At 37.9% G+C, this 72,089-nt stretch overlaps 1 long non-coding RNA gene across 2 annotated transcripts; it reads right to left on the bottom strand.

Annotated features, from left to right (window-relative positions):
- Nucleotides 1–24,597: 24,597 nt before the first annotated feature.
- LOC134809277 (uncharacterized) lies at nucleotides 24,598–58,608 on the bottom strand. Of its 2 annotated transcripts, XR_010154622.1 has the most exons (5): nucleotides 58,456–58,575; nucleotides 34,147–34,543; nucleotides 30,936–31,059; nucleotides 30,392–30,503; nucleotides 24,598–26,926 (listed from the first exon to the last, which is right to left on the bottom strand). It is a non-coding gene; the product is annotated as an uncharacterized LOC134809277 (long non-coding RNA). The 2 variants fall into 2 exon arrangements; XR_010154623.1 differs by lacking the exon at nucleotides 34,147–34,543 and having other exon boundaries at nucleotides 58,456–58,608.
- Between the last annotated feature and the right edge of the window lie 13,481 nt (nucleotides 58,609–72,089).

Raw genomic sequence — 72,089 nt, 5'->3', positions numbered from 1 at the left:
AAGTGACTTTAAGGTATCTTCCCAACATATGTTAATTTTCAGTTGAATAAAAACAGCATATGTAAAGAACACTTTGATCCATTCTTTTTCTTTTAATCTTATTTTTTTTCACAATGATTCTTCGTACAACTCAGAACATTTATCCTTTTGATTATAAACTTCCCATCCTTTTTAAGTTGGATAAAGGATACTTGCTTGCTCCACATACAAGAATCATTTCAAGTGATTTATTATAGTAATAACAATAAGAATGACAAATTAAATCAGGATAGCACTTAAGGTACTTGCTAAATGCAAGTCTCCTAGATATTTGAATTGTTCATTCAGAGAATAGTAACTTTATCTGCATATAATCCACAGGATAGCACTTAAGGTACTTGCTAAATGCAAGTCTCCTAGATATTTGAATTGTTCATTCAGAGAATAGTAACTTTATCTGCATATAATCCACATTTCAAAATCAGAAGAGTTTATTTGGAATTTTACATTGTTCCTCCTGTAGCTTTCCTGTTCCAGTGCCAAAAGCAGAAGGGGGCTATCACTCTCCCTCTACTAGCTTTAAAGAGAAGAGGTAAGGACAAGAATGACATCTTGCTGACTTCACTTCTCCTTGCCCTGACCCCTGAAACTAAGTATGTGTAAATCAACTCTTGTAATATTTCTGCCTTGGCTTATTATCCTATACTCTGTTTTTCTTTTTTGTAAATTCTCCTTCTTGCCTCCTTGTGGTTAAGTTCATTATCAACACTCTCTACCTTAAAATTAAAGTAATCAGAGCTATATTTTTCTACTTTGATGCTTAAAACTTTGCTTTCTTCACCTGTACCTTGCATTCACGCTGTTTATTTCACTTTAAGATAATATTAATTAACTTATTTATTTATTTTGCTCTTTTATTTTTTTTTTATTTCAATAGCTTTTGTGGTACAAGTGTTTTTGGTTACACAGATGAATTAAATAGTGGTGAATTCTGAGATTTAATGTACCCATCACCTGAATAGTGTACTCTGTAGCCAATATGTAGTTTTTTTATCTCACACCTCCCCTTTACCTTCCCCCTTCTGAATCTCCAAAGTCTGTTATATCACTCTGTATGCTTTTATGTACTCATAATTTAGCTCCCACTTATAAATGAGAACATAAGGTTTTTGGTTTCCCATTTCTAAGGTACTTCACTTAGAATAATGACCTCCAGATCCATCCAAGTTGCTGCAAAAGACATTATTTTATTCCTTTTTATTTGAGTAGTATTTCATTGTTCGTATATACCACATTTTTTTATCCACTCATTGATCGATGGCCACTTAGGTTGGTTCCATATCTTTGCAATTGTGAATTGGACTGCAATAAACTTATACATGCATGTTTTTTTTTTTTGATAATGACTTATTTTCCTTTGGGTAGATACCCAGTAGCGGGATTGCAGGATCAAATGGTAGATCTACTTTAAGTTCTTTAAGAATTTCCACACTGTTTTCTATACAGATTGCACTAATTTACATTCCCACCACCAGTGTATAAGCATTCCTCTTTCATCACATCTATATCAACATCTATTGTTTTTGAATTTTTCATAATGGCCATTCTTTCAGAACTAAGGTGGTACCTCATTGTGGTTTTAATTTGTATTTCTCTGGTGATTAGTGATGTTGAGTATTTTTCTCATACATTTTTTTGTCATTTGCATATCTTCTTTTGAGAAATGCCTATTTATGTCATTTGTCCAGTTGTTGATGGGATTATTTGACTTTTTCTTGCTGACTTGTTTAAGTTCCTTGTAGATTTTAGATACTAGTCCTTGGCTGGATGCAGTTTGAAAATATTTTCTCCCATTCTTTGTCTGTTTGCTGATTATTTGTTTCGCCACGCAGAAGCTTTTAAATTCAATCAGGTCCCATTTATTTTTGTTTTTATTGCTGTTGCATTGTCTTTTGGGGTTTAAGACATAAATTATTTTTCTAGGGCACTGTCCAGAAGAGTTTTTACAATGTTATTTTCTAAAATTTTGTATGGTTTTAGGTGTTGGATTTAAGTCTTTAATCCATCTTGAGTTGATTTTTCTATAAGGTGAGAGATAGGAATACAGTTTCAGTCTTCTGCATGTGGCTAGTCAGTTTTCCCAGCACCATTTATTAATAGGGTGTCTCTTCCCCAAATTATGTTATTGTATGCTTTGTTGAACATCAGTTGGTTGTATTTAGTTTTATTTCTGGGTTATCGATTCTTGTTCATTGGTCTATATGTCTACTTTTATACCAGTACCATGCTGTTTTGGTAACTACAGCCTTGTAGTATTACTTGAAATTTGGTAATGAGATGCCTCTGTATTTGTTCTTTTTGCTAAGGATTTGCTTTGGTTACTTGAGCTCTTTTTTGGTCCCATATGAATTTTAAGGATTATTGTTTTTTCTAGTTCTATGAAAAATGATGTTGGTATTTTGATAGAATTGCATTGAATCTCTAGATGGCTTTGGGCAGTAGGGTCATTTTCACAATATTGATTTTTCCAATCAATGAGCATGGGAAGTGTTTCCATTTGTTTCAGTCATCTATGGCTTCTTTCAGCAATGTTTTGTAGTTCTCCTTATAGAGATTTTTACCTTCTTGGTTAAATATATTCTTAGATATTTTATTTTATTTTATTTTTTACACCTATTGTAAAAGGGATTGAGTTCTTCATTTTATTTTCAGCTTGATCATTGTTGGTGTATAGAAGTGCTATTGATTTGTGTACATTGACTTTGTAACCTGAGACTTTACTGAATTTGTTTTTGAAATCTAGGAGTCTTCTGGAGGAAGCTATAAAGTTTTCTAGGTATATAATTATATCATTGGCTAATAGTGATAGTTTGACTTTCTCTTTTCCAATTTGGATGCCTTTTATTTATACCTCTTGCCTCAATTCTCTGGCTAGGACTTCAAATACTATGTTGAATAGAAGTAGTAAAAGTGGCCATCCTTGTCTTGTTCGAGTTTTCAGAAAGGATTCTTTCAACTGCACTACATTCAGTATGTTGGCTGTGGGTTTGTCACATATGACTTTTATTAATTTCAGTTGAGTCCCTTCTATGCCTAGTTTGTTGAGGATTTTTATTATAAAGGGATGCTGGATTTTTTTGAATGCTTATTCTGGATCTGTTGAGATTATCATATAGTTTTTGTTTTTAATTCTGTTTATGTGAGTATTGCATTTATTGACTTGTGTATGTTAAACCACCCCTGCATCCCTGGGATGAAACCCACTGATGATTGTATATTATCTTTTTGGTTTGCTGTTTGATTAGGCTAGCTAGTAATTTGTTGAGAATTTGCATGTATGTTCATCAAGGATATTGGTTTCTAGTTTTCTTATTTTGTTATATCCTCTTCTGATTTTGGTATCAGAGTAATACTGGCTTCATAGAATGAATTGGGAAGGATTCCATCTTTCTTAATCTTTTGGAATAGTTTTAGTAGGATTGATACCAATTCCTCTTTGAACACCTGATAGGATTCAGCTTTAACTCCATCTGGCCTTGGGTTTTTTGGTTGGTAATTTTTTATTACTGATTCAATCTCACTGCTTGTTATTAATCTTCTAAGAGATTAAGAGATTATATATCTTCCTGATATAATCTAGGGGGGTACATGTTGATATGGTTTGGCTCTGCATCCCCACACAAATCCCACCTTGAATTGTAATAATCCCCGCATGTTGTGGGAGAGACCCAGTGGCAGATAATTGAATCAATAATGGGGGTGTGTTTTTCCCGTGCTATTCTTGTGATAGTAAAAATTCTCACAAGATCTGATGGTTTTATAAAAGGGAGTTCTAAACATGCTCTCTTGCCTGCTGGTATGTAAGACACGACTTTGCTCCTCATTTGCCTCCTGCCATAATTGTGAGGCCACCCCAGCCATGTGCAACTGTAAATCAATTAAACCTCATTCCTTTATCAATCAATTACCCAATCATGGATATGTATTTATTAGCAGCCTGAGAACAGACTAATACAGTAAATTTGTACTGAGTAGTAAGACGCTGCTGTAAAGATACCCAAAAAATGGAAGTGACTTTGGAACTGGTTAACAGGCAAATGTTGGAACAGCTTGGAGTGCTCAGAAAAATACAGGCAGATGTGGGAAGGTTTGAAACTTCCTAGAGACTTGTTGAATGGCTTTGACCAAAATGCTGATAATGATATGGACAATGAAGTCCAGGATGAGGTGGTCTCAGATGGAGGTGAAGAAGTTGTTGGGAACTGTAGTAAAGGTGACTCTTGCTATGTTTTAGCACAGAGGTTGGTGGCATTTTGCCCCTTCCCTAGAAATCTGCAGAACTTTGAACTTGAGAGACATGATTTAGGGTATCTGGTGGAAGAAATTTCTAAGAAACAAAGAGTTCAAGAGGTGACTTGGATGCTGTTAAAATCATAAGTTTTATGTATTCACAAACATATGGTTTGGAATTGAAACTTATGTTTAAAAGAGAAGCAGAGCATAGACATTTAGAAAATTTGCAGCCTCATAATGAAATAGAAAATAAAAACTCATTTTCTGAGGAGAAATTCAAGCCAGCTGCTGAAATTTGCATAAGTAATGAGGAGCCAAATGTTAATCACCAATATGATGGGGAAAATATCTTCAGGGCATGTCAGAGACCTTCATGGCAGCCCCTCCCATCACAGACCTGGAGGCCTAGGAAGAAAAAATGGTTTTGTGGGCCAGGCCTGGGGACCCCATGTTTTGTACACCCTAGGGGCTTGGTCTCCTGCATTTCAGCATCTCCAACTGTGGCTAAATATGGCCAATGTACAGCTCAGGCTATTGCTTCAGAGGGTGCAAGCCACAAGCCTTGGTGGCTTCCCCATGGTGTTGGGCCTGCAGGTGCACAGAAATCAAGAACTGAGGTTTGGGAACCTCTGCCTAGATTTTACAGGATGTATGGAAACACCTGGATGTCTGGGCAGAAGTTTGCTCTAGGGGTGGGGCCCTCATGGAGAACCTCTGCTAGGGCAGTGTGTAAGGGAAATGTGGATTTGAAGCTCCCACACAGAGTCCCCACTGGGGCACTGCCTCGTGGAGCTGTGAAAAGAGGGCCACCATCTTCCAGACCCCAGAATGGTAGATCCACCTACAGCTTGCACTGTGTGCCTGGAAAAGCTTCAGACACTCAATACCAGCCCAGGAAAGCAGCTGGGATGGGGACTATTCCCTACAAAGCCACAGGGAAGAACTGACAAGACCATGTGAACCCACCTCTTGGATCAGTGTGACCTAGATGTGAGACATGGAGTCAAAGGACAACATTTCATAGCTTTAAGATTTGGCAGCCCTGCTAGATTTTGGACTTGCATGGGGCCTGTAGCCCCTTTGTTTTGGCCAATTTCTCCCATTTGGAATGAATGTATCTACCCAATGCCTGTACCCCCCATTGTATCTAGAAAATAACTAATGTGCTTTAGATTTTACAGTCCCCTAGGTGGAAGATACTTGCCTTGTCTCAGATGAGACTTTAGACTGTGGAGTTAGTTCCTTTTGAGTTAGTGCTGAAATGAGTTAAGACAATGGGGGAAGTGTTGGGAAGGCATGACTGGTTTTGAAATATGAGGACATGAGATTTAGGAGGGGCCAGGGGTGGAATGATATAGTTTAGCTCTGTGTCCCCAGCCAAATATCATCTTGAATTGTAAGAATTCACATGTGTTATGGGATGGACCCAATAGGAGGTAATTGAACCATTGGGGTGGGTTTTTCCCATGCTGTTCTCATGATAGTGAATAAGTCTCACAGGATTTGATGGTTTTATAAAGGGGAGTTCCCCTACACATGCTCTCTTGCCTGACACCATGTAAGATATGACTTTAGTCCTCATTCACCTTTCACCATGATTGTAAGGCCTCCACAGCCATGTGGAACTGTGAATCAATTTAACCTCTTTCCTCTATAAATTACCCAGTCTTGGGTATGTCTTTGTTAGCAGTGTGAGAACAGACTAATACATGTTTCCAGGAATTTATCCATTTCCTCTAAGTTTTCCAGTTTGTGTATATAATGGTGTTCATAGCAGTCTCAAATGATATTTTGTGTTTTTGTGGTATCATTTGGAATGTCCCCAGTTTCACTTATAATTCAGTTTATATGAATTTCTTCTTTTCTTAGCTAATTTTGCTAATGGTCTATCAATTTTGTTTATCTTTTCAAGGAACAATAGCTTTTTGTTTCATTGATCTTTTGTATTTTATGTTTGTTTGAATTTCATTTACTTCTGCTCTGATCTTTGTTATTCCTTTCCTTCTGCTTGCTTTGAGTTAGGTTGTTCTTTCTTGCCTTGTTCCTTGAGGCATGACACTAGATTGTCAATTTGTGGTCTTTCAGACTTGTTAATGTAGGCATTTACTACTGGAAACTTTCCTCTTAGCACTGCTTTTGCTGGATCCCAGAGGTTTTGGTAATCACTGTCACTATTATCATTCATTTCAAAGACTTAAAAAATTTTTCATCTTAATTGTTTTATCTCAAAAATCATTCAGAAACAAATTGTTTAATTTTCATGTATGTGTAAAATTTGAGGAGTTCCTTTTGAAGTTGATTTCTAGTTTTATTTCACTGTGGTCTGAATATATACTTGATATGATTTTGATTTTTTTAATTGATTGAGACTTGTTTTGTGGTCAATTATATGGGTTATATTGAAGAGTGCTCCAAGTGCTGGTGAGAAGAATGTATACTCTGCAGTTCTCAGGTAGAATGATCCATAAACATCTGTTAGGTTCATTTATTGTAGAGTGTAGTTTTAAGTACATTTTGTTGTCGTTGTTGTTGTTATTGTTGACTGTCTCAATCTGTCTACTGCTACCAGTGGATTATTGAAGTCTTCCGCTACTATTGTGTTGCTATCTACCTCATTTTTTAGGTCTTGTAGTATTTTTTTACCTTTTATTTTAATTCCGAGGTACAAGTGCTAGTTTGTTACCAAGGTAAACTTTTGTCATGGGGGATTGTTGTGCAGATTATTTTATCACCCAGGTATTAAGCCTAGTACCCATTAGTTATTTTTCTGATCTTCTCCCTCCTTCCACATTCCACCCTCTGAAAAACCCCGTTGTGTTTTTTTCCCCTCTATGTGTCCACATGTTGTCATAGTTTAGCACTCACTTCTAAATTAGAACATGTGGCATTTGGTCTTCTGTTCCTGCATTCGTTTCCTAAGGATAATTGCCTCCAACTCCATCCATGTCCCTGCAAGGGACATGATCTCATTCTTTTATGGCTGAATAGTATTCTATGGTGTATATGTACCACATTATTTTTATACTGTTTATTATTGATGAGCATTTAAGTTGATTTCATGTCTTTGCTACTGTGAATAGTGCTACAATGAACATATGTGTGCATGTGTCTTTATAATAGAAAGATTTATACTCCTTTGAGTATATACACAGTAATGAGATTGCTGGGTTGAATGGTATTTCTGTCTTTAGGTCTTTGAGGAATTGCCACACTGTCTTCCACAATGGTTGAACAAATAATTACACTCCAAACAACACTGTATATGTATGCCAGCATTTGTTATGTTTTGACTTTTTAATAATTGCCATTGTGACTGGTGTGACGTGTTATCTCATTTTGGTTTTGATTTGCATTTCACTAATAATCAGTGTTGTTGAGCTTTTTTTCATATGATTGCTGGCCACATGTATGTCTTCTTTTCCAAAGTATCTTTCATGTACTATGCACACTATTTTAATGAGGTTGTTCTTTGTAAATTTGTTTAACTTCCTTATAGATGCTGGATATTAGACCTTTGTGAGATGCATAGTTTGCAAAAATTTTCTACCATTCTGTAGGTTGTCTGCTTACTCTGCTGATGGTTTATTTTGCTGTGCAGAAGTTCTTTAGTTTAATCAGATCCCATTTGTCAATTTTTGCTTTTCTTGCAATTGCTTTTGAAGACTTCATTGTAAAATCTTTACCTGTGCCCATGTCTTGAATGGTACTGCCTAAGTTATCTTCCAGGATTTTTATAGATTTGGGTTTTTCATTTAAGTATTTAATCCATTTTGAGTTAATTTTTGTATATGGTGTAAGGAAGGGGTCCAGTTTTAATCTTCTGCCTATGGCTAGCCAGTTATCCCAGCACCATTTATTGAATACAGAATCCCTTTCCCATTGCTCGTTTTTGTTAGGTTTGTCAAAGATCACATAGTTGTAAGTGTACAATATTATTTCCAGGTTCTTTATTCTGTTCCATTGGTCTGTGTTTCTGTTTTTGTACCAGTCCCATGTTGTTTGGGTTACTGTAGCCCTGTAGTATAGTTTGAAGTTGGGTAGCGTGATGCCTCCAGCTTTGTTTTTTGTTTTTTGGGTTTTGTTTGTTTGTTTGTTTAGGATTACCTTGGCTATTCTGGCTTTTTTGTAGTTCTATATGAATTTTTAAATGGTGTTTTCTAGTTCTGAGAAGAATGTCATGAGTCGTTTGATAGGAATATTGTTGAATTTATACATCGCTTTGGGCCGTATGTTCATTTTTACAATATTGATTCTTCCTATTCATAAGCATGGAATGTTTTTCCATTTGTTTGTAGCATCTCTGACTTCAAGGAGCTGTGTTTTATAGTTCTACTTGTAGAGATCTTTCACCCCCCCCAGTTAGCTGTATTCCTAGGTGTTTTATTCTCTTTGTAATAATCGTAAATGGGAGTAGATTCCTGATTTGGATCTTGACTTGATTGTTGTTAGTGTATAGGAATGCTAGTAATTTTTGCACAGTAATTTTGTATCTTGTGACTTTGCTGAAGTTGTTTATCAGCTTAAGAAGCTTTTGGGCTGAGTCTATGGGGTTTTCTACATATAGGATTATGTCATCTGCAAACAGGGAAAGTTTCTTTCATTTGCCTGATTGCCCTGAGTAAGCCTTTCCAATACTATGTTTAGTAGGAGTGATGAGAGGGCATCCTTGTCTTGTGCCTGTTTTCAAGGGAAATGCTTGAAGTTTTTGCCCATTCAGTATGATATTAGCTATGGGTTTGTCATACATGGCTCTTATAATTTTTAGGTATGTTTCTTCCATAACTACTTCATTGTAAGTTTTTAACATAAATCAATGTTGAATTTTGTTGAAAGCCTTTTTGGCATCTAGGGAAATAATCATGTGTTTTTTGTATTTAGTTCTGTTTATGTGCTAAATCACATAAATTGATTGGCATATGTTGAATAAATCTTCAATCCCAGGGATAAATCCTACTTGATTGTGGTGAATAAGCATCTTGATGTGTTGATCGATTCAGTTTGCTAGTATTTTGTTGAGAATTATTGTATCTATATTCATCAAGGATATTAGCCTGAAGTTTTCTTTTTGGTTGTATCTCTGCCAGGTTTTGATATCAGAATAATGCTGGCTTTATGGAATGACTTAGAGAGGAGTCCCTTCTCCTCATAGTTTTGGAATATTTACAGCCATAATGGTATCAGCTCTTCTTTATACTTCTGGCAAATTTCAGCTGTGAATTCATCTGGTCCTGGGCTTTTCTTTGGTTGGGAGGCTATTTATTACTGACTCAATTTTACAGCTTGTTATTGGTCTTCTCAGGAATTCATTTTCTTACTGGTTCATTCCTGGGAGGGTGTATACATCCAGTAATTCATCTATTTTGTCTGTATTTTCTAGTTTTTGCATATGGAGGTCTTCATAATATTCTTTGATGGTTGTATTTCTATGAGGTCAGTGGTAATATGTCCCTTGTTATTTCTGATTGTGTTTATTTGAATCTTCTCTCTTTTTTGTTCTTTATTACTCTAGCTAGCAGTCTATATATTTTATTTTTAAAAAAAAAAACAGCACATGGATTCATTGATCTTTGGAATTTCTGTGTGTCTCTGGCTCTTTCAGTTCAGCTCTGATTTCAGTTATTTCTTGTCTTCCGCTAGCATTGAGATTTGTTTGCTCTTGGCTCTCTAGCTCTTTTAATTGTGATGTTAGGTTGTTAATGTGAAATCGTTCTAACTTTTTGATGTGGAGATTTAACACTATAAATTTCCCTCTCACCACTGCATTTGCTTTGTCCCAGAGATTTTGGTATGGTGTAGCTTGGTCTTCAATATTTCAAAGATTTCTGCCTTAATTTTATTATTTATCTAAAAGTTATTTAGGAGCAGGTTATTCAATTTCCATGTAATTGTAGGGATTTGAGTAAATTTCTTAGTCTTGATTTCTGATTTAATGGTGCTGTGGTCTAAAAGACTGTTAGGATTACAGCTCTTTTATATTTGCTGAGGAGTGTTTTAACTCCAATTATATGATAGATTTTAGAGTATGTTCTATGTGGCAATGAGAAGATTTTATATTCTGTTGTTTTTAGGTGGAAAGTTTCATAGTTACCTATAAGGTTCATTTGATCCAGTTTAGGTTCTGAATATCTTTATTAATATTCTGTCTTGATTATCTGTTTAATATTGTCACTGGGGTGTTAAAGTCTCCCACTATTACTGTGTGAGAGTCTAAGTCTCTTTGTAGGTCTCTAATAAATTGCTTTATGAATCTGAGTGTTCCTGTGTTTCAGTCCATACATATTTAGAATAGTTAACTCTTCTTGTTGAATTTAACCCTTTGTCACTATGCAATTCCCTTGTCTTTTTTTATTTTTGTTGATATAAAGTCTATTTTGTCAGAAACTAGGATTACAAATTCTGCTTTTTCTCTGTTTTCCATTTGCTTGGTAGATTTTTCTTTATTCCTTTATTTTGAGCCTCTCTGTGTCATTGCATGTGAGATGGGTCTCTTGAAGAAATTGTACCAATGGGTCTTGGTTCTTTATCTGGATTGCCATTCTGAGTCTTTTAATTGGAGCATTTATTCCATCTACATTTAAAGTTAATATTTATATGTGTTGATTTGATCCTGTCATAATGATGTTAACTGGTTATATTGCAGACTTGTTTATATGGTTGCTTTATAGTGTCAATGGTCTGTGTACTTCAGTGTGTTTTTTTAATGACTGATAATGGTCTTTCCTCCCCATATTTAGTGGTTCCTTCAAAAGCTGTTGTAAAGTCAGTCTGGGGGCAACAAATTTCCTCAGCATTTGCTTGTTCGAAAAGGATCTTATTTCTCCTTTGCTTATGAAGCTTTGTTCAGCCAAACATGAAATTCTGGGTTGGAATGTTGAATACTGTCCCCCAATCTCTTCTGGCTTCCAGTGTTTCAGCTGTGAGGTCTGCTGTTAGTCTGATGAGCTTCCTGTGTAGGTGACCTAACTATTATTTCTAGCTGTCTTTAACATTTTTTTCTTTAATTTCACCCTTGGGGAATCTAATGATTATGTGTCTTGCAGATGATCTTTTTGTGAAGTATCTTACTTGGGTTCTCTGCATTTCCTGAATTTGAATGTTGGCCTTTCTAGCAAGTTTTGGAAAGTCCTCATGGGTGATATCCTGACTATGTTTTCCAAGTTGGTTCCATTTTCCCCATCTTTTTCTGGGACACCAATCAGTTATAAATTATTTTCTTTTTACATAATTCTATATTCCTTGGAGGTCTTGTTCTTTCTTTTTATTTATTTTTTCCCTATTCTTGTTTGCCGATCTTATTTCAGAAATCCAGTCTTTGAACTCAGAGATTCTTTCCTCTGCTTGGTCTATTCTGCTATTAATTCTTGTGATTGCATTAAGAAATTCTTGTAGTGTGTTTTTTGGCTCTATCAGGTCAGTTATTTTCTTCTCTAGACTGGCTATTTTGTCTGTCAGATCCTGCATTGTTTTATTATGGTTTTTAGCTCCTTGTATTGGGTATCATTCCAGCCATCTCAGCCTCAGCCCAGTTCTGAACCCTTGCTAGAGAGATGATGCAGTCATTTGCAAGAAAGAAGGCACTCTAACTTTTTGAGTTTTCAACTTTCTTACACTTTTCTTTCTCATGTTTGTGGGTTTATTTACCTTCTATCTTTGAGATTGCTAACCTATGAATTTTTTCTCTTTTATGCTATTTGATGACCTTGAGGGTTTGATTGTGTCATAAGGTGGATTCAGCTAACTGGGTTCATTTCCTGGAGGTTTTAGGGGGACCAAGGATCAGCTCTCAACTCCTGGACTTCATGCTCGAAGTGGGGGACTTGTATCAGTTCCAGACATTGTTCTCTGTCTCCTTGAGTTATGGAGTCCACTGCACCAGAAGGTGCGGAGAGTGGAAGCACCTGCAGTAGAGTGCTAGTAAATGCAGGTGTGCCTGCCTCCCTGCAGGCATTCACCACAGTGGCAGATGCAAGAAAACTCTGGGGGATGCAGGGGGCTCCTGTTGGAGTCTGTGTGCACCATTGCACTGAAGGTGGTGTTGGTTTGGGTTGGAGTGCTGGCTGGCACTGGTCTGGGTGTCCTTTCTGTGACCTGCAAGCAGTTGTGATTACTCAGGTTGTAAAAAGGTCCACTGTTCTCTGTGCAGTTTTAGCACAAGGGTGTGGTACATTCAGGGGCTGGGTTTGCTGGCTCTGTGCCCACCAAGGCTGTATCTGCGATGGTGATTAGTTGCGGGGGTGCTGGTGGTGGACTACACTTCTGCGTGCTGGAAAGGCAAGTAAAGCAAAACCTTCCCATATAGACACACACCTGTGGGGAAATGCTGTGGGCTTTGGGGAAGCTGCAGTATCAGGAGGGAACATGTGGGCTCGTTCATGGATGTAGAAGCCTCCTCGCTGGAGCTCTCTATTGATCAGGCACAATCCACTGTTGTAGAAGCTATGGTGTGTGCCCCCAGGTCACCCAAGACTTCCCTGTTAAGCAGGCATGGCCAGGCTGTGGCCCTGGGAGAGGCCAGCAGACCAAGGAGTGCTCAGATTGGGCCAGCCCCATCTTAGTGCAAGACTGCCCTGCAAAGACAAGGTCTGACAGTTCCCCTAGGACTAACATCTCTTATGGGAGCAAGACAAGCTTAGAGCGATGGCCATCTCTGATCATGCTCCACTAGAGATGCTACCACACCAAACCCTATAGGCTTCACATCATCTAGCTTGCTGCCCCACCACTTAAATGAGCAGCCTTCCCTGCCACCTTAAGTGTCTGCTGTGGTCAATGGGTCCCCTTCTTTTGGGGTCCCAAAGTTCTGTTTTGAGAGTGGGTTGCTCCTTGCCAGGTAAACTCCTCCATTCTGCTGGAGTTGTTGTGGTTAAAAAATGAGTCTCTGTGCACAGTAACCAATGAGGGGTTCCCAGTTTTCTTCCCCTTCAGCCTAGCTTCTGTGTCTTTCCTCTGCCCAGTCTCAGCACCTTCCCTCTAAATATCTTTTAAAAGCATGCCAGCAGTCTCAGTCCCTCCATGGGAGCTCTTCCACTTGTGTGCATCTAGTCAGCCATCTTGCTCTTCCCTAGTAATTGTTTTATGAATCTGGGATCTTCAATGTTAGGTATATATATAATTAGAATTGTAATGTCTTCTTGTTGGAATGATCCTTTTATCATTATATAATGACCCCCTTTGTCTTTTATTACTGCTGTTGCTTTAAAGTCTGTTTTATCTGATACAAGAATAGCTACTACTGCCTGTTTTTGGTTTTTATTTTTATTTGCATGGAATATCTTCCACCTGTTTACCTTGAGTTTATATGAATTCTTACATTTTAGGTATCTTGAAGACAGCAGATATTTGGTTTTGATTCTTTTATCCATTCTGCCAATCTATATTATTTAAGTGGAGCAATTGTCATATTCATTATATTAATTATTACCTAGTGATATGGTTAGGCTGTGTGTTCCCACACATATCTCATCTTGAGTTATAATCCCCATAATCCCCAAATGTCAGGGGAGATGCAAGGTGGAGGTAATTGAATCATGGGGCAGCTTCCCCCATTCTGTTCTTGTAATACCAAGTGAGCGCTCATGGAGATCTGATGGTTTTCTAAGGGGCTCTTCTCTTTTTTCTTGACATTTCTCCTTTCTTTTGCCTTGTAAAAAAGGTGTCTTGCTTCCTCTTTGCCTTTTGTCTTGATTGTAAGTTTTCTGAGGCCTCTCCAGCCAAGATGAACAGTGGTCAATTAAATCTATTTTCTTTATAAATTACCCAGTCTCAGGCAGTTGTTTATAGCAGTATTAACATGGACAAATACAATAAATTGATACTACAGGGAGTAGGGTGCTGCTATAGAAATACACAAAAATGTGGAAGCAACTTTGGAACTGAGTAACAGACAGAGGATGGAACAGCTTGGAGGGCTTAGAAAAAGACAGGAAGATGTGGAAGGTTTGGAACTTCCTAGAGTCTTGTTGAATGGTTTTGACCAAAATGCTGATAGTGATATGAGTAATGAAGTCCAGACTGAGGTGGTTTTTGGTGAAGAAGAGGTAACTCTTGCTATGCTTTAGCAAAGAGACTGGTGGCATTTTGCTCCAGGCCTTGCTATCTGTGGAGCTTTGAACTTGATAGAAATAATCTGAAATAGGAACTTATGTTTAAAAGGGAAGCAGAGCATAAAAGATTGAAAAATCTGCAGCCTGACAATGCAGTCAAAAACAAAACACATTTTCTGGGAAGAAATTCAGGCCTGGCACATAAATATGCATAAGTAAAAAGGAGCCAAGTGTTAATCACCAAGACGATGGGAAAATGTCTCCAGGACATGTGAGACACCTTCATTGCACCCCCTCCCATCACAGGCCCAGAGATCTAGAAGGAAAAAATGGCATTCTGGGTCAGGTCCAGGGTCCCCATGTTGTGCGCAGCTTTGGGAATTGGTGCCCTGTGTCCCAGCCACTTCAGCTGTGGCTAAAAGGAGCCAAAGTACACCTCGGGTTGCTGCTTCAGAGGGTGCAAGCCCCAAGCCTTGAGAGCTTTCACATGGTGTTGGACCTGTGGGTGTGCAGAGGTCAAGAAATGAGGTTAGGGAACCACTGCCTAGATTTCAGAGTGTGTATGGAAATGCCTGGATGTCCAGGAAGAAGTCTGGTGCAGAAGTGGAGTCCTTATGCAGAACCTCTGCTAGTGCATTGTAGAAGGGAAATGTGGGGCCAGAGCCCACACACAGAGTCCCCTCTAGGGCACTGCTTAGTGGAGCTGTGAGAAGAGGGCCACCATCCTCTAGACCCCAGAATGGTAGATCTACCGACAGCTTGCACCATGTGCCTGGAAAAGCCACAGACACTCAATGCCAGCCCATAAGAGAAGCAGGGATGGGGGCTGTACTCTGTAAAGCCACAGGATCAGGGCTGCCCAAGACAGTAGGAGCCCATCTCTTGCATCAGTGTAACCTGGATGTGAGACATGGAGTCAAAGAAGATCATTTCAGAGCTTTAATATTTGACTCCCCTGCTGGATTTTGGTCCATAGGACCTGTAGCCCCTTTGTTTTGGCCAATTTCTCCCATTTGGAATGACTGCATTTATCCAATGCCTGTACCACTTAGACTTCCTAGTGACTAGGAAGTCACTAACTTTCTTTTGATTTTACAGGCTTATAGACAGAAGAGACTTGCCTTGTCTTAGATGAGACTTTGGTCTTGGACTTTTGTGTTAATACTGGAATTAATGAAGACTTTGGGAAGGCATGATTGGTTTTGAAACATGAAAGGGCATGAGATTTGGGAGGGGCCAGGGGCAGAATTATATGGTTAGGCTTTGTGTCCCCACCCAAATCTCATCTTGAATTATAATCCCCATAATCCCCAAATGTCAAGGTAGAGACCAGGTGGAAGTAATTGGCTCATTGGGGCAGTTTCCCTCATGCTGTTCTCATGATAGTGAGTCAGTTCTCATGAGATCTGATGGTTTTATAAGGGGCCCTTCCCCCTTCACTCAGCACTTCTTCTTCCGACCACCTTTTGAAGATGGTGCCTTGCTCCCTCTTCAACTTCGCCATGATTGTAAGTTTACCATGGCTTCCCCAGCTGTGCTGAACTGTGAGTCAATTAAATTTCTTTCCCTTATAAATTGCCCAGTCTTGGGCAGTTCTTTATAGCAGTATGAAATCAGACTAATCACCTAGATACTTGGCTTTTTGTTGTTTTGGTATTGTTTTATAGGCTTTTTCAGTTTTATGCTTTCAAGAGGTTTTATTTTGGTACATATCAAGCTTTTGTTTCAAGGTTTAGGACTTCTTTTAACATTTCTTGTACTACTGGTCTGATAGTAGCAAATTTCCTCAGCATTTGTTTGACTGGAAATGATTTTATTTCTTCTTCATTTATGAAACTTCGTTTTGCTGGATACAAGATTATTGGCTGACAGTTATTCTGTTTAAGGAAGCTAAAGATAGGACCCCATTTCCTTCTGGTTTATAAAGTTTCTGTTGAGAAGTCTCCTGTTAGTCTGATGGGTTTTCCTTTATAGGTTACTTGATGCTTTTGTCTTACTGCTCTTGGAATTCTTTCTTTCATATTGATTTTAGATAGCTTAATGAATATATGCCTTGGTGATGACTTTTTGCAATAAATCTCCCAGGAGTTCTTTGAGCTTCTTCTGTTTGAATATCAGTCTCCAGCAAGGCCATGGAAGATTTTCTCAATTATTACCTCAAAAATGTTTTTCACACTTTTAGCTTTCCCTTCTCCCTTAGGAACACCAATTATTCTTTGGTTTGGTCATTTTAGATGATTCTGTAATTATGGAGACTTTGTTTATTTCCTTTGATTCTTATTTCTTTTGTTTTTCTCTGATTGAATTAATTTGTAAGCCTTGTCTTCAAGCTCTGAAAGTCATTCTTCTACTTGTTCTAGTCTATTGTTGAAACTTCTTTCCACTGTATTTTGTAATTCCCTGAATATGTCTTACATTTCCAGAACTTCTGATTGATATTCCTTAAGATATCAATCTCTTTAGAAATCTTGTTATTCACACCTGAATTATGTTTTGTTTGTTTTACTTTCTTTATGTTGGTTTTTACCTTTCTCTGGTGTCTTGTTGAGTAGCTTAATAATCAACCTTTGGGGATTCTTTTTCTGGTATTTCAAATATTTCGTCTTGATTTGAATCCATTGCCAGAGGACTAGTGTGATTTTTGAAGGGTGTTATAGAATCCTCTTTTGTCATATTACCAGAATTATTTTTCTGGTTCCTTCTGATTTGGGTAGAATATTTCTTCTATTTTTTCTTAATTTTATTTTTTATTTCACTGTGTTTATTTCAAAATTGCCCTTTTTCCCCTTAAGCATATGACTTTAATGTTTATAGTTTATTGTAGTATAATTAAGCTCTTGATGCTTTCGGAATGAAGGTTTTATATGAGTTCCAGGGTTACAGAGAGTCTTTATATGATTGCTTTCTCAGATGCTGGTTGTAGTGGAAACATGCTTGGTGTGTGAGAAGTTCAGTCTCCTATAGAGTTGGAGTGGCAGAGATCTCTTGAAACTCATTCCCTATGGTTTGCACTTTTATTTACTTATTTTTTCTCCAGTATTTTATTTACTAGGTTGAATATTTTATTTACTGGGTTGAATATTCCCAAGTAATTTATTTACTGAGCCAGACTACCGTGAATGCTGTTGCTTTATTTATTTATTTATTTATTTGTTTGTTTGTTTTTCCCAGTATTTTATTTACTGGGTTGAATCACTCAGGTTTCTAGCCAGTATGGGAGGCGTCCTTAGCTAAAAACTATCTATGGCTAAAGCAGCTTGGTGAATGCAGTACCCAATGGTGGGCAGGGGTCCTAGCCTTGACAGAGATGGCTGGGGGAGCTCTCAGTGAGTCACACTGAGTTCTTATCAGAGGAAAGGACTGGAGCCATCTCAACTCCCTGCCAGGACAGCAGGAAAGCAATCCACCTCCCACACATACTCTTGACCCAGTGTCCTGGGTATTCAGATCAGACAGGCATCTCTTTTATTATGCAGGAATGTTGATGCTCCAAGTAGAGACGAATGGTGACTCTACATCTCCTGCAAGCTTGCACCTGGAGGGTGCCCCTCCTATGTGGATCACCCTGAAGTGTTTCAGAAAAGCTGTCTATATGTGCACCCATGCCACTCTCCTGAGAGAAAAGCCCCAGCTATGTCTTCAGTGGTGGAAAAGGGGGGAAATATTTCCTCTTCTCCAAGACCCTTCATGAGCACCAGGGCTTCCTGACTGTTGGAGTAGAACTGCAGACTTTCCCTGCTGAGCCCATTACTGCAACTGTGCCTCTGCTGAAAAAAACATTCCACAAGTGGAAAAATCTGGGACTGAAGGCCTGTTATCCAGATACTTCTGTCCCGTAGAGTGTTCCCTTTACGTGACGTACTACCCCTTGCCCTAGTAGTAGGAGTCCCTGAGAGCCAGAGTGTGAATGTTGTTGCTCTTCTGGGCCTAGCTGCCTAATGGGTCTGCCACACTCTAGGCTGGTGCTGGGAAATGTCTGCAAGGGATTCAGAGATGTGACCTGTCCTCAAGTCTCCCAGTATCAAGTACCAGCACCAGTTCTGATGCAGGCGGCAGGGGAGTAATGTAGACTCGTTGAGATTCTTTGGCTATGGATAGTGTTAGTGTGTTGGCTTTCTCAAATGCCAGTTGTAGCATAAATAAACTGGTCACGTAGATAGTATCAGGACTTCCTGGTTAGTCATGTTGGTGCAGGCAATGGTGATAGCTGATATCATGTACAAATTTTCTCCTTCCGGGGTGCAGTGTTATCTACCTGAAAGTGCTGTAATGGACTGTGTTGGTTGGCCTCCAGCTAGGAGGTCGTGCTTGCAAAGGAGCATCAGCTGCAGTAGTAGTGTTGAGATTTGTGTTTGCCTTATGTTACCCAAAGGAGGTACTCTGGTTTCTCAGGTGATGGCTGGGGACATAAAGCTCCCAAAAGTTCCTGTCTTTTGTGTTAGGCTATCAGTGTGGGTAGAGAGGCAAAATCAGGTGGGGGCTGGGTCAGACAGATCCATGCTCTGACTCTCCATGTGTGGGGCAATCTGCAGCCACTGTGGGAGTTGAGGGACAGTTACCTCACCACTGACGTAATGTACCAGAGTGGAGAAAAGCTGCCTGTACTGCACAGAATAGTTTGTGCAAGAAGTGGGGCACAGCAGGCATCAGTAAGCCCCACCCAGATCCCATGCACTTGGCAAGGTAGGTCTCACACCTGTAGGTTTCTGCTAACAGCAGTGAGCTAAATTCCAGGAAGTCTATATTCAGAACTAAGACTGCCCCAGACCAGAAGCCTCCCTGTGAAATAGGTATTTCACAAAATTCAGGTAGGAGCTTCTTTCAACTTGCAAATGTTGCCTGAGTTAATTGGGTGACTTCCACAAGGTCCCACACAAGGCTCTTCCCATTCCTCACTGCTCTCTAAATCAGTACCAGCTCTGTGTAGCGTTCAGGCTTTTCCTGAGGCCTGGATTTCCAGGTTCCCTGGTGGGAGGGTATATCCTGAAGCACTCTCTTTCCCTCTCACATTCTGGGAACTTAAAACAGTTTTTTGCCTACCTCACAATGTAGGCTGCATCATGCAGCTTCTTTCAGAGAATTGGTGGATTTCAGTTTTCCTGTTAAGTTTCTGCATTTCTTCTTGGAAATAGAGTTCACAGTGTGAATAACTATACACTATTTTGTCTTTCCAAGTGGGAGAGTCTTGCTAACACTGATTCCAATTTGCTATCTTGGAAAAACAAAATAAAATACAATAAAATAATAATAATAATGAAAACATATGTAAACTTGCATTGTGATTAGGATGATCAATTTACATGATAACTGTAAGAGAAACAATTATACATAAAACTATTATATATAATTGCTAGGCAGCTTGTGGGAATGAATGCCTTTTATAATAAATTTTATCCATTCAGAATATTTGTGCCATTTTAAATAGGAACTGATGCATGTAAGTATTGATAATATAGGGAAAGCTATTTAAAATGATGATATAAATGCTTCATGGTGATTTAAATTTTTACATGTATATGTAACTGAATGGGGGGAAATTTTGCCATTTCTATTATAATCCAATGTTTTTACTGATTTCTTAAAAAACGAATGTCTCAGAAATAGCACACTAAAATGTATTTCTGATATTAGTACTTTCTAAAACAGAACAGAAAATTTTTCAAAGCACATTATATATCTATATGCGCAATCAGAATTTGAATTTGTTAAAAGTAATTAGGTTGGTAAAATTTCCTTTGAAAACCTAGTATTTTTCTATTTGAAAGAAACAAACAAGTTTAAAAAGTTGAAAAGCTCTTTCCATGAAATCAAAGAAACAAACAGAAGACCCTGTCTAAATGTTGAAGTGCAACAGGGGTAACATTCTCTGGAGTGAGACCTGCTTTATTGTTGCCATTGAGATTGTGTTCAGAAGGATTTGGTTGGAGATGGAATTTACATCTAGAAATTGTGCCGGCTGATAATCTTGAATAATTTTATTGGCTTGCTTCTCCTCGGAAAGATAAGTCCTCCAGTTGGCTACTTATCACACAGCTAAATTTGAACTTTTCCAGAGAATCTCTTTAATAAAGACATGAACTAATTACTGTGGAAATTAGGCTGAAGTAAAAATTCCACATGTGCAATGAAGAAGGATTTAGTAATTATTTTTATCCTCACGTTTAATAACATATCAGGGCAGAGTATTATGAATCTCAATGTTGCAGTATGATGTGTCATAGAAAATAACTTTTTAAAAATTATGATATTTAAACAAATTCTATCAGTGATAGCTTCTTTTCCTGATCTGACACTGTATATTAAATAAAAATCTATGACTGCCTCTGATTAAGATGAAAGTATACTTTATACTTGTATCTCTTTGGACAGTGAAAAGCAAAGTATTGCTCTGCAAGGTGTCTTGGATTCAAAACTATGCCACAAAATTGATCAACCAAAAAATAAAAAATGCAATTGTTTTCAACATTAACGTAAGGATTATATTGTTAGAATCATTAGCAAAATTTTGAAACAATTTAATTTAGTTGCATATAATAAACCAGGGTATGGATGTAAGTGTACGTCTCAGTGGTCTTAACCTTTCTACATACCCAATAACGTACAGGTTTGTCGCAAAACATTCATTACTTTTTCATTGAAATTCAGACTGCCTCCATGTCTAATGTAGGATATTTGTCAGTCTGGCCTAGAAAGGCAGTATATAAAGTAGAAAACATGATCTAACCAGATATTTTGAAAAAATAAGACAAATATATCAAAGTCAGATTATTCAGTCATGAAATAAGTATCTTTGTTCAAATAGATCGTGAAATTAATCTACATGACTTGATTTTCACACCAAAAAAAGGCAATTTGGGAAAATAAGCTCAAGTATAATAGTTATAAGATGAGTGACTCTGAGTTATTAATTTGTATTAAGCCCGGGGCTCTGGAAATTATTGTATCTAGACTATTTTGTGATGATATTAACTTTTGTCCTGTTTAGTTTTCTGCAAGGAAGGTGGAGCATCAACAGCAAAACACAGAGAAAGAAGCTTCCCTTTCTAAAATCCGTGGTGTCTCTCTTTCTAAAATATAGTGTATAATTCTTTTTCATTTTTACTCTTGTTTCCTCAATAAGATAAGCATATTAGAGCTGAAAAGCCTTCCAGAAGAGCAATAAAAAAAGGATGAAATATTGGCTGGGTGCGGTGGCTCATGCCAGTAATCCTAGCATTTTGAGAGGCCAAGGCTGGGAGATCGCATGAGCCCAGGAGTTTGAGAACCGCCTGGGCAACATAGTGAAACCCCATCTCTATGAATAAATACAAAAAATTAGCCAAGTGTGGTGGCGCATGCCCCTAGTCCCAGCTACTTTGAAGGCTGAGGTGAGAAAATCACTTGATCCTGGGTGGCAGAGACTCCTATTCTGAAGTAACTAATTTTAAGACAAATGAGAAGGATGAAATTGCTGGCAATAATTTGTCATGAATAGACTAACTGATTTTCCCCAAAGAGTGAAACAGGATGAAAGTACCAATAAATTTCAACAGAAAATTCACAAATGGTAAATGTACAGTAAATTGTTAAGAAAACTTAATTTATAAGATAAAAACTTTTATTCTTATAAAAAATGAAATATCATTGTTAATTTTCAAAATTTAGAAAAGCATATTGAAATAAAATATCAATATGACCTGATTTTGACACCAAAAAAGGCAATTGAGGATAATAAGCTCAAGTATAATTAGTTACAACATGACTGAGTTATTAATTCGTATCAAGCCCAGGGCTCTGGAAATTATTGTATCTAGACTATTTTGTGATGATATTAACTTTTGTCCCATTTGTTATTCTCCAAAAAAACACATTATGAATGTTTTGTGCTGTATTCTTCTATTTTATTTATTTTACACTTTGTTTCATTTATCAAGCAACTATTTATTGAGTGTTTACCATGTGCCAGACACTAAGATACAATGTTGAGCAAAAACAGTTTGATTCCTGCTCTCAGGGAACTTGTAGGTTAAAGGCAGTGACTGGTATTAATCAAATAATTAAAGCAACAAATTAATGAGCTTCAACTAGATTGAACATAGGAAAACCAGGCACAAGTCTATTGCTATAACCCTAGTAAGAAAAAGGCTTAGTTTGTGTTGGTAGTAGACATGGAGAGAGGTGGAAGAATTTGTGAGCTTTGTGGTCAGTAAAATTTCTTTGCATAGTCCATTAACTATGGGTGTATAATGCATTAAGAATTGGGATTATTGTTATTATAATTATACATATATTATACAATGGTTTAAGATTTTAAGGAAATTTCCCCTTCTTGAAGCTTTGTGTAATTACCCTAATGTAGCCAGGCCTACAGTAATAAGAGTGTTTTAAAATGTATGTAGCATAAAAATCATAATTCCCTGTGAATTTATATACCTAGTAATAACCTAATTTTTAAATTATCATCACTAATTTAGAAAGTGTTTCATAAAGTTACTCTCCCAAATGTGTCTTGGTGTGCCTAGTTGCAAGACATCATCAATTTGAAAAATTTGGCAATTAGAAATCAAGATTAATAATTAACAAACGTATTATATAACATTCCCAATTCACAGTGCATTCTAACTTGTGAAATATTTCATAAAATGAATAATATTTTTGAGTTAAAAAACCCCAAAACTTTTGTTATGAAATATCTCTTTCCTCTTCATTCTTGTTTCTTTGAAATGAAACAGCAAATAATAGTTTTCAAGATAATTTTTCACTAAAAATCAAACATTTCCTGACATTTTATATGACCTTTATCAAAAAAATTATAACTCAGAAATCATTGAAAAGTGCAATATGTATATATTACAAAGATGTATTTTAACAAAAATGTTACCACAATAAAAGGCATTGCTGTTTGAACTTTGAATTTTCAAACTTTTTTCAATAAACTTGAGAGACAAATATATTAAAGAGATTAAAATTCTTGGAGTATTTTACAAATATTATTTATCTATAGTGTTCTCATTTCAACATGGATCTAGTTAATTTTACTATTCTCAGAGTGATTTTAGAAAAGACAGCAATTTTTTTCTCATTTTGATATTATATGAAAAATGTTTCTTAAAATATATCATGGCAAAAATTATTAATTATGTCATTTATCTTATAGTTAATTTGATGAACAATGTCATTAGATTTTCCACCACAAAAAAAAATTCATCCTAGGTATTAAAGTATCTTTTATTGTTGTTTTATATATTTTTTGAGATAGGGTCTCTCTCTTTCACCCATGCTGGAGTGCAGTGTTGTAATAATGGCAATCAAATGATCCTCCTATTCAGTCTCCTGAGTAGTTGGCAGTACAAACATGTGTCACACTATGCCCAGCTAATAATTAAAAAAATTGTAAAGACTGTGTCTCACTATGTTGCTCAAGCTGGTAAAGTATCTTTTGAAATAGAGTCTATACAAGGTCAATTGTTTGTTACGTAGTATTTGATTTATCCTGTCCTTCTCTACCCAAAATACAAGCATATTTTAATTTCTGAATTGTATATAAGGCAACAGAGATAGTGTTATGATAAACCAAGGTAGGAACTGACATTTGCCTCCCTCAAGAGAAGTTTAAATTATAAATCAGTATTTTATCACTGGCATATAGTTTGATCACAGGATAAAAGTGAACAATGAATGTGTTTTCTGGCCATTAAAAACCCATCACATACTAAAATTTGTTTAGTGAGAAAAAGTGTAATTCAATAAAACATTAATTTGAAAATAAGAGTTCTTAATCAAAGAACTAGTTATTAAAGATGTTTTAAGGAATGACGTCAAGGAATATTTTCAAACTAGTTAATGTAGTGGGTATAGTTGTTTACACATTCCACTGGCAATAGCAATGATAGCTATTTGCGTTTCTAACTGAGAATTTGGTAGCTATCAAGAGACTGGTTCATCTCTGAACTGATAAAAGAGTAAATTCTCATTGTTATGTATCACCAGAAAAGACTAGTGGAATTAGAATATTACTTGTGAGAATATAAACCTGAAATAATTTTTAAGCTGTTTTCCAGCTCAGAGCATTTTTTACAATTTCTTTATAATTGTTTACAAGCTATTTTCTTTTAAACTTTGATTTGACAATATCCATTCTTATTTTTAAAACTACCATGTACCATGAAGTAACTTAATAGAACATGCTATTAAATACTGGCTGAACCAGGAAAGTTACATGAAATGAAGGGTCGAAATTTCCCTGTAGTAATAGTAAACATGGTAAGAGTTAAATAAAGAGAAAAGATACACGAAAAGCGGCTCAACAGTCAAAGACAGGTTTATTTTGGAGAATAAACCTGAGAGGGGCTTCTGGCCTACTTCAGTCAGGAGCACTCTCCCTTACAAACTAAGAGTATTTAAGGGTTTTAGGATGAGAGAGCTTATCACAGGCTTGGAATGTTTCTGTGTGAAGGAGTTTATTGCAGGGTTGGAATGTCTCTGTTCGGAGGGGAGGTTATCTTGGGGCTCACGTCTCTCCAGCTGGAGGGGAGGTTATCTTGGGGCTGGCATGTCTCTGATTGGGAAGGGGTTTATCTTAGGGTTGGAATGTTTCTGGTCAGAGATGTCATTTGTAGTTTATGGTCATGGTGACCTTAGCTATTAGGTTGATACACTTTTGATTTAGGCAGTTTTTAATCCTTGGGAACTTTAAAATGGCGGTGCTTGTCCAAGATGGAGATGCTCCTGCTCTGTGAATCCAGACCCTATAGTTATAAAAAGGACCAGGGGCGGTGTATACTTTCTGGCTACTTCCTGCTGATAGGGGGACGGAGAGTTTTCTGGTCTTGAATTGACTGTAGGAGTAACGCTGTCTGTAGATGTTTTGGGGTAGTTATCTGTGAAATGTCCATGATCCTGTCAGTTAATACCTTTGAAAAAGGTTAATTAGGCATGGTAAGAACGTTAGTCCTTGCCATATTATTAGGGGAGGGATGAGGAATGGAATGACCCACACTATGATTTTTTCCCCAAACCAATAATTTATTTGGTTGTTCTGGTATTCCTTTAGCTTTTTAGCCCCCTTTTTAAGTTTTTCAGCAGTGTCTCTTACTAAGCCTGATTGACTGAGATAGAAACAGCATTCCTCACCCAATGAGAGGCAGAGGCCCCCTTTTTCAGCCATTATAAGATCTACTCCCCATCTGTTTTGGATGACATCAGCCAAGGAGTCTAGTTGGTCTTGGACTCTTATAAGGCTTTGGGCTATATCTTCTAAAGAGCCCTGTAGTTCTGTTGAAAGAGCCTTAAAGTATGTTAAGGAGGTGGCTAATCTGCCTGTTCCCAATCCAGTTCTGGAGGTTATACCCAAGGTGGCCATTAAGGGAATGACATGGATGGCCTTTCTTTTCCTAACATATTGGACAGATGGGATAGGCAAAGGTTGATTAGGAGGAACTAGTCCAAAGGAGGAAGATAGATAAACTAGGATACATTTTCCAGTCCAGTTGGTGGGGAGAAAAAGATATGTGTTGGTGCCACACAAAAAGAACAAGACTTTGTCATAAATACAGGCAGAGATATGGAAAGAGAATAAGTGAATTAAAGATGGGGTGTTTTTTCTTTCTGGTGGTTCATTACTCCACATGGACAAGGAGGAGGCCAGGGAGACACCTACTATAGTAGAGATATAGGAAGAGTTATTTTTTACACATTTAATGTGATCAGATGTTGCACCATTGACATTGAGCCATGGAAAAAGGTGGGCACCAGGGACAGCACAAGTTAGGCCAGAGATATTGGTTGAGGGAGAGGCCATAAAATGAGCCAAATGCAGAAATGTTTCATTTGCTTCAGGTGATACTTGGTAGTCAACTCGGTTAGTTTGATGGCCAGAAGGGTGTTTAATAATGATAGTGCAGTTGCATTGGTTAGATGTTAAGGATCCTACAGGGAAATTTCCCTCAGAGGCTGAAAAGCAAAGTGAGGTTTGTTGTAAAAGGGGGGTGTGTTTAGTTATAGGCCCTTCAATGGGAGGGCTTTGGGGCTTGAAGCATTGTAGGGAGTTGTAATAGGTTTGAAATAATTTGTTAGCCTGATTGGCCCTGGAAGTAGGATAATCGCCAAGCAGAATGTCAGCTCTTTCAAAAAAGGAAGCTCCTTTTTGGAGTTTATAAATTAGGGCTATGCTTCCTGTTAAAAGCTCATGAAAAGGTGCAGGAAGGGCTGTGTAAGCTGAGGAAGACAGTGATACATACATCCAGCATTCCAGAGCAAAGGAAGAGTTAGCTTGCAGCAAGAGGGATTGTGTAAGGTTTATAGAGTGTTCTAGCTTGAGAGCAGTGAGGAGTGGTTGTATTGGTGTGGTTGATGTACTTAGCGAATTTATATTGAAAGAAACAAGCAAAAAGAGAAAAAGCTTATTTGGGTAGGAGTAAAGTCCTGGAAAGTTACTTGAAGCCATAGGTCCCACAGAACAGTAAGGAGCTATTCAGGATATATAATGGGAGTTTTGCAAGAGTACCACTGAAGTTCTGTAACAAGGTTGATTAGGAAGTGATGAAAGTTTGGGAGAAAAACAACACAAGCAACTTATGTGGATTTCTCTTCCTCTTCCTCTGGGATTCGGATGAGGTGTAGGTAAGTGGGTCCTGTGGAGACACAAGAGAAGGCAGAAGGGGTTTTAGATTTGGTTGTTTTGGTATGTGGTGAAGGGAAGTCTGTTTTCTTGAGAAAAGTATAATGAATCCAGTTGGGGATAGTTCCTGGAGTTTTGCTGCCATGGGTGTGGTAAGGATGATTTGGTAAGGTCCATTCCATTTAGGTGTGAGGGGGGAATTGGGGACAGGACTGGGATCTTTTACCAGGACCCAGTCTTCTGGCTGTAGGAAGGGATTAGAGGAGTTGGTGTCGGGTTGTGGCAGGTATTTGTCAGCATATTCCCAAATGAAATGGCGGATGGTATGTAGAAGAGGGGAAACAAGAGGAGTTGGTAGAGGTGGGGCTTCACCCTGAGGTGGAACAAAGGGGACAAGTGGTCTCCCATACATGAGTTCAAATGGGCTGAGCATTAAGGGTTTACATGGGAGCACCTAAACTTTTAGAAGGGCCAAAAGTAAAAGTGTAACCCAGTCTTTATGTGTTTGGAGTGACTACCCAGTGAGGGTGTTTTTTAGAATGCCATTCATTTTTTCAACCTTTCCTGAAGATTGAGGTCGATAGAGGATATGTAGCTTCCAGGTGATTTGTAGAGCTTGTGCAAGTGTTTGAGTAATCTGAGAGATGAATTCAGGACCATTGTCAGATTGAAAAGAAAGAGGCACCCCAAACCTGGTTATGATTTCTGTTATTAATTTGGTGGTGACAGTAGAAGCCCATTTGTTAGTTGGGAAAAGGCTCAACCTATCCCAAAAAGGTATCAAACAGAACTAGAAGATATCAAACATTTTTTTACTTTTTATGGGTAAAATCTATTTGCCAATCCTGTCCTGGAAGGCGTCCCCTAGCTTGATGGGTTGGGAAAGAAGGGACTCTAGTGTTGGAGTGGGGTGAAGCTTTTTGGCAAATAGAACATTCATGGGAAATGGCTTTTAGCTGTTCCTTTATACCTGGGGTTATGTGTATATGGGAACTTAAGAAATGTTGTAGAGAGGAATGGCTAGTGTGGAAGAGGTTGTGAATGTCCCATAAAAGAGGTGTTTTTTCAGGGTCAGGTAGGACTAATTTGCCTTGTATGAACAAGTATGGGGGTTTGAATTGTGTCCCTGCCATGACTAGTTGCTGTATTTAGTGTTCTGGATAAAAGGAGGGGATATGTTGTATGAGGAGAAATAGGTATTGGGGGATTGGATGATTGGATGATTGGTTGAGGCATGTTTTGCACAATTGTCAGCCTCACAGTTCCCTACAGAAATGTGGCTTTTATCTGATTGATGTCCTTTGCAATGGATAACTGCAACCTTTTCTAGAAGTAAAGCTGCCTTTAGTGAATAAATGGATTAATTTTTCATTAATGATAGGAGTTCTCCTAGAATGGATGATGTTATTGGCATATTTAGAATCAGTGTATATATTAACTTGTGTATTTTTTGGCTAGGGTTAGTGTTCTTTTTAGGGCAACTAATTCTGCTTGTTGGGAGAATGTGCCCAAAGGCAAGGGGACCGTCTCTATGACTCTTCTAGAATGGGTATCATCATAATATCCTTCAATGATGGCATATCCTGCTTGGAGGGGAGGGTTTTTTGATGTGCTGCCACCTATAAACCAATCTGGGGCTCCCTTTATGTGAGTGGAAGTAAGGTGGTGAAACATGGTGAGATAATTTTCAATTAAATCAGAACATGAGTGTTGGTCACAGGAGTGTTGGTCATGGTCAAAAATTGGTGTTGAAGACAAAAAGTGGTAGGATTGGGGGAAGCAACTATGAAGAGAGATAGAGTGTTGAAGGAGATTGATTGTAAGGCTTGCATGTATGAGGATGAGATGGAGGTGAGTGCCTTATGGCTGAGCATATCTTGTAGACTGTGAGAAGAAAATACCTGAAGGGGTTCATAGAACCTGAGTTTTCGTGCCTCTGGGATAATCAGAGAGGCTGTGGCCAAAATTTTTAAGCAAAGGGGACAGCTTTGGTAAATGGGGTCTAGTTGTTTTGAAAAATATGCCACTGGTTGGAGGGAATCTCCAAAGGGATGGGCTAATAGTCCAAGGGCCTGATTATGAGAACTATGTAAATATAAATGAAAGAGTCTCAGGGGGGTTGGAAGGCCTAATGCAGGGGCCTGTAATAAAGCACATTTTAGGTGAGAGAAAGCATGATAAACGTCTGGAGTTGAAATGAGTGGTTGGTCAAGATTTCCTTTTGTGTGTTCATAAAGGGGTTTAGCAATAATGGCAAAATTTGCTATCCATAATTAGAAATATCCCACTAATCCGAGGAAAGAAAGTAAGTCTCTTTTTGTTTTAGGAAATGGGATTTGTTGAATGCCTTGCTTTCATGCTGGCGGAATTTCTCAAGTATTTGGAGTTATGATTAATCCCAGGTATGAGACTTTTGGAGAGGTTAATTGGGCCTTCCTTTTGGATACCTGGTACCCACATTCAGCCAAAAATTTAAAAGCCTGGTGGTGTGTTGAATACAATGTCCTACAGAAGTGCTGCAAAGAACTAAATCATCCATGTATTGAATGAAGCAAAATGCTAGGTTGTAGAGGTAGTTGGGAAAGATCCAATTGAATTGCCTGACTGAAATAATGAGGGCTGTCTCTAAACCCCTGGGAGAGGACAGTCCAGGTGAGTTGTTGGGAGTAGCCTGTGTCAGAGTCAGTCCAAGTGAAAGCAAAAAGGTTTTGAGAGGAGGGATGTAAAGGAGTAGAAAAAAAAAAGACATCTTTGAGGCCTAATACAGAGAAATGGCTAGTGTTGGGAGGAATTCACAATAGGAACGTGTAGGGGTTTGGGACAACAGGACAAACAGAAACATTGGAGGAGTTGATTTGTCACAAATCCTGAACCAGTCTGTAGGAACCATCCAGGTTTTTAACTGGGAGAATAGGTGTATTGTGGGGAGAATGGGTGGGGATTAAAATATTGGCAGCCAAAATTCGGGAGATGATGGGCTTGAGTTCCCATAATCCATTATGGTTGAGAGGATACTGTGGGACCGCTATGTAGCATTTAGGATCCTTCAGTGAAATTTGAATTGGAGAATGGTAGGTAGCTATTATGGGGGAGTCAGTGTTCCATACTATGGGATTTACCTGGCTGAGGAATTTGGGATTTAAGTCTATTTGATGTTGAGTGTCTGAGGAGGGGTTTTGTTCTTGACATAATAATAAGTAAGGGTGGCTTTGATGTAGGGCTAATAAATAAATGATTCCCCCTAGTTTGTGTAGGATGTTCCTTCCTAGTAAAGGAGGGGGACAATGGGGAATGACCAAGAAAGAGTGAGTGAAGGTGACTACCTCAAATGAGCAGTATAGTGGTGGTGTTTTGTATGGGGTTACTTGTATGTCCTTCATGCCAACAACAGAAACAGATGAATGTCCTAATGGGCCTTGATTTTCAGTTAATACTGATAGACTCACCCCAGTATCCAAAAGGAAGGAAATAATCTTACCAGATACCGTCCCAGTTACCCTGGGTTCCGTGGACTCACTGGATGTGGGGGTGAAGGATCCCGGGCACCCTCAGTCTTCCATTGTCAGTGCCAGCAGTGAAGAGATTTCCTCCTGTAATGGTGAGGGGGCCTCATTATGAGCCTCACCCAAACAGGAGGGTGTCCTCTCTGGTTGGGGGGAGGTTATCTTAGGGTTGGAATGTTTCTGGTTGGAGATGTAATTTGTGGTTTATGGTCATGCTGACCTCAGCTATTAGGCTGATGCCCTTTGAATTTAGGCAGTTTTTGATCAAGGGGAACTTTAAAATGGTGGTGCTTGTACAAGATGGCAATGTTCCTGCTCTGTCAAACATAATTTTAACAGCTGAAATAAAAGGGAATAGAAGGCTGAGTGCAGTGGCTTACACCTGTAATCTCAGCAATTTGGGAGGCCAAGGCAGGAGAATCGCTTGAACCCAGGAGTTTGAAACCAGCCTGGGAAACATAGTAAGACCTCATCTCTACAAAAATTTTTTAAAAAATAGCATGGCATGGTGGTGCATACCTGTGGTCCCAGCTACTTGGGAGGCTGAGGTGGGAAGACAACTTGAACCTGGAAGGTGAAAGCTGCAGTGAGCTGTGAATATGCCACTGAACTCCAGCCTGGGTGATGGAGCAAGACCCTGTCTCTAAGAAAACAGACAAAAAAACAAACAAATTAAATACAAAAAGAGGACCTTAATGATATAGATAATAAAATTACACAAAGACAACTTTCCAATTGTTAATGAGTCAATTTTTTAAAATATGCCCATATAGAAGGAATATTTTATAGTAGCCCATTTTAAGACATGATAAATTGAACACTAAATGCACATGCTTCGTAAACAGACTTGATTATGAGTCCTGATGCCATGTTTGTCTTAAATGAAATTAGAAACCTGTGGTGAGGTATTTTAAATCTTATATATGTGATGATACTCCCTTGAGGAAAAAAAAATATTGCAGATACTTCAGAGTTGAGAATGAGAGGCAAGGGTGCCCCAGTGAAGACATGACTTCCTTTTCTCTGCTCTAGATTTTTAATGCTATACTTTCTTAGATGGAATCTCTCATTGCAGACTGAAATAGATGCTAGGTTGTTAGAATAAATGCATAGGTACTCAGAAACCTGGTACAGTGGTGGCATTAATGATTTTTGAATATGGACCATTCTTTGCCTTCAATTACCTCTCCTATTTAGTCTGATAAATTAAGATTATCATATTCTCTTTTGGAGTAAATTTCTAAGTTACTTACAGGTACCTATTGACACATATTTGTGTTACTTCAATGAGAGAGTATATTTATTCATTGACAATCATAAACCTACAACCTAGATTGATTTATCAAATCACAATATTCAACAAAGAACCATGTCCTGAGGAAAAGAGGATCAAGACAAGTGGTAAAAAAGAAAAACCAAAGAAAAGCCATTAGCTCAAGCCGTCATTGAAACCTTTTGAATTGATGACAGCTCAAGATGACTGTTCTGGGTGGAGCAAGATCATTAAAAATTCATAAACTTGATCAAAAAAGGTTAGAGTTGAGTTTAAATTTGAGAATTGGTCATTGACCAAATTCATGGAAAGTATGGGAAAACTGAGGCTATGGTAATAATAGCACAGGCAGGAGGAACAATGAGACTAGGCTTTTAGTTTTAGAAGCCATGAGTTGGTCAATTGGATTTGACAAGAGGGATGGGGAAGACACTTGGAACTCCATGAAAAACTTTTAGTCCTGCCGTATTTTCACAAAGGCAAGTTTGGATAGCTAAGAAGAAAATACAAGTGAAACTTAAATGGACTGCTGTGGGAAGGTAGGTCTGCGAAGAGTGAAATGTGGCCTCTGCAAACTTAGAGGTCAGCACAAGAATATTGGATTTCTGGGTTGAGGGCTCTACAGGAAGAATGCTGAGAAAGACAGTAAAAGCAAACAGAAACAGAAACAGACACAGACCAAATACATATTTTATTCTGAGTATCTTTCTCCGTTTAAACAGATTTCTCTTTTGTCTCTCTTCCTTTCTATTATCTGCTTTAAAAAAGCTCTAGATGAGGCTGAGACTAAAACACCTGGGTTAATTCCAGAGAAGGAGCTCAGATGTAGGCTTTGAATGTATTCAAACTAGAGCCACAGTTAGATTTTTAGAATAGCTCTTTGGAAAAGACAATGTGCATTTAGGTTTGTGCTTTGCTGCAATCTCCTATAACATGTTTCAATTAGTCGGTCAAAGATTTTTACCACAAATGTTAGTACTAGACACTGTAGAGTTAACAAAGAATTGACTCTGAAGGAAGGAAAAGATAAGACCTCTAATCTGGCCTTTTTATATCTCCAAATACCTTAGAGATTTTTGGACTTCAGCCTTCTGTTATATGTATTGCTACCAAATCTCAGCAGAACTTTTTTTCTTCAGTACTTTAAGGTTAAACCCTGTAGCAACTTTTATTCAGTTGTCACCTTTGACCTGTTTCTTAGTGTCCTCCTTTTTTCATCCATCACTGATTCCTGGAGTGTTTTCTGAATAAGAGGAAGAGCCCCAGGGATACACACTGTCAGGATATTAGGCTATGTATAGTATCCTTTTCTATATCCCTCTTACATGTTTAACATATAATACAGAGGGCTAGATGAGTTCACTGAGGCATTCCTGTGATTCACAACAGCAGGCACAATTCACAGGCTCTGTCTGAAGTCTCTAGGCTTGGAAACGATCATTTGCACAGGTTTTCCTGAAGATAATTGAAAGTAAATACATTTATTACTAAACCTCCTTGATTCACTTAATTATGCACTAATGATGTGAAATGGCCTTTTAAAGAGAGTTGGGGATCCCTTTTGCAGTATTGTAGCTTATTGTGCAATTTACCTCCTCACTCAGAACTAGCATCTTTCTCTTTGGGATCGTCTATATTCACTACCAAATCTGAGTGTGTTAAACAGATTATTACACCTACTAAAAACTTTTCTGAATGTGGACTAGAAGAAAATATAAATAATGAGTTCATTATAACAACCTTAATGGAGCTATTTTAAGGTCAAGGAGCAGACACCCAAGCAAAGTTCACTGATTTATAAATCTTCCGAATTTAAGTAACGTATTTCCACCCAAATAAATGTCTTACGTTGACCTAGTAGCTATTAAATTTATTGTTGTTAATAAATTCTGTAATATACAAATTACCTCCCAATGTGCTTCATACTCCCATGGAATATAAGATATAATTAACCTTGTATGTTCACTTTAAAAGTAATGTAGTATCAAGATAGATTTGATGATAGCTTTAATAATATCATATTATGGACAAAAAATATATTTGCATTTATTGTAAGTTACAGAATATATATTAATCAGAGTTAGACTATGCAATAGGTCTATTTTTTCACTAAATATATCCATGTTTTCAAGTACACATTATACTATAGTATACAAAAACATCCTCACAATCTATCTTTAATAAATCATTCATGAAATTGGAAGGATAACATGACTAGGTAATGACAGGACAGTTGGTCAATGAAAAGCATGGATTTGGGCCAGAAAATCTAAACAGCTATTCTTTGCAAAGAAAGACCACAGGGAAGCTGTAATACACCTAAAGATAAAAACAGTGAGATGAGGAAGCAATGTCAGCTCTCCATTTTCTTTACACTCTTGCTATGCCCAGCCAGTCATAGCATGAGTAGAATGCTTACCAAAACCATCTAAAGAAGCTTCCAGAAATAGGATTTACCTATGATCTGGGCCAGACTCAGGCAGTTGGTTGGACGCTTTGGCTTACTTGAGTCCTCAGATTCTTGGCCTTCTCAGAACTCTATGCACAAGGTTACTATAGCAATAAGAAACACCTTTATTCTCTCGCCATCAAATCCACGAACCTGTGAACATCTGTATTTTTCTACTCTCTAGCATTCTTTCTTCATATGTCTTTGAGATGTGAAGCTTTTTGGATGATGGTAACCTTGCACGTCTTCCTTTCTCATTCCCATAATAGAGTTGCAGCAAATATCTAGCTCAAAATAATGACTTCTCCATCCCCTACCAGGTTGAGGATATAAAATTTAGTTTACATCTCAGCTTGACACCACTGTGTTACAATCTCCAGCTCAATATCGACATGACAAATAAACCTAAGAATGGTGAAACAGGGAAGAGACATGATATGAAATTCAATACATTATTGTCCAAATACAAACCCTACCACTTGCTAGCCACTCGCTAGCTCTATGGCTTTGGGAAAATCCCTTCACTTCTTTCAGGCCTAGTTTTCTTATCTATAAACTGGACATCATAAAATCTAAGTTTTTTTTCAAGTATAACATTCTCTAACTTTTTAAACTACCTTAGTTGGAAATCTGAATATAACTGATAGATAATCTGCATAGCAAGCATAAGACATAGAGACCAAGAAAGGCCAAGATATCACAAAAACCTTCTCAATATTAAGCACTTTAGTGGGTATGGTGGGTGGGAGAAGTAAAAAATTATCGGCACCTGGAATAGACAAGATGGGCTTCTAGAAATACAAAAAATAAAATAGGTTTTGATGTAACTATATTTGTATCACTAGACAAAAAGAAAAAATGTCTGCTAAATGAGGTAAAGCAAAGACCAGCAGGTTGAAATAAATATATTATATTGGATACAAATTAAGTGGAATAGGTCCATTGAAACAGAAGGTTAATATTTGGTAGTAGTTAAGAATCAGTCTTATTCTAGGTGTTGACTTAATAACTAATCAATGATCAATCAGTGAGAAAAATAATCAGAGGAACCATGTGACACAATGAAAGAAAAAATATCTTTTTCTAATAGTTGCTACCCCAAATTCCATCCAGATAGGGCATTAGCCTTCTCAAAAGTCCTTACTGATACATTCCTTGAACATGTATTGTCTACTATGTGCCAGGCACTCTGATAATTACTGGAGAATGTTTTCAGTTTCGCTTGTGAGGAACACAGAGGAAAAGCAAATAAATTATATGAAAGAGATGTTATTATGTATCAGTAGAAAAGTATTCATTATTTAATATAGTGTGAGTCTATCACAAGATGAAGTCCCACGATAAGCCATCTGCAAGCTAAGGAGCAAGGAAGCCAATCCGGGTCCCAAAATTTCAAAAGTAGGGAATCTGACAGTGCAGCCTTCAGTCCATGGCTAAAGGTCCGAGAGCCCCTGGAAAACCACTGGTGTAAGCCCAAGAATCAAAAAGCTGAAGAACTTGGAGTCCTACATTTGAGCGCAGGAAGCATCCAACATGTGAGGAAGATGAAGGTAGGAAGACTGAGCCAGTCTGGTCCTTCTACATTCCTCTGCCTCCTTTTATCCTAGCTGCACTGGCAGCTGATTAGATGGTGCCCACCCAGATTGAGGGTGTGTCTGCCTCTCCCAGTACACTGACTCAAATGTTAGTCTCCTTTGGCAACACCCTCACAGACATACCCAGGAACAATCCTTTGCATCCTTCAATCTAATCAAGTTGACACTCAGTGTTAACCATCACAATAACTAATAATCTCATGATAAAAAATCCAAAGCTTTCTTCGTCACAAAATTCACAGACATAAATTTCCATAGATTTAAAAGCAAATCATAAAAAGACTTTTTAAGTCTTAGAAAAAAATACTTTTTTACCTCAGGGTAGAAAAAGATTAACTTAAACACAAAAAACACAAGTCATAAAGTGCTGATAAATTCTGAATGGCAAAATGTAGGATAAGCAGATATGAACCACAATCTGGAATAAGATATTTGAAATGTATACCAGAAAACAATATTAGCAAACATATTAACGAACTTCAAGATATCAATAAAAAGAAACCTCAAACAAAAATTGTCAAATATATGACCAAGCACTTCATAGAAGAGGAAATCAAAATGTACCAGAAACATGAGCATGCTCAAAATTACCAATAATTAGATAAATGCAGATTAATACAAAATTATTTACAATTTCACAACCATCAAACTGACAAAAATATTTAAAAATGGATCATACTTAGAGTTAATGACAATATGGACAATTAGAAACTTTCACTCACTGTTGCTGGAAGTGTGATTAGAACAACACTCTTGATATGAAATTGAGAACTATCAAGGGGGATTAAAATTGCATATAATTTACAACTATTTCTACTCTCAGTGACATACAGTACAGAATTTCATACATACATAAAATGAGATATATACGAATGTTTGTTATATGGCAACAAATACGGCCATATTACTAGTTTTTCAAAGAATGAAAAATTACAATTAACATCTTCAGAAGCTCAGGTGAGCCAGGAATGAGCTAAGCTATCAGGCAGTGGAGTAGACAATTAAAGCAAGTCAATAATGAAACAGTTTACGCTTGATCACTTACTGCAATGTACAGACAAGAGAGGAAACTGGAGAAACTTGGATTTCTCTTATGGACAGTTGCACTGGTTGAGGCTCAGCAAAGATAAAGGGGTCCTCTCCCTGCTGAGGGAGCCCGAAACAGAAAGCCCCTGCAGTTTTATGAACCCAGGGCCAGAGGCAAGCAGAAGGAGAAGGGTTAAGAGTGTAAACATACTGGGACTAAGTCAGAGTGGAGAGAAGTCTCTTCAAAGTTTCCCCCTGTCAAAATTAAACATAGACAAACATTGGTTAAAAGGGATAAAAACAGGTTTTATTCAGTAATTACTGACAGTAAGGGAAAGAACTGAGCTCCATTCCCATTTGTGGAAACATGCCTGAACATTTTCAAGGGAGCATGAAGGAGGAGGGACTGTGGGCACTGAGTAAAGTCAAAAAAGCAAAAATGTACGAAGGGTTGGTTAATGTTAACATGATTAGGCCAGCTGTGTCTGCTTGCTGGAAGTTATGGAAGTTAGGATGCTATACTCTCACAGAGACTAGGAGAGAGGCCTTATCCTTCTTGTTGATTACATTTCAATGGAATGGCTCTTGTGTCCTTGAGAAAGATCATTTTGAGTTGCAAGAAATACATGTTCACAATTGTAAGCCCTTTTTAGAAAATGCTCTAAGAAAGGGAGGTCCAGGGTCTATCATCAGGTGCTGACTAGAACAAATAATAAATTTCCTTTGTAGCCTTAAGTTTTCTCAGGCAGGCATATAAATAGGGGGCTGGGATAAACTTAGGGACACAGCCTTAGGCTGTTAGATGCCATAGCGGAATTTGGTCAAGTCTCTAAGTGCAGGGATTTGGATGGAGTTGTTATGTGACAATAGTCCTGTAGTTCTTATCTCTCATTCCCCCCATTGGGAGGCATTGGAAAAAATGCCTGAAAAGGGTCTCAGATAACCAGACCTAGGAATAAAGATATTGGGGCTACAGTGTTTGCTAGGAGTGTCTGAAGTGGGAGGGACAGTGTCATAATATTTATGAGGTTTTAGGGTTTGGTTTAAGATGATTTCTTCAATGTGAGGGCTTGATTAGGATTAGGTAATGATTATGTAATAGTTATGAGTTAGGAGACACTGTAAGATGAGGATTTTCATCTCAGAGATTGAAAGAGGGTACTATTATTTGATGTTATCCATTGAAAAACTGAGCCGTTTCCAGTGAGTTTGGGGAAAGTTCTTGAAAGTAACAATAAAGTTATTTACAACTCTTCTTTTCCTGGGAAAAAGTTAAAATAGTAAAGTAATGTTAGTGAAACCAGCCTAAAAATATAGACATATTAATGTGGACGGTAAGCTATATGTGTTTTGGTTCTCAACTACAAATGTGTGGTACTACCTCAAGTTCCCTTTAATAATATATTATGATTAGACTGATTTTTATTAATGGTTTTGTGATTATTTGTAAGGTTTAGAAGTTGTTATTTAAACCTTATATTTAAATCTTATATGTCTGAACATTCCCTGCATTTTTTTCTTAAGTAGAAATTTTTCCATTATATATTTCAGTTACAAGAGAGGTATTTATTTTTCTTATTTTATGTTATACTTTTTCTCATAAGATTTATTCTATTTTATTAAGCCTTTCATTATAATTGTTGTTAAAGGTGTTTGGCAACAAGAAGGACAAAAGAGAAGTAAAGACTAATACTCTCTCAGAATTGAATTTTTCTTGTCATTCAAACTTAGTGAGAAAACAAATAAAAATACGGGCAAAATAAGTAGGCATTCAACAATCATTTAACAAATAAATAAATATGTACCTTAAAATGTGTATGATTTTTAAGAACAACCCAGTAAATGGCAGGATACCACTTGCGGTTGATTTCATACTTGGGTTTCAGTGATCAAACCAACCCAACAACCAAATAAGAAATAGCATTACGAGTTTGGGGTAGGGGGAGTGTATTAGCCGCATTTCCATATTTCACAAATTTGAAGCTAAACATCTGCCCTATATGCGTATGCCAGGCATACCTTGTTCTGAGCAACCAAATAATATGCTCATGTCATCTTGCCCTGGCTCCCCGTCTTCCTTGTTGACTCTCCTTAGTAACAGTTTGCTTCTCAGGTTTGTGCTTTTTAAATACAAACCAACCAATCCAGAGCCCACAATCCCAACCATCTCTTTCATCAGGCTCTTATACTCCAGACCACTATTCACCTGCCCTAAGCACCCCCATGGCCAGGCACCAGACCAATAGAGACAGTTCCTATGCCCCAGAGCCTGCTGAAAGTATTCAAACGGGCCAGTCCTCAGCCTGCTTACCATGCGTCATCTGTCATTTCCCTCACAAATCACAAAAAGGCTCTTCTCACAGTCTTTCTCCCTCTGCCTCCTGACCAACTCCAGTGCTGTCCTGTGCCCCTCACTTCCATAGCTTGTCCCCTCCCTTTGAGAACTGTGAGTAATAAACTATCACTTCAATGACAATTGCCTCCTGAACTTTTGGCCTTTCTATACCTCAACTTTTCTATTTCACGCTGTCATTTAATTCAGGTTATGTCATATATATACATATATATGTGTATATATATGTATATATATGTACATATGTACATATGTACATATGTATATATGTACATATGTACATATGTATATATGTACATATGTACATATGTATATATGTATATATGTACATGTGTACATATGTATATATGTACATATGTACATGTGTACATATGTATATATGTACATATGTACATGTGTATATATGTATATATGTGTATATATGTAGATATGTATATGTGTAGATATGTATATATGTAGATATGTATAAATGTATATATGTGTATATATGTATGTGTATATGTATATATGTATATATGTGTATATATGTATGTATGTATGTGTATATGTATATATGTATATATGTGTATATATGTATATATGTGTATATATGTGTATATATGCATATATGTATATGTGTATATATGTGTATATATGTACATATGTATATGTGTATATATGTATATGTGTATATATGTATATATGTATACATGTGTATATATGTATATATGTATGTATATATGTATATATGTATATGTATGTATATATGTGTATATGTATATGTATGTATATATGTGTATATATGTATATATGTATATATGTGTATATGTATATATGTGTATATATGTATATATGTGTATACATGCATATGTGTATATATGTGTATATGTATATATGTGTATATATGTGTATATATGTATATGTGTGTGTGTATATATACGTGTATATGTGTGTGTATATATATACATATATACATATATACATATATATACATATATACATATATACATATATATACATATATACATATATACATATATATACATATATACATATATACATATATATACATATATGTATATATACATATATATATGTGTGTATATATATATACACATAGTTTTTCCTGGGTTCAGATTTAGATTTTAATTTCATCATATAACATTTCCAGATTTGACAAAAAGAATGACCACCACAAATGTAAGAAGAACCCAAGACTAGGATAAATATAATGTTTTCCCCAGGAAATAATAGTTAATATTGAATATTTATAATGTACTGGGAACTAAGTTAAAATTTTCATGTTCATTATTTCATTTAAATCTTACTATTACTGTATGAAGTCTGATGATTACTATCAACATTTTATGGAAAAGGAAACAGAGGCTCAAGGACATTGAGTGTCTTCCTCAAGATCACAAAGCTTATATGTGGCAGAATTGGTACTCAAAGCCAGACAGAGTACAGAGCCTGCACTCTTAACATTTGTACACAAAATTTTTCCTAGAATAACAATAACCAACAAAAATCACAATGGTGATTTTATATATACATATATATATAAAATATATGTAATTATGTACATATAATTATCAACATTGATTTTGCTATTACTAGGCATTAGGTGATACTATACCACTGAAAAGTGATGGACCCAGGATTCAAGCTAAAGCTAGTTAACCTAAAAATGTGTGTCCTTTTAAGTATCAGTGTTATTCTTCTCATTTTGCCCCAGTAAAGCTTTCATCACTAAGAGTATTTGGGAGCCACTTTGTTGTACTATAACAAATTTTCCTTTTTCAATAAAGAAAGATTTGTCCAAGATAGATTAAAATAACATTAATTTAAGTGATAGCTAATTATAGAAGTCTCTTTCACATTTATTTCTCCAAAGAAAAGTACCAATTCCTGAGCAAATAAAAACTAATTTGACATCTGGAATCATGTGTATCAAGCTTAGAAAATCAGGGGTTCTTTTAAAACCAAAAGACGACAATTTTGAAAAAATTGTAGGCAACCAGAGGATTCAGATACTTTTTCCAAAAGATTTAGCCCTTTATTTTTATTTTTCTCCACCTTAATTGAGGTGTAATTGACAAATAAAAGTTGTGTATATTTAAGGTGTGCAACTTGATGTTTTGATATTCACAATACATTGTGAATTGATTGCTATAATCAAGCTAATTAATATACCCATTAATTCACATAGATGCCTTTTGTGTGTGTGGTGAAAATACTTATCTCTTAGCAAATTTCTAGTATACAGTACATTATTACCAACTGTAATCAACATGTTGTATAATAAATCCTTAGAACTTTATCATCCTATAACTGAAAGTTTGTGCAATTTGATCAACATCTCCCCATTTCCCCCACCTCCAAACCCCCAGTAACTACCCTTGTACTGTCTATTTTTATGAGTTTGAGTTGGTAAGATTCTACTTATAACTGATGTCATGCAGTATTTGCTTTCTGTGCCTGGCTTATTTCACTAGCATTATGCCCTCCAGGTTCATCCATGTTGTCACAAAGGACAGGATTTTATTCTTTTTTATGGCTGAATAATATTGTATATATATGGTGTGGAGAAAATGAGGGGATATTGATCAAAGTGCACAAACTTTCAGTTGTAAGATGAATAGGTTCTGAGGATCTATTTTACAGCATGGTGACTGTAGCTAATAGGTTGTTATATAATAACATATATGATAATAATGTAAGTATGTGTGTGTGCCACATTTTCTTTATTCATCAATTGATGCACACTTAGGTTGTTTCCATGTCTTGGCTATTGAGAATAATGTTCCAAGGAACATAGGAGTACAGATATCTCTTTGACATACTGATTTTATGTCCTTTGGATATATGCCCAATGTTAGTCCTAACTGCACCATTTTGTAAGCTCCCTGCTATTTTGCAGACCTTGGTCAAAGTGAAACAATTCATGGGGGTTCGGGCCTTGATAAACCACCTGACCACAAGGTGGACAAAGGCCCAACTGAAGAAAGAGCCTGCCTCTTATCATATTCTGCTGGGAGAAAGTACAAGGAGTATCACGTTCTGCCGGAACAAGGGCCAGAACCACCTCATCATGGGGACATCTTATCAATATCCTTCCAGGCAGCAAGCCATATTGCTCAGACCCCTCCTGCCCATACCTAGAAATTACCCCAGCCTGTAAGCAGCAGCGGGCACTGACATAGGCTGGTCCCCCACTTCTGTAGGTTTTATCCTGGACATAAAGCCTGCATTTGCTGTGAAGCTCTTTCTGTGTGTGTGTCTTTCTTTAACCCTCACCTTCCCTTCAAAACCTAACATTTTGGTGCTGAAACCAGGTATGAGGATTGGGTTCTAAGGTGTAAGTCTTCTCTTGTAACCTGGAAAGTAGCAAACAGCAAAAACTAGACCCGGGCCTGCTTCCTGATCCAGAGTGGACTCCCTGTTCCCAGCCCCATTCGCCTTATTCTCTCTTCTTCTCTGGCCCTGGGCTAACCTCCAGACCCTGGTCAAACTCTCCATCCTCTTTTTCTTTCTTCCCCTTTCCAAGCAGCTCCAGCAAGGATTGATCCCATTGTTGGACATCACATCCAACACTGGTCTCCAATTAGTGGATGAGTTTCCCTTTCCTCTTTTCTGAATTCCTCTCTGTTTCTTCTGGTTCCAGAAAATCCCAGCGCTGGGTGAGAGGTCTCCCTGGTCACCAGGTGACCACAGCCCACCTTCTCAGGGGACGCCCTCAGAAAGCTTGCTGCTCCAGCTGCTCTGGCCACTCTGGCCTCCAGGGGACAGCAAAGATCTGCAGGGATGCCCTGGCTCTCCTATGTCCCTTATCCAGGGAGGAATGGGGTACTCACTCCCCTCCTCTAAATTTCTCACCCTTCCAGTCACCAGTATGGGGCAAGGCTCTTTAAAACCTCCTGGAGACACCACTCTCGAATGTCTCATCTGGAACCTCCAGGTCCAGGGCTTAGAGGACTCCATTAAAACTGAACACCTTATTTACTCCTCTTACATGTCTCATCTGAATTCTCCAAGCCTAGAGCTTAGTGGACTCCTTAAAACCAAATGCCTTGCTTTCCTCTGTACTTTTCCTCTGTAATGTTGCCTAGCCCCAATGTAAATTGGACAATAATAATCAATGGCCAAAAATCAAAACATTTATTTCTAAATTCAACAAAATCTAAAAAACTTCCAATGCAATGGTAAATGATCCGAAGTGCTTTGCTTATCTCTGTTCGCGGCTCTCTATCTCTGCTAATTCTGTTAACCTTTTCAAATCCTCCTCTTCAACAGAAAACCCACAAAAATGCCTCCTCCCCTGGACATGCCTTCCTCCTCTAATTTCAACCCGGCCAACAAACCGTGTCTCATGCCCAACCCCCTTCCGACAAAAACCAGGCACATGCTCAAAGGCCCTCCAGAGTCTTCCCTTTATAAGAGGTGACAGGGAGGAAAGCATAATCTGAAATCATGTTCCCTTCTCCCTAGCCAACCTCTCTCAGCTTGAAAAGAGACTAGGCTCCTTTTCCACGGATCCCACCTCTTACCGCAAAGAATTTCTGCATTTCACTCAATCTTATAACCTTACCTGGCATGACATATATGTCATCCTCTCCTCCACCCTCACCCCGGAAAACAGGGAACACATCTGGATGGCCTCCCAGGTCCATGCAAACACCTTCCACCAACAAGATGCTGCCCATAACCCAGTAAGGACCCTAGGTGCCCCCAGAACCGATCCCAGTTGGGATTATCAAGCAAATTTTGCAGGCAGACAGAAACAAGACCATATGATATCTCTAGCCATATTATTGCCTCCTAGCTGGCATAAATAAAGCCATTCCTGCTCTTTTCCTTTCCCACCTTTCAGAGGCCATAACTAAATCTACCACTTTATGCCCTAATACCAATAAGGCAGAATCTATCTCCATTTTCACTTCATTTCCCAGTGAGCCCCAAACATCAAATAAATAAATAAATAAATAACTGGAGGATGGCCCTCAAATCTCCCAAAGAGACTTAATCAAAGTGACCTTTAAGGTCTTTAACAATAGAGAGGAAAAACTGAAAACCCAAAAGCTTAAAACAGACCGGGCTAAATACCAAACGCTGGCAGCTGCCAAACAACAGGGTTCCCAATGCATACAGAAATCCTCAACCTTACAACAAACTCTGCCGGAAACCTGTTTGAAGTGCAGCCAACAGGGTCACTGGGCAAAAGCCTGCTCTAATCCCAGACCACTCTCAAAACCTTACCCCATCCATGGCATCAAGGAACACTGGAAGTCGGACTGTGCTCTGCAAAACTCATCATCCCACTTCACCACCTCTAACTGAAGAATGCTGGGGCCCGGAATCCACTGTCCCCACTGTCCCCACTGCCATCACCACCACGGAACCCAAGGTAACGCTGTCAGTCACTAGTAAGCCCATGTCTTTCCTATTGGATATGGGGGCTAGTTACTCAGTTTTACCAGAATATTCTGTACCCCTCCTCAGTTCTTCTATTTCTATTGTGGGAGTCAATGGAATCCCCTCTAGGCACAAACAGACTGGTCCTCTATAATGCAACTTATTCAACGCCCTCTTCACCCACTCCTTCCTAGTTATCCCTCAGTGCCCTTCCCCTATCTTGGGGGTGAGACATACTAAGTAAGTTCCAGGCCTCCATACAATTTGCCTCCTGCAATTCTACCTTTTTTATTTTACTCTGCCACACAGATGCTTCCCTCTCCTCCCCCTCATCCTCATTATCTGCCCTGTTAGCTTCTGTTAACCCTGAAGTGTAAAATGTTTCTAAACCCACAATAGCCACACATCACATCCCAGTCAAAATAACCCTCCAAAACCCTTCCATTTTTTTTCATCAGTCTCAATATTCCCTTAACCCAGCCAGCCTCTGGGGCCTTAAATCTATCATCTGTAAACTTTTACAAGCTCAAATTCTCAAGCCTGTCAACTCTCCTCACAACACCCCTATCTTGGCTGTCAAAAAGACAGATGAGTCCTACTGCTTGGTCCAGGATCTCTGAGTTGTTAATCAGGTGGTGGTGCCAATTCATCTGGTTGTCCCCAACCCATATATTTACTCTCCCTTATTCCTCCATCTATCACACACTTCTCTGTATTAGAACCGAAGAACACCTTTTTCATTATTCCCTTAAATCTGGCACCCCAAAGCCTTTTTGCTTTCACTTGGTCAAATCCTTATACTCACATGTCCACCCAACTAACATGGACTGTACTCCCACAGGGGTTTCAGGATAGTCCCCACCTATTCAGGCAGGCCCTCACCAAGGGCCTAGCTAAATTTCCACTTGCCTCTAGCACCGTCCTCCAATACATCAATAACCTCCTTCTCTGTAGCCCCTCCCTTCACCTGTCCATCTTATACACCACTCAGCTTTTAAACTTCCTCCATAGTCGAGGATATCGGGTCTCACCCACAAAAGTTCAGGTAGCACAAACCCAGGTCACTTACCTTGGACTTGCCCTAACCCCTAATTCTCGGGCCATCCGAACCCAACAAAAGGAGCTGATTTGGGACATACCCCTTCCCCACACAAAGTAGCACTTCCTCTCCTTGGGCCTTATGGGATACTTCTGGCTGTGGATTCCCAATTTCGACATACTGGCCAAGCAGCTCTACACAGCCTCACATAGACCCATTACAAAACCCCTTGATTCAGCTTGCCCCATCAACTACAACTGTAAAAAAAATTAAAAATGCCCTTTTTATGGCCCCAGCACTGGGACTGCCCAACCGCACCAAGCCCTTACTCTGTATGTATATTCTAACTAAGACCTTGCTCTTGGACTACTTTGCCAAACATACAGCAATGTCCCACAAGCCACTGCATACCTCTCAAAACTACTGAATTATGTCATCCAAGGCTGGCCGCCCCGCTTAAAAATCTTGGGTGTGGCCACATTGTTTGCCTCAGAGGCACAGAAACTCACTCTCTACCAACAGCATTACTATTGCATCTTCCCATAACCTACAGGAACTCATGAGCCATCAATGCCTTCTATGCCTCCCACCATCCCGCTTACAGCAGGTACACGCCTTATTCATAGGAAACCCTCTAATCACCTTCCAGAGATGTAATGCTCTCAACCCAGCCACCCTCTTCCCTGTAAATACCTCCAAGTCTGAGCTCTCTCACTTATAAAATCCAATGCTCTCCCACTCCATACTACCTCTCACAGGTGGAGCTAGTTGTATTAACCAAGGCCCTAACCCTAGCAAGGGAAAAAGGCTTAACATTTACACCAATTCCAAATATGCATATCACATCCTACACTCTCATGTCTTAATCTGGCAGGAAAGGGGTTTTCTAACCACAAAAGGTACCCCCATAGGAAATAACAAACTCATTTACAAGTTGCTGGAGGCGGCTAAACTACCACTACAGGCTGCCATTTTCCATTGTAAGGAACACCAAAAGGCTACAGATGCCATAACCAAGGGAAACTTTTTAACAAATTCAGCACCCCAGCAGGCAGCCTTTAAAACCCCATTATTATTGCCCATTTTTCCCAGCATACACCCTATATATACCCAGGAGAAACAAACCTCATTTGCCCAGGCTGGTGTTGTTCAGGAAAAAATGGTTCTACCTCAATGACAAATTGTCTTGCCCAATTCCCAGAAACCTTCTGTACTTTCATATAGGCACAACCATTTCCATGTGGTTTACTGCCACCTACTCCAGCTTTTAAAAACTTACATATATTCTCCCATCATGGCCGCCAATCACAAAAATATTACTAACGCGTGTTCCCTTTGCACTCAGACTTCTCCTCAAGAAGGTATCAAATCACCTCCCTTCCCCACACACCAAGCTCAAGGACACCTGCCAGGGCAGGACTGGGAAATCAACTTCACACATATGCCCCCTATAAAACGAGTCTGATACCTTCTGACAATAATAGATACATTCTCTGGATGGATAGAAACTTTTCCTGCCACCACCAAAAAGGCACACACTGTCACTTCCATTCTTCTCACCCATATTATCTCCCAGTTTAAACTCCCCTCTTCCACTAGGCCAACATTTGTTTCACAGGTTAACCAACAGCTGGCGAAGGCTCTAAACATTAAATAGCGTTCCATATTCCTTATTGCCCCCAATCTTCAGGAGAAGTTAAATGGACCAATGCCCTTTTGAAACAACAACTAACCAGATTCTCTAGAGGTTAAAATGGCTGGACTTCACTTCTCCTATTGGCCCTCATGCCTTTGCAAGCCATTCCCCAAAAGCCCCTCATCCTAAGCCCATTTAAACTCATGTACAAACACTCCTTTATCCTCCAGAATCTCCCTGTCTCTTCTTCCCCTTCTGTACCAGATACTTGGCCAGCACTACACTTCACTCAACATCTAATAAGACAGTATGCAAATGTTTACTTGCCCTAGCCTGAAAGTCCATCCTCGAAATACCCCTCCCTCTCCCTACAACCAGGGGACTGGGTCTGGATCGCAGACTCTTCCTCCTCCCCTCTCCAACCTAAGTGGACGGGTCCTCACCAGGTTATCCTAGCTAATCCCACAACAACAAAGCTAACATCCCTTCTACACTGGATACATCAGTCCAAACTAAAAAGAGAACCAGATCCACATCCAGAAATTTCCTCCCCCGCGCCCCCCCCCGTCCCCACCAAATTATTCTCCCTCTCTCACAGGACCAACCTCTCTGCACTTAACAAAAATTCCAGAAGTTGCCAATCCAGAAGGCCTTGATCCATAACATTCTCTGCCTCTAATTTCAAATCTATTATCTCATACCTTGTTTCAGATCTTTCCTGGTATCCCTTTCCCATGTCCCTGGAGAGTCCACTCCAATTTCTCACAATAATCTGGGAGCTATGGCTGCAGGACACATTCCAAAATTTCACTCCTACTCAAATCTCCTTTTTCTCCTTTTGTCCTCTTTGTCTGTGGGATACTGTAAGTCCCCACTCCCAACCTCTGGCAGTTGGGCCCCCTTTGTCAGCCTCACACATCCCCTCTTAAATCAGTCACACTCCCTTCTTTCTTCCAACTGTTAAATTTGTTGTCTACACAAATCCAGCAGTTCACAGCCCTTCTTGTTAACCTAACTGCATAAATCTGTTCCAAAAATAAATCCGAATCTCACCTACTCAGCCAATCCATTCCCAAAACCTGTTTATAATCTTGCTTGGCTAAACACGATTCCCCCAAATCCACCCACATCACGCACAGGGCTGTCACCCTCCTTTGCCTCATGGCCTCTAAATTAAACATGTTACAAGCCGGATTCCATAAAACGCCCCTTACCAATCTCTCCCCTCTCTGCTGCAGCTGCTCTCCATGTATCCAACTCACAGACACTCTGAAAGAAATGCACAAACAATTCCCTCAACTGCAGCCTACATCCTTCTGCCCTATCAGGACTGCAATGGCTATTAGTTAAAAAAGCTCTTTCATCTCTCTCTCTACAAAGCCAAACAGCCTTCGCCTACTTCTCCACCAACATTCCCTATCAGGCTCTCATAGTGGCTACCGTTGTTAACAGCTATTCAACCTAGAAAAAACAAAAATATTGAGACAAAAAATTTTTCCAGGATTCAACCGCCACCTTCTCATGGCTTGCTACCTTCACTTACAACTTTTGCCTGTCAACCTCCAGTCTTTTCTGGGTGACACAAACTCTTATCTTGCTTACTGGCAGGTGGGTCAGGAACGTGCACCCTGGTTTGTCAATCTCCAAACATTAACATTTTGCCAAACAACCAGACCATCCAGGTTCCTTTAGTAACTTCTGTCTCATCTTCCTCCACATGCACTATGTGGGTTCTACATCTCATTCCTCTGGAAACAGGAATACACATCTCCTCTGCACTTGCTACCAGAATAGCAAATATATCAACCTCAACTGCCCTATATAAAAAATATCTACAGTCCTCCATAATACCCTAGAGGACATGTATAATTCCATTACGAGACTCCAAAGGCAGATAAATTTCCTTGCGGGAGTCATCTTCCAAAACCAAAGGGCCTTAAACCTGCTATCTGCTGAGAAGGGGGGGGTACATAAGTATATCTCCAAGAGGAATCTGTTTTTAGGTTAATGAATCTGGCATTGTTAACTGCACAGCCCAGAGACTCCATGACGGCTGCAGAAATCCAACATCATGACACTGACTCTTAGTGGCAGGAGTCATTCCTCCTAAAGTGAATCCCCCTTTCTTAGGGCCCCTGATTTTCTTCCTCATAATAATAACAATCGGTCCATGTATAATCGCCTTCATATTCTACTTTATCTCCCAAAGGCTGAACTCCCTTGTCTAGGCAGCCACCCAAAAACAATTGATACCATCTTTCTCCTCCGCCAAGTCTGGTGTCAGCACCTCCAGGAAAACAACTCTGAAGTCAGACATCCACTACTTCAAAACCCAAACCCTGATTACAGTGCCATTATTCAGCAGGAAACAGCCAGATAACCAAAAATGCCCCACTTTCTTTTATATTAAAGTAAAAGGCAAGAATGTTAGTCCAAACTGCACCATTTTATAAGCTCCCCATTATTTAGCAGGCCTCGGTCAAAGTGAAACATTTCACTGGGGTTCGGGCCGTGAGAAACATCCTGCCTAACCACCTGACCACAAAGTGGACAAAGGCCCAAATGAAGAAACAGCCTGCCTCTTATCATATTCCACTGGGAGAAAGTACAAGGAGGAGCACCACATTCTGCCGGTACAAGGGCCAGAACCACCGCATCATGGGAACATCTTATCAGTATCCTGCCGGGCAGCAAGCCATACTGCCCAGACCCCTCCTGCCCATACCTAGAAATTACCCCAGCGGTGGGCACTGTCATTAGGCTGTTCCCCCACTTCTGTAGGTTTTATGCTGAACTTAAAGACTGCATTTGCTGCCGAGCCACCCTCTTTCTGTGTGTGTGTCTTTCTTTAACCCTCACCTTCCGTTCAAAACCTAACACCCAGAAGCGTGATTGCTGGATCATATGAGAGTTCTATTTTTAATTTTTGGAGAAACTTCTATGCCATTTTCCATAATGGCTATACTAATGTACAATCTCACCAACAATACATAAAGTTTCCCTTTCCTTCACATCCTCTTCAACACTTGCTATCTTTTGACTTTTTGATAATAGTAATCCTAATAGGTATGTGGTGATATCTCATTATATTTTTCATTTACATTTTCTAATAATTAATGGTGTTTGATCACTCTTTCAGATACTGTTGACAATTTGTATGTCTTTCTTGGAGAAATATCTATTTAGATTCTATGGTTATTTTTCAAAATCAGGTTATTTCTTGTTTGCTATTCAGTCGTAACAGCTTCTTACGTTTTAGATTTTAACCTCTTATCAGATACATAATTTGTAAATATTTCTTCTATTCTGTAGGTTGCCTTTTCATTTTGTTAACTGTTTCCTTTCCTGTGCATATATAGTCACATTTGATTATTTTTGCTTTTGTTGCCTTTGCTTTTGGTGTGATATCCAAAAGATCATTGCCAGGATTAATGTCATGAAATTTTCCCTTGTGTTTTCTTTTAGGAGATTTAGTTTCAGGTCTTAAAGTTTAGTCTATAATCTATTTTGAGTTGATTTTTGTGTATGGTGTAAGATAATAATTCAATTTCATTGTTCTGCATGTGGATGTCATTTTCTTAACACCATTTACTGAAACTTCTATCCTTTTTCCATTGTGTATTTTTGGCACCTTCATTGAGGATTAGTTGACTGTATATGTGTGGGTTTATTTCTGGTCCTTCTATTATGTTCTGTTGGTCTATGTATCTGTTTTTTATGTCAAAATTATGCTGTTAGGCTCACTATAGCTTTGTAATATAATTTAAAATTAAGAAGTATAATGCCGCTAGCTTTGTTCTTCTTGCTCAAGATTGCTGGAGCTATTAGGATCAAAGTACTTAATCTTATTTATTCAAATATATTAGTCTTTGTGTTTTGGTTTGACCATGTGTTAATGGTTTCCCTAAATATTTGATCCTTTTTTTTTTCCTGAACTATTGTAAATTTCTAGTATCTGAAGTACTGTTTGAACTTTGAAATCTTAGTAATGCTGTTCTCTTCTCTTTCTATGTTCACTTATTTCTCATTTTTCTCTTACTTATTTCTGTCCTAATCTGTCCTTAATATTTTACATAACACAAATCCTGAAAAAAAAAATATTTCTCTTTGGATGCTTTCAATACTTTTTTTTTGCCTTTAGCTTTCAGGTGTTAAAGTAGGATGAGTCTTGGCTGGAATTTTTGTTTGGGGTTTGCTCAGATTACTGAATATGTAGGTGAAGGGGTGGCCTGCCCCTCCACACCTGTGGGTGTTTCTCGTCTGGTGGGATGAGAGACTGAGAAAAGAAAGAGACACAGAGACAAAGTATAGAGAAAGAAATATGGGCCCAGGGGACCCGCGCTCAGCATACGGAGGACCCGCGCTTACACCGGGTCTCTGAGTTCCCTCAGTATTTACTGATCATTATCTCTACCATCTCAGAGAGGGGAATGTGGCAGTACAATAGGGTAATAATGGGGAGAGGGTCAGCAGGAAAACATGTGAACAAATGTCTTAAGAAAAAGGTGCTGTGCTTTGATGTGCACATACATAAACATCTCGATGCATTAAAGAGCAGTATTACCGCCAGCATGTCTCACCTCCAGCCTTAAGGCGGTTTTCTCCTATCTCAGTAGATGGAACATACAATCGGGTTTTACACCAAGACATTCCATTGCCCAGGAATGAGCAGGAGACAGATGCCTTCCTCTTATCTCAACTGCAAAGAGCCCTTCCTCTTTTAGTAATCCTCCTCAGCACAGACCCTTTACAGGTGTCAGGCTGGGGGATGGTCAGGCCTTTCCCTTCCTAGGAGGCCGTATCTCAGACTATCACATGGGGAGAAACCTTGGACAATACCTGGCTTTCCTAGGCAGAGGTCCCTGCAGCCTCCTGCAGGGTATTGTGTCCCTGGGTACTTGAGATTAGAGAGTGATGATGACTTTTAACAAGCATACTGACTTCAAGCACTTGTTTAACAAAGCACATCCTGCATAGCCCTAAATCCATCAAACCTTGAGTCAATACAGCACATGTCTCTGTGAGCACAGGGTTGGGGGTAGGGTTACAGATTAACAGCATCTCAAGGCAGAAGAATTTTTCTTAGTACAGAACGAAATGGAGTCTCTTATGTCTACTTCTTTCTACATAGACACAGTAACAGCCTGATCTCTCTTTCTTTTCCCCACAGTAGGTTTATCTCTTTCACCAAATTTGGGAATTTTTAGGCATTATTTCTTTGAATACAAACATATCTCATTTTATTGTGCTTTACTTTATTGAACTTTTCAGGTACTGTGCTTTTTAGAAAATAAAGGTTTGTTGCAACCCTGTGTTGAATAAGTCTGTTGGCACCATTTTTCCAACAGTATGATCTCACTTTTTATCTATCACATTTTGTACATTATCACAGTATTTCAAACTTCTAAATTATTACTCTATCTGTTATGGTGATCTGTGATCAGTGATCTTTGGTGTTACTATTGTAACTGTTTTGGGGCACCACAAACCACACTCATATACGATGGCAAACTTAATCTATAAATGTGTGTTTTGACTGCTCCACCTACTGGCTGTTACCCTGTGTTTCTTCCTCTCCTAAGGCCTCCCCAATCCCTGAGGCACCACAATATTGAAATTAGTCCAATTAATAACCCTACAATGATGACTCAGTGTTCAAGTTAAAGGAAGATTTGCACATATCTCACTTTAAATCAAAAGCTAAGTTCGTGAGGAAGGGATGTCAAAAGCTGGGTCTCTTAAGCCAAACAGTCAGCCAAGTTGAGAATGCAAAGGAAAAGTTATTGAGGGAAATTAAAAGTGCTACTCCAGTGAATATACAAATGATAAGGAAGCAAAACAGCCTTATTGCTTATATGGAGAAAGTTTGATTGGTCTGACAGAAGATCAAACTAGGCATAACATTCACTTAAGCCAAAGCCTAATCTGGAGCAAAGCCCCAAATATCAGTTCTTCTAATCTGTGAACATCCTATATATTTCCATTCATTTGTGTCTTCTTTAATTTCTTTCATCAATGTTTTATAGTTTTCAGTGTATGGCACTTTCACTTTATTTGTTAAATTTATTTTTACATATTTTATTTTATTACATTTTGCTTGTGTAAATAGAATTGCTTTCTTGACTTTTCTTCATATAGTTTGTTTTCAGGGAATAAATGTTACTGATTTCTGTATGGTGATTTTGTTTCCTGCAACTTTGCTGAATTTGTTTATTACGTCTAACAGCTTTTTGGTGAGTGGCTAGGGTTTTCTAGATATAAGATCATAACATCTTCTTTTCCAATTTGAATTTCGTTTATTTCTCTCTTGATTATTCTAAGACTACCAGCACAATGTTGAATACTTATCACAAGAGGGGGAATCCTTGTCTTTTTCCTGATCTTAGAAAACTTGCAATTTTTCACCATTGAGTCTGATGTGAGCTTGGGTGCTTTTCATATATGTCCCTTATTGATGTATATTCCTTCTGCACCTAAATCATTAAGGGTTTTTATCATGAAGGGATGTTGAATTTTCTCTGATTTTTTTTTTCTGCATCTATTGAAATGATTATGTTTTTTGTCCTTCATTCTGTTAATGTGGTACATCACATTTATGGATTTGTTTTTGTTGAACCATCCTTGTATTTCAGGAATAAATCCCACTTCAGTGTGATGTATTATCCTTTTAATGTGCTGTTGAATTTAGTTCTTCAGTGTTTATTTGAGAATTATTGCATCTGAATTACTGGCTTGTAATTTTATTTTCTTTTAGTTTCTCTTCTTAATTTCTTATTGTTCTCTTCTTGTCTGACTTTTGTTATACAGTAATTCTGGCCTCATAAAATAAGTTTGGAAGTGTGTCCTACTTTTCATTTTTTTTTGGAAAAGTTTGAGAATGATTGGCAATAAGTCTTATTTAAATGTTTGGTAGTATTTACCAGTAAATACATCTAATCCTGTACTTTTGTTTGATAGGAAAATTTTTATTACTAATTCATCTCCTTACTCATTCCTGATCTGTTCAGATTTTCTATTTCTTCATGATTTACCCTTGGTAAGTTTTATGTTTATAGTTACTTATTTATTTCTTCTAGATTATCATATTTGTTGGTGTATAATTATTCATAGTATCTTATGCTCCTTTGTATTTCTGTGGCATATCCGTTGTAATGTCATCTATTTCATTTCTAAATTTATTTATATTCTTTTTCCTTTTTTCCTAGTTAATCCATTTAAATGTTTGTCAGTTTTGTTTATCTTTTCATAATCCAACTCAGTTTTATTGATTTTTCCTATTAAGGCTCTAGTCTCTATGTCATTCATTTCTGTTCTGAGCTATATTATTTTCTTCCTTTAACTAAATTTGCACTTGGTTGGATCTTCTTTTTCTAGTTTCTTGATGTCTAACGTAAGGTGGTTTATTTGGGATCTTTTTTTTTTCTTTGAAGTAGGCATTTATTGTTATAAACTTCCTTCTTAGAACTGCTTTGGCTGAGTCCTGTATATTTTGGTACGTTGTGTTTCCATTTCCACTTGTCTGAATATATTATTTAGTTTCTCTTTTAATTTGTTTTTAGATTCATTGGTTACTTAGAGGAATGTAGTTTAATTTCCACTTATTTGGGAATTTCTGATATTTCTCCTATTATTGATTTCTAGTTTTATACCATTGTCATGGGAAAATATACTTGATATAATTTCAATCTTCTTAAACTTATGAAGACTTGTTTTGAGCCCTCACATATGACCTATCCTGAAGAATGTTCCATGTGTGCTTTAGAAAAATATGTATTCTGCTGCTATCAGATAGAAGGTTTTGTGTATGCCTTTTAGGTCCATTTGACCTAAAGTATAGTTCAAGTCCGTTGTTTCCTTATTGATTTCTGTCTGTGATCTGTCCCTTGTTGAAAATGGGGTATTGATATTCCCTGTTATTACTGTATTATAGTCTATCTCTCTCTTCATGTTTATTAATATTTACTTTATATATTTAGGTGTTCCAAAGTTGGAGTGCATATATATTTACAATTGTTATATTCTTTTGATGAGTTGATTCCTTTATCATTACATAATATCATTATTTTTTATTATACAACCAGCTTCACAGCTCTCCCATGGAGCATACTAAATGGTGAGATTCTTTACAGTATCTGGGGAAAATGCAGCAGGATAGAAGTCCAAGTCAATATCCAAAATGAAATTGTTTTCAAAGACACAATCAACCTGGATGGAATCAATGACAGCCCAAGCAGTTTTGCTATGACTATTTTCATAATCAGGACATGGAATGCAACAATATGGAAATCTGAGTGATGCCAAACCAAGCTACTGTCAGCTGGTGAGTGAAAGAAGTGTAAAGGATTCATTCCACATTCATGCTCAGATGACAGAGAATGAAGAATATAGCAGTAGTGATGGAGATGGAGGCAGTGAAGAGGACTTTTCTACAAACACCAAAGCTGTGAACAGAAAGACTATCTGGTCATCAAACTTTCATACATCAGCTTGGCCTAACCCAAGATGATCCACAGTGGTCTGGAGAGTGATGATATGCAGTGAGATGATGTGCTAGACATCACTTCAGATGACTATGACTTCCCTCACTATCATATTGCAGATTTCCCCCTTGACCTCTAGAGCCCAAGGGTGCACTGGGCCCAGGTGTCCATATGAACTTCTCTGCCCTAGCCGAGGGGCAGTCTGTCTTAAAGACAAAAGGTGCCGAAGCCAGAATTTGAAATTGAATAAATGTTCTGAGAAGCACAATTGTTGTGACTGCATCTTTCAAATCTTTTTTTTTTCGGTGAGATGAGTGAAAATTTATGTATTTTATCTTAAAGATTCTCTGGTTATAGGTTTCCCTCAGAGAAATTCTGAGATATTTGCAATTTCTTACTAGATAAAACATCAAAATTTTGCCCTGATTCCCTCTCCTTTCTCCCCTTCCTATTTTTTTTTTTTTAGTTTTAATTTATTGGTTAAACTAATGGTAGCAATCTTTGAGGTATGTCAAAGAATGTACATAGGTATGTGTGTATATTATGTATGTGGTAACATATTACTGAAGGAAACATTTTAATAAAGATTTCTGCCATATTTTCAAAAACCCTCTGGCTTCAGATTCTGGGGCAAGAAGCTGTAAGAAAATTACTTGGCAGCTGTGCGCATTAATTGGAGGTCCAGTGGGGATATCTTTCATTGCTACCATTGCTATTCCTGAAATGGTCATCAGCATTCCTGTTTATGTTGACAGGAAGATTCACTGCATGGATAAAGGAAAGCAAACCTCCAACACAAGAGAAATTTGGCTATCACAGGAGGAATGACTTTGTCAGTGATTGCATCCTCAGTTATTACTGCAGTTAGTATTGCTTTTGGCATCCCAATAATGCTGGCATATGTCAATGTGACTGGCTAATTTGTTTCTCTTATGGAGGCTGCTGTGGTGTTAGCACAGTTGACCAAAAGGGAAGGAAAATTGAATCAAATGAAGATTATTTTCCAATCACAATGTCAGATGCCTGGCAAGCCCTCAAGGGTCCAAGCATTGGGGAAAGCAGCAATGAAGGCCTGACTAGTGTATTCAGCACCAGTGGAAGCCCTACAGATGGACCCTGGATTAGTCATGTCCCTTACAGTAAATCAGCTCATATTCTTATGTATGAGGTCTATTTTGCTGCTTAAGCTCATCAGATTAATATACCACTTTCAACTTCTACTCCTAAACAGAAATTGCTTCTTAAAAGTACTGTTCTACTTTAGTGATGTACAGTTATCTAACCAACACAAGACATTCAAACAAAACGTGCCTTAAAAAATTTAATAATTTTCCAATATTTTAAAAGAAATGCAACAGTGTGTCCTTAGGATTTATTAACTTGTGCTTCACGACAGTGTAACCTTATAAAATTTGTGAAAAAGTAAGGAAATCACTCCTCTACTACCTTTGTTGCTGAAGAAAAGCACTTCTTTCAAAATTAGAGGCTTGCATTGAAGAATAAAAATAGTAAGAAAAAATATATTTGCAATAAAATAAACAAAAATCACTGCAGTGAAGAAATTATTGTGCATGAATATTGCTCTCAAGGGGATTCATCTACACTAATCAGGCTTTTCCACCTCTCACCTATCAGAACTATCCTGCTTTCGGACTATATAAATACCCAAACAGATTTACCCACTTTGTTTTCTTCTCTATTTACTCTCTCCTTTATTTTTGACTCTCGTTTTCTCTACCTTTTGTTCATTTTATCTAATAATCAATATTTGTTCCTTTTGCTTTTTTGAAAGAGTGCTGTATAGCTTCAAATTCACAGAAACTTAACTAATCCAAACCATGACTTGATAGTAACTTTGTGAACTTAGACAAGTTGCTTACTTTAATAGATCTAATTTTCATCCTCTTTAAAAGTACAGATAATAATACGTACTTCGCAAGTTTGTTGTAAAATGTATAAGAGATAATGGATGAACACATGTGGCACAATGCCCTGTACAAAGTTGATGCTTAATAAATATTAATTTAGGTTCTGTGGTAAGCAAAATAATGCCTGCCCTCAAGATGTTCTTGAATGTGTACTACACATTCTTGTAGTCCTGAAATGTGTGAATATGTTACCTTACATAGCAAAACATGATCTCGCAAAGTGATTAAGTTAAGAAGTTTGAGATGGGATATTAGAATATTTCAGTGGGCTAATGTAATCACAAGGGTCCTTAAAAATGGAAAACCCTTCTGGTTGAGGAGTGAGAGTTAATACAGGAAGTCAGGAGAGATGAAGCATAAGAAGAATTCTATACACCACTGCAGACTTTGAAGATGAAGGGGTCCATTATTCAAGGAATGTGGGTGGCCTGTATAAGTTGAGAACAACCCCTGGCTGGCAGCTGGCAAGGTACACAGCCTTGCTAGTATCTTGATGTTAGGCTGGTGAGACTGTGTGGTTTTAAGCTGCTAAGTGTATGGTAATTTACTTGAGTAGTCAAAAGAAATTAATAATTTTTTTCTCTTTTCGTACCTCTTTCTTTTTCTTTCATTTTGGTAGTAATTTTATATATATTTTATTTTGTAGAAGCTCACCAAAATATGGTTAAGTTTGAAAAATATAAACAATTACTTGTATTAGTATTAAAGGTTTTATTAACATTCATGGCTTTGAGTAATCAAATATAAGAAGTAAATTTTAGAGAAATTCTTAAGCCTTTATAATTTTTGGATATTTCATCAGTTAAACATCATTGCACAACAACTACTTCTACACTCAATAGCCAAAATTAACAATTTATTTAACTCACCTTTCTGTAGATCATGATTTTAAAATGGACTTAGCAGGTGATCCTTTTGGCTTTTTCATGACTCTCTTGTCAGCTGTGTTTCAGTTAGGCATCTGCTCCCACAGAAGTCTTCAGGATGTCGGCTCTGCTATACTGAGTTTCCTTTATATAATCAATCACCCTCCAGCAGGCTAGCCTGGGCTTGTCCTCAGGGTGGCAGAGTTTCAAGATAGAGGAAACAGGGAACGACTGTTTAGTCCTAGGTTTAGAATTTACCCAAGTTCCTTCTATTGCATTCTGTTCTGCAAATAAGTCACAAGGCCAGTTGATATGCAAGGCTCGGGGAGACAGACTATATCCCTTGACGGGGAAAACTGCAAAGTCAAATTTCAAAAGACATGGATAGAGGAATGTATGGGAAATTTTTGCTAACAGTCTACCATATGCAAATATCACGAATTTTGTTATTACATTATTAATGAGAACATATTAATTCCTTAATGTGACAGAACAAATAGATGTGCCTTATTTATTACTGGTGAAAAGTACATTTTATCTATATGTGGATGATATTTGGAACAGTAATCCTAGCAAATATTTGAAATAAATGATAATCTACTGTATATAAGATAGTATTATATGCTCAAATTCTTTATTATAAGTTGTTTATTCAAATTCATATATTTTCTAGTTCAAGTTTCTACGTAAATGTTAAGAAATATCTATGAAGATGTTAAACAATTGTATTTTGTAAGATGATAGAAGTTAATTGTTATTTTTGTTATCCAAAGGAAATTTTAATTCTAGAAAACTAATTTTAGGAGAATCAATAATTAAACATTCTTAATATGTAACCCTGTATTATTCTGTAATTTAAACAAATAGACTATTTAACTATTAAGACAATTTCAATATAATTACCTTTTTAACATTTTCATATGGAAATGTCAAACATAAACAAAATTGGGATACTCTTATAGACATCAACATATTTATTCTTCATCCTCAACAATTATCAGTTCCTGGTCAATTTTATTTCTCATATAATGGCCACCCTTTTATTTTGAAGCGAATACCAGACATTATTATCAAATAACCAGCATCGGAAGTTCTGGACAAACATTTAAAAAAAAAAAAAAAGTGAAACTGACTAGATTTAACACGCCAAAAGGTTGAAAACCAAACTACAATGTAAGATTCCATCCATAATTTCCATGGACTTTGAGTAGCACGTTTATGAAGCAGATTTAAATATTACCTCAAGGGCTCTGAAAAAGAAAGTGCCTTTGGAATAACAGCTTACAAAAGTGAGCGAAGACCTTTGGTCTAAACTTGAACAGGATAATTGCCTGCCAAAATAGGACATTTAAATAAGATCCAGAATCCCCTAATATAAGATCTCAAATGTCCATACTACAATTAAAAAATATTTATTTTACTTAGAACCAGAGCATTCATAACTTGAATGAGAAACGAATCAACAAATACAATGGTAGTTGATTTTCGGTGGCAATATTTTGCAGGTCTGGGCAAGGTCTTCTAGAAGGCTTTACATGTTCTGAATGAAAGTTCACTATATGGTACTATTTCCCCCAATTGCCAGAATTCACAGGTCCAGCAATCAAGGAGTGGAACTAGAATGGCACCACAATCATTCACCCTAGTAACCCACTAGAAAAAAAAATTGTGTATTATTTCTGTGACTTTATGCTCCTCTGCTAGCACAGAGGTCTTTGTTTCAGAGGAAGGAATGCCTCCACCATGGGAGACAACAGTAATTCTACCAAACTGGAAGTTAAAACTGCCACCTGGCCACTTTGGGCTCCTCATGCATCTAAATCAACAGGCCTACAGGGGAGTAATGGTGTTGGCTGTAGTGATTAATTCAAACTACCAAGAATAAGATTGGACTACTACTCCAGAAGAGAAGTAAGGGAGAGTATGTTTGGAAAACAGTAGATCTCTTAGGGCACCTCTTAGTATTAGTATGTCCTGTGATTAAGGTCAATGGGAAATTACAACAACCCAATTCAAGCAGGACTACGAATGGCTCAGACCCTTCAGAAATAAAGGTTTGAGCTGAGCTTGGTGGCTCATGTCTGTAATCCCAGCACATTGGAAAGCCAAGGCACAAAGATCGTTTGAGGTCAGGAATTTCAGACTAGCCTGGGTAACCTAGAAATACCCCGTTTCTACAAAAATAAAAATGAAAAAAAAAAATTAACCAGGCATGGTTCTGCGTGTCTGTAGTCCCAGCTACTCAAGAGACTGAGGCAGTAGGACCGCTTGAGCCCAAAGTTTAATGCTGCAGTGAGCTATGATCTCACCACTGCATTCTAGCTTGAGTGACAGAGTGAGACCCTGTAGAAAGAAAGAAAAAGAAAGAAAGAAAGAAAGAAAGAGAAAGAGAGCAAGGGAAGGGAAGGGAAGGGAAGGAAGAGAAAGAGAGAAAGAGAAAGAGAGGAAAGGAAAGGAAAGGAAAAGAAAGGAAAGGAAAGGAAGAAAGAGAAAAAATAGAGAAAAATAGAAAGAAAGTAAGTAAAGGTTCGAGTCAGTTCACCAGAAGGTAAAGAGAAAGAAGGAGGGAAGGAAGGAAGGAAGGAAGGAGAGAAAAAACAGAGAAAGAAAAATAAAGAAAAAAAGAGAAAAAGAGAAAGAAAGTAAAGGTTTGGGTTAGTTCGCCAGAAGGTAAAGAGAAAGAAGGAAGGAAGGAAGGAAGGAAGGAAGGAGAGAAAAAAATAGAGAAAGAAAAATAGAGAAAAATAGAGAGAAAGTAAAGGTTTGGGTCAGTTTCCCAGAAGGTAAAGAGAAAGAAAGAAGAAATGAAGGAAAGAAGGAAGGAAGGAAGGAAAGAAGAAAGAAAGAAAGAAAGAAAGAAAGAGGGAGGGAGGGAAGGAGGGAGGAAAAAAGGAAGAAAATAGGTAAAGGTTTGGATCAGTTCACCGGAAGGTAAAGAGCTAAGGTGTTTGCTGAAAACAAACAGAATACATAATGGATATTAGAAGGTAGTTATAAATACCAGCAACGACCATATGACCACTTATAGAAACAAGGGCTGTGAGTATTTTCTTCCTATTTTGTTAGGAATATGTATGTTTGTATATATACATATATTAAGAAAATATCCTTGATAGATATATGTTGAGTTCTATCAATATTTAAATATTTCTAATTTTATGTCATGGTATTTAAGTTACGGAATATCTGGAGAAGAATAATCATCACTCAAGGACTTTATCTCCTCTTCTGGGGAATATATTAATGCATTTTTGTTGTATTCAATATAGTTTCATCATGCTAGGTGAAACTACCACCTTGCTATTGCATTTATTTCAAGATTAAGTATGGTTTAAGGAGAGGCATATGGTGCCAAGTTGACAAGGGATGAACTTGTGATGATTTATTTTGGGTGTCAACTTGGCTGGATTAAGGGATATTCACTAGCTAACAAAACATCACTTATTCTCAATGCTTCAGTAGGCATTGAGCCCATCCCATTTCTGTTGAAAGAGAATCCAGGTGGTTTGGCATTTAGTTAGAGTGGTTGTGCTGTCCCAGTTGGGTTCATGAGAGCATTTCTGCTGGAGATTGGACATTGATTGGGTGGACTGAGTGGGAAGAATTGCCCACAATGTGGGTGGGCATCATCCAATCAGCTGAGTCCCAGAAGTAACAAAGAGGTAAATTGGAACTTTCTTCCTGAGCTTGGGTGTTTTTCTTCTCATGCTCTTGGACATCAGAACTTCAGGTTCTCCAGCTTTTGGACTCTGGGATTTGTACCAGCCACCTCCCAAACTATCAGCCTCAGAGAGCTGCAACATCAGCTTCCTTGGTTCTAAGGTCTTTGGACTTGAACTGAACCACACTAAAGATTATTTGGTTCTCCAGCTTGCAGATGGCTTATTGTGGGAATTCTCAGCCTTCATAAACAAGTGAGCCAATTCCTCTAATAAATTCCTTCTCATGTACATCTCTTTACAATAGGACCTACATATCCTTAGGTTCTACACCTACAGACACAGAGGGCTTACTGTTCTATGCTATTTAATATAAGGGACGTGGGTATCTTTGGATTTTAGAACCAATGCCCTGCAGATAGTGATGGACAACTGTATATATGTTCAGTGGGGTGTGTCTCTCTGGAAAACCCTGACTAAAACATATATCAACCTTGTTATGACTCAGATGGTGAAATTATCTGAAAAGGATTTTAATGCAACCATCAAAACATGCTTCAACAAGCAATATCAAATTCACTTAAAGCAAATGAAAATATTTTAACAATTCAAAAAAGAAATGAAGTTATAATTATAAAAACAATCAAGTGGAAAATATAGAAGAAAAAATGCAATAATATCAAAAGCAACAACTTACTGGATTGGCTCAAGAGTAGAGTGGAGATAACAGAAGATAGAATCAGTAAATTTGGACGGGGTATGTTGGCTCACACCTGTAATCCCAATACTTTGGGAGGCCAAGGCAGGTGGATTATTTGAGCCCAGGGTTTGAGACCAGCCTGGGCAAGATGGCAAAACCCTATCTCCACAAACAATGCAAAAAATTAGCCAGGCATTGTGGCATGCACCTATAGTCCCAGCTACCTAGAAGGCTGAGATAGAATTACTTGAACCTGGGAAGTCGAGGCTACTGTAAGTGGTGATTGTACCACTGCACTCCAGCTTGGGCAACAAAGTAAGACAGAGTCTTACTCAACAGGCTGAGAAAAAATAATATTCTGTCCCAAAAAAAATCAGTGAATTTTCAGACAATATAATTGACATAATCAATATAATTTACCTTATCTAAACAACAGAGAGGAAATAGACTGGGGGAAAAATAGAGCCTCGGGGATCTATATGACAGTAGCAAATGATCTAACATGCATATATTCTGAATCCTAGAAGAATTTACTGGAAAATTCTACTAAAATTTAAATAAGTACTAACATGAATTCTGCCTGATCTGTTCCAGGACATTAAAAAATAAGGAAACATTTCTAACTCATTTTATGAGGCCAGTATGCCCTGACAGAAAAATCAGACATATTTTTAAAGAGACAAACTACATACCTATATCTCTCATAAACTTTGACAAAAAAAATCTTCAACATAAGATGAGCATGTAGGATCCAGCGTTATAGAAAAAGAAAATATACATCACAATAAAGTGGAGATTGAGAATTGCAAGGTCAGTTTAAAATTCAGTAATCAATCAGTATAATTAATGATATCAACAGGCTAAAAAAAACCTGCAGTTAGCAGCATATTTAATGGTGAAAAACTATCTTTTCTTACACTAAAAACAAGCAAGGATGTCTGCTATTGCCACTCATATGAAACATAGTACTGAAGGTTTAGCCTGCACAATAAGGCAAGAAAAGAAAAGAAAAATCATGAAGATTATATAGGAAGAAATAAAAGTATTCCTATTTAAAGATTATATGGCTATTTATTTAGAATATTCTAAAGAGTTCTTTAAACATGTGCCCTACTAACATTAATAAGTGTGTCCAAAAATATTGCAGGACACAAGACAAAATCAGTCATATTTTTAAATACTATCAATTGAAAACATGGAAAGTGGAGTGAAAAATGTGACAGTTGTAATTATTCCCCTGAAATTAAATCCTTAGGTATAAATCTAATAAAATGTCTACAGTATCTGCATAATGAACATTGAAAAATGCTAATACAATAAATAAAGGAAATGCTAAACAAATGGAAAGACATACCACGTTCATAGATTGGATGACTTAACATAGTAAAGGTGTTAATTCTCCACAAATAAATCAATAGATTTAACACAATTGTGAATAAAAGTCAGGCAAGATGTTTTGTATATAAATAGACAATTATAGACAAGCTGATTTTAAAATTTAAGTGAAAAAATCAAGCAACAAAATAAATGGAATAATTATTTTTAAATGTAGAAGAAAGTGGAAGCAATCACTCTACCTATTATTAAGATACATACATAGTGACAATAATCCAGACAATGTGATATCAGTGGAGTCATAGACACTTAGATAAAGGCAATAAAATAGTGAATCTAATAACAGACTCACCAACTGTGTCAACTGATATCTGAGAAAGGCACAAAAAGTTTTTCAGTGGAGCAAAGATGGTCTTTTCAACAATAATGTTGAAAGACATTCATATGCAAAGAAAATAAATGATCATTGACTTGAGCCTCACATACTGTACAAAGATTATCTCAAAATGAATCATAAACCTAAATGTAAAGCTATAATTTTTTTCAAAAAATCACAAGTAGAAAGCTTTGAAACTCATGGTTACTCAGAGTTCTTAGCCATAACACTGATAGGGAAGGAAAGATATCTTTATTTTGCCTATTGATTGGTTCATGGCTGAGGCCTCTATAGCAAAAGACAGGTTAATCAGAGAAAACATAATGATGATTCAGTGAAACAGGTAAATTTTTGTATTTTTCTGCTTAGGTTTCATGAAGAGTGGACAGTTCTAGAAAAATACGATTGGAGTAAAAAAGGATGTGATCTACTAGTAACAAACTTGGGTGGGGGTATTTAACAAGGCTTCTTTGTTATTCTTCTCAGGATCTTTAGAGATAAAGATGTTCCTTTCCTCCACATATAGGGAGGACGGTTTTCTAATGAGGTTCTTATGATCTGCTTCAGGGAAGAGGGGTGGCAGAAGGTCAGAGTTACTTTCCTAGGTTTTATGACCTAATTCAGAGGAAAAGGGTTAAGAGAAGGTAAGAGCAGTCTTCTTGCTTCTGCTGTTTTCTCAAATGCCAAAGGTGCCATATTTTGGGGTAGTGTGTTCTGAATTCTATTAAAACAAATTAATAAAGCAAAAAGAAAAATGAAATAAATTGAACTTCTGAAAAAGATCCTGACAATTGAACAACAGAATTAAAAAAGCTGATAGACTGGAAGAAAATATTTGTACAACATATATCTGACAAAGAACTTGTATCTAAAATACATGGAGAACTCTCAAAACTTAATAATAGTAATGTTAGGGTGGCAATTTTAGATCTTTCTTGCTTTCTCCGGTGGGCATTTAGTGTGTAAATTTCCCTCTAAACACTGTTTTAGCTGTGTCCCAGAGATTCTGGTACATTGTCTCTTTGTTCTCATCGGTTTCAAATAACTTATTTATTTCTGCCTTTATTTCGTTATTTACCCAGTAGTCATTCAGGAACAGGTTGCTCAGTTTCCATGTAGTTGTGCAGTTTTGAGACGGAGTCTCACTGTCTTCCAGGCTGGAGTGCAGTGGTATGATCTCGGCTCACTGCAAGCTCCACCTCCTGGGTTCACGCCATTTTCCTGCCTCAGCCTCCCGAGTAGCTGGGACTACAGGCGCCTGCCACCATGCCCAGCTAATTTTTTGTATTTTTAGTAGAGATGGGGTTTCACTGTGTTAGCCAGGATTGTTTCAATCTCCTGACCTTGTGATCTGACCACCTCGGCCTCCCAAAGTGCTGGGGTTAGAGGCATGAGCCACCACACTTGGCCTTGAGTGAGTTTCTTAATCCTGAGTTCTAATTTGACTACACTATGGTCTGAGAGACTGTTTGTCATGATTTCCATTATTTTGCATTTGCTGAGGAGTGTTTTACTTCCAATTATGTGGTCAATTTTAGAATAAGTGCAATGTGGTGCTGAGAAGAATGTATATTCTGTTTATTTGGGGTGGAGTGGTATGTAGATGACTATTAGGTCCACTTGGTCCAGAGCTGAGTTCAAGTCCTGAATATCCTTGTTAATTTTCTGTCTTGTTGATCTGTCTAATATTGACAGTGGGGTGTTAAAGTCTCCCACTATTATTGTGTGGGAGTCTAAGTCTCTTTGTAGGTCTCTAAAAACTTGCTTTATGAATCTGGGTGTTCCTGCATTGGGTGCATACATATCATATATATTTAGGATAGTTAGCCCTTTTTGTTGCATTGATCCCTTTACCATTATGTAAGGGCTTTCTTTGTCTTTTTTTGATCTTTGTTGTTTTAAAGTCTGTTTTATCAGAGACTAGGATTGCAAACCCTGTATTTTTTTTTCTTTCCATTTGCTTGGTAAATATTCCTCCATCCCTTTATTTTGAGCCTATGTGTGTCTTTGCACGTGAGATGGGTCTCCTGAACACAGCACACTGATGGGTCTTGACTCTTTCTCCAGTTTGCCAGTCTGTGTCTTTTAATTGGGGCATTTATCCTGTTTACATTTAAGGATAATATTGTTAAGTATGAATTTGATCCTGTCATTATGATGCTAGCTGGTTATTTTGTCCGTTAGTTGATGCAGTTTCTTCATAGTGCCAATGGTCTTTACAATTTGGTATGTTTTTGCAGTGGCTGGTATTGGTTTTTCCTTTCCATATTTAGTGCTTCCTTCAGGAGCTCCTGTAAAGTAGGCCTGGTGGTGACAAAAATCTCTCAGCATTTGCTTGTCTATAAAGGATTTGATTTCTCTATCGCTTATGAAACTTACTTTGGCTGGACATGAAATTCTGGGTTGAAAATTCTTTTCTTTAAGAATGTTGAATATTGGCCCCCACTCTCTTCTGGCTTGTAGGGTTTCTGTAGAGAGCTCCACTGTTAATCTGATGGGCTTCCCTTTGTGAGTAATCTGGCCTTTCCCTCTGGCTGCCCCTAACATTTTTTTCCTTCATTTCAACCTCGGTGAATCTGACTCTTATGTGTCTTGAGGTTGTTCTTCTCGAGGAGTATCTTTGTGGTGTTCTCTGTATTTCCTGAATTTGAATGTTGGCTTGTCTTGCTAGGTTGGGGAAGTTCTCCTGGATAATATCCTGAAGAGTGTTTTCAACTTGGTTCCATTCTCCCCATCACTTTCTGGTACACCAATCAAATGTAGGTTTGGTCTTTTTACATAGTCCCATATTTCTTGGAGGCTTTGTTTGTTCCCTTTCATTCTTTTTTTCTCTAATCTTGTCTTCATGCTTTATTTCATTAAGTTGATCTTCAATCTGTGATATCCTTTCTTCTGCTTGATTGATTCAGCTATTGATATTTGTGTATGCTTCACAAAGTTCTCATGCTGTTTTTTTCAGCTCCATCAGGTCATTTATGTTCTTCTCTAAACTGGTTATTCTAGTTAGCAATTCCTCTAACCTTTTTTCAAGGTTCTTAGCTTCCTTGCATTGGGTTAGAACATGCTCTTTAGCTCAGAGGAGTTTGTTATTACCCACCTTCTGAAGCCTACTTCTGTCAATTCATCAAACTCATTCTCCGTCCAGTTTTGTTCCCTTGCTAACAAGGAGCTGTGATCCTTTGGAAGAGAAGAGGTGTTCTGGTCTGGAGAATTTTCAGCCTCTTTGCACTGGTTTTTCCTCATCTTCCTGGATATATCTAACTTTGGTCTTTGATGTTGGTGACCTTCGGATGGGGTTTCTGTGTGGACGTCTCTTTTGTTGATGTTGATGCTATTCCTTTCTGTTTGTTAGTTTTCCTTCTAACAGTCAGGCCTCTCTGCTGCAGGTCTGCTGGAGTTTTTTGGAGGTCCACTCCAGATGCTATTTGCCTGGGTATCGCCAGGGGAGGCTGCAGAACAGCAAAGATTGCTTCCTGTTCCTTCCTCTGGAAGCTTCATCCCAGAGAGGTACCCACCAGATGCTAGCTGGAACTCTCCTGTATGAGATGTCCGTAGAACCCTGCTGGGAGGTGTCTCCCAGTTAGGAGGCATGGGGGTCAGGGACCCACTTGAGGAGGCAGTCTATCCCTTAGCAGAGATCGAGCACGGTGCTGGGAGACCTGCTGCTCTCTAAAGAGCCAGCAGGCAGGAAGATTTAAGTCTGCTGAAGCTGCACCCACAGCCGTGCCTCCCCCAGGTGCTCTCTCCCATGGAGATGGAAGTTTTATCTATAAGCCCCTGACTGGGATCCTGCCTTTCTTTCAGAGATGCCCTGCCCGGAGAGGAGGAATCTAGAGAGGCAGTCTGGCTACAGAGGCTTTGCGAGCTGTGGTGGGCTCTGCCCAATTCAAACTTCCTGGCAGCTTTGTTTACACTGTGAAGGGAAAACTGACTACTCAAGCCTCAGTAATGATGAATGCCCCTCCACCCACCAAGCTCAAGTGTCCCAGGTCTACTTCAGACTGCTGTGCTGGCAGCAAGAATTTCAAGCCAGTGAATCTTAGCTTGCTGGGCTCCATGGGAGTGGGATCCGCTGAGCTAGACCACTGGGGTCCTTGGCTTCAGCCCTCTTTCCAGGGTAGCGAATGGTTCTGTATTGCTGGCATTCCAGGTGCCACTGGGGTATGCTGAAGGAGATAGAGGTATGAAAAACCCTTCGAAAAAATCAATGAATCCAGGAGCTGGTTTTTTGAAAAGATTAACAAAATAGATAGACTGCTAACCAGACTAATAAGAAAAGAGAGAAGAATCAAATAGACAAAAATGATAATTGAAATATGATAAAGGGGATATCACCACTGATTCCACATGAATACAAACTACCATCAGAGAATACTATAAAAACCTCCTTGCAAATAAATAAGAAAATCTCAAAGAAATGGATAAATTCCTGGACACATACACCCTCCCAAGACTAAGCCAGGAAGAAGTTGAATCCCTCAATAGACCAATAACAAGTTCTGAAAATGAGGCAGTAATTAATAGCCTACCAGCCAAGAAAAGCCCAGGACTGGATGGATTCACAGCCGAATTCTACCAAAGCTACAAAAGGGAGCTGGCACCATTGCTTCTGAAACTATTCAAAACAATAGAAAAAGAGGGAATCCTCCCTAACTCATTTTATGAGGCCAGCATCATCCTGATACCAAAACCTGGCAGAGACACACACACAAAAATTTCAGGCCAATATCCCTAATGAATATCCATGTGAAAATCCTCAATAAAATACTGGCAAACTGAATCCAGCAGCACATCAAAAAGCTTATCCACCACAACCAAGTTGGCTTCATCCCTGGGATGCAAGGCTGTTTCAACATATGCCAATCAACAAATATAATCCATCACATAAACAGAAGCAATGACAAAAACCACACGATTATCTCAATAGATGCAGAAAAGGCCTTTGATAAAATTCAACACTCATTCATGCTAAAAACTCTCAATAAACTAGGTATTGATGGAATGTATCTCAAAATAATAAGAGCTATTTATGACGAAACCAAAGCCAATATCATACTGAATGGGCAAAAGCTAAAAGCATTCCCTTTGAAAACTGGCACAAGACAAGGATGCCCTCTCTCACCACTCCTATTCAACAGAGTATTGGAAGTTCTGGCCAGAGCAATCAGGCAAGAGAAAGAAATAAAGGGTATTCACATGGGAAGAGAGGAAGTCAAATTGTCTCTGTTTGCAGATGACATGATTGTGTATTTAGAAAACCCCATTGTCTCAGCCCAAATTCTCCTTAAGCTGATAAGCAACTTCAGCAAAGTCTCAGGATACAAAATCAATGTGCAAAAATCACAAACATTCCTATACACCAATCATAGACAAACAGAGAGCCAAATCGTGAATGAACTTCCACTCACAATTGCTACAAAGAGAATAAAATACCTAGGAATACAACTTACAAGGGATGTGAAGGACCTCTTGAAGGAGAACTAAAAACCACTGCTCAATGAAATGAGAGAGGACACAAACAAATGGAAAAACATTCCATGCTCACGGATAGGGAGAATAAATATTGTGAAAATGCCCATAGTGCCCAAGGTAATTTATAGATTCAATGCTATCCTCATCAAGCTACCATTGACTTTCTTCACAGAATTAGAAAAAAACTACTTTAAATTTCATATGGAACCAGAAAAGAGCCTGTATAGCCAAGACAATCCTAAGCAAAATGAACAAAGTTGGAGGCATCATGCTACCTGACTTCAAACTATACTACAAAGCTATAGTAACCAAAACAGCATGCTACTGGTACCAAAACAGATATATAGACCAATGGAATAGAACAGAGGCCTCAGAAATAACCCCACACATATACAACAATCTGATCTTTGACAAACCAGACAAAAACAAGCAATGGAGAAAGGATTCCCTATTTAATAGTGTTGGGAAAACTGGCTAGCCATATGCAGAAAACTGAAACTGGACTCCTTGCTTACACCTTATACAAAAATTAACTCAAGGTGGAATAAAGACTTAAATGTCAGACCAAAAACCATAAAAACCCTAGAAGAAAACCTGTGCTATACCATACAGGACATAGGCATGGGCATAGACTTTACCACTAAAACACCAAAAGCAATGGCAACAAAAGCCAAAATTGACAAATGGGATCTAATTAAACTAAAGAGCTTCTGTACAGCAAAAGAAACTATCATCAGAATGAATAGGCAACCTACAGAATGGGAGAAAAGGTTTGCAATCTATTCATCTGACAAAGGGCTAATATCTAGAATCTACAAAGAACTTAAACAAATTTACAAGAGAAAAACAAACAACCCCATCAAAAAGTGGGCAAAGGATATGAACAGATACTTCTCAAAAGAAGACATTTATGCAGCCAACAAACATATGAAAAAAAGCTCATCATTACTGGTCATTAGAGAAATGCAAATCAAAACCACAATGAGATACCATCTCACACCAGTTAGAATGGTAATCATTATAAAGTCAGGAAACAACAGATGCTGGAGAGGATGTGGACAAATAGGAACTCTTTTATACTGTTGGTGGGAGTCTAAATTAGTTCAACCATTGTGGAAGACAGCGTGGTGATTCCTCAAGGATCTAGAACCAGAAATACCATTTGACCCAGCCATCCCATTACTGGGTATATACCCAAAGGATCATAAATCATTCTACTATAAAGACACATGCACACACATGTTTATTGCAGCACTGTTCACAATAGCAAAGACTTAGAACCAACCCAAATGCCCATCAATGATATACTGGATAAAGAAAATGTGGCACATATACAACATGGAATACTATGCAGCCATAACAAAGGATGAGTTTATGTCCTTTGCAGGGACGTGGACGGAGCTGGAAACCATCAGTCTCAGCAAACTAACATAGGAACAGAAAACCAAACACTGAATATTCTCACTCATAATTGGGAGTTAAGCATTGAGAACACATGGACACAGGGAGGGGAACATCACACACCAGGGCCTGTCTAGGGGTGGGGGACTAGGGGAGGGATAGCATTAGGAGAAATATCTAATGTAGATGATGAGTTGATGGGTGCAGCAAACCACCATGGCACGTGTATATCTATGTAACAAACCTGCACATTCTGTACATGTATCCCAGAATTTACAGTATAACAATAAAAAAAGTTAATAATAAAAACAAAACAATTAGCAAATGAGCAAAAGACATAAATACATTTCACCCAAGAGAATATACATATGTCACATTAATTATGTGTAAAGATGTTCAAAACCATTAGCCATCGGGGAAATGGAAATTAAAACCACATTGAGCTATCACTATGTGCCTATTAGGATGCCAAAAATAAAATACAATGACCATCTCAAATGTGTGTGAGGGTGCAGAGAAACTGGATCATTTATACATTGCTGGTAGGAATGTATAATGTTACAGTTTGTTTGAAAACATTTTTGCAGTAACCTTTAAAGCTAAATGTGGAACTTCCATATGACCCAACAACTACACTCTTGGCAATTTTTCACAAATAAATTAAAATTTATATTTACACAAAAACCTACATGGG

This window comes from Pan troglodytes, chromosome X (assembly GCF_028858775.2).
Source record: "Pan troglodytes isolate AG18354 chromosome X, NHGRI_mPanTro3-v2.0_pri, whole genome shotgun sequence".
NCBI lineage: Eukaryota > Metazoa > Chordata > Mammalia > Primates > Hominidae > Pan > Pan troglodytes.
Note: the sequence above shows the minus strand (reverse complement) of the source record. Positions and strands in the feature narration are given on the sequence as shown.